Genomic DNA, 72,089 nt, shown 5'->3' with positions numbered 1-72,089 from the left:
CACACACACATCATAATGACAAGAACACACACACACACAACAAACCTGTACAAGCATGTTGTTTTATAAGCATAATCTCACAGCTCTCTGAAGGCATATAAAAGGCTCATTTCTGCTCCATTGCAACTGCAGGATAGACACACAAAAGTGTTTGTGTGTTTGCTCAAAATACACAGAAAAATGGGCGCGCAACAGATCTTTTGTGGGCCGCTAAATTGTTTGATTGTTGGACTACGTGTGTGCGTGTGTGTGCATGTGTGCCCTGTTTACATGCGCAAGTAGCGGGGAGAAGAGAGTATATTTTCATTATTCCTCTGTCTTTGTGCGCTCGCATGTATATGTGTTGTGTGCGTCTGTTTCTGTTTGTGTGGAAGAGAGAGGGAGATGGAGAGAAAAGGAGGCAGTCTTCTCTGTAGTGTCAGCCTTTGATCAGTGTCCCTGTGTGTGTGTGTGTGTGTGTTGTGTGTGCGCGTGAGAGCCAACCCCTGGTGTCTTGGAGGCAGATGAAACACTGTGCCTCTATCCGGGACTCACAGAACACCCACTATCCTTCTCTCCTTCTCCTTTGCTCTCTCTCTCTCTCTCTCTCTCTCTCTCTCTCTCTCTCTCTCTCTCTCTCTCTCTCTCTCTCTCTCTCTCTCTCTCTATCCTTTGCCCCCTCTAACCACCATTCCTTACCACAGCCATTTTAAAGGCTATTCATGCAGAGCTGTGCTTTCATCTTGCATTGCAACGTTTTAACCAGCTTTTTCGAGCATTTTATCAGAATATAGAGGAAGGGGAAGATGGGTGAAGTGGCCTGCTGTTGTACACTGACTCAGTCAGATGGACACAGCATAAAGGTGCAGGGAAGACAACAGCTTTGGCTGCTGCAAGATAACATTAGGATCTTCAGTGTCTGCTGGCTTCGTCTAGCCTAATTTATCTGCTTAGGTATTTCAATGTCCCGCCTGCACAGTGCATATTTTTGTAAGGATGTTAACGAAAGAGCAGCACGTTGCAATGGATGATCTGGCTTCCTAAAATTGCACATTAATGAAGAAGAACTTATTTTCAATTATTCCATATTTCAGGAACTGGACTTATTATTAATACTGCTCACATTTCGTTGTGCAAGAAACAATGACTACAAAGATGCACGTATTTGCTCTGTATTGCATTAATTAGCTTAATTAATGACCTCATTAACATAATCGGTTATGTTTAATATATCATGGTGATTACAGTAGGGCATTAGGCAGATTATTTGCCTCTTGTTTGTGCTTGCTTTAATTAATGCAGCCAAACATGCAGCTTACTTGCGTGTGTTTGTGGTGTTTAAGGAGCAGCACAAAAGCCAGTAAATGCATGACGTGCGTACTGATATGTGCTTTGATTGGTTTTGTTGTGTGGATCATCAGAGATGATGAATATCGATTGATTTCAGTCGCACTTGCAGGATGAAGGGAGCAATTATTGGGTGACACTGTGCACAACAGTTGATATAAGCAGGTCTATGGGTCTCTATTGGTATATTTCCATGATACAGTTCAACAATCTCATTATTTAACTCATGCTAGCCCTGTGCACCACCTCTCACTCTGAAACAGGTCATTTTAGCTCCCGTCTCTTTAAGGCCCAGTATAAAACCAGTACAGATACCATGCAATGAGCTGATTGGATACATTTATTCAATTGGGACCTTATTTTGGATCTAATTGGAAATGGCCAAGAGCTTGATAACACTGTTGAGGTTCCCATAGCAGACAACATACTGTATGTTTCTGTTATAATGGGTGCTAGCTGCTAGCTGTATATATGTTTAACCTCTACTGTAGAGACTTAATGGATGACCTTTCCAGTGCACCTGCCATTAATAAAGCTTTAATTAGGAGTCCCATTAGGACCTGAGAGTCTACCAGTTAATAGGTGCTTAAAGAGAAGAGATGTAGGTCTTGGTTGGAGCAATCGAAGATACTCAACGATAATCATGCGAGGGAAATGTCAGCTAACAACACAGAGAACTAGCTTCATCACTCAGATAGTATTGAACATTTAAACAAAGTGCTCTATGTATCTGGATTTAAACACAGTCAAACAATGTGGAAACTTATAAGAACTCACTCAATCCTAAATTCCAGGCACGGTGTGTCATCACTTGTAATGCAGTTAAGGGTGTGATTCAGATTAGGGTCACCTAGATTTCTCAGGCTGCAGTCTGTTGTATTGTAAGTGGCTTTGTGTTAAAGTCCCCACACAATGGCATTAGAAAGAGTAAACGTCATTAAGTGTGGTGCTGAAAAAGCAATTTCTACTCTCACTCTCTTTGCGCTCTCTGTGTACTGCCTGTTACTGCCTGCCTGCCAGTGTTGCACGTGTACACGCACACACTCACGCACACACACACACACACACACACACACACACACACACACATTCAAAATACACCTGTTCTCCACAGCCATGTAATTCCCTCTCAGACAGAGGCTGATTTACAGGCCAAACTGGGGAATATTTACCAGACAAGTACTAAATACTGAAGGTACTGATACTGACATCACTATATCTCTCTTCTCTCTCCTCCCCTCTCATCATACATCTTTTCTTTCTGTATATCTTCCTTTCCTTCATTATTTCCCTACCTGTCCTCCCTGCTCTCTTACTGTAAATATATCCTCCTTCACCCTCTTCCTACTTTCATCTCTGTTTCCACCAAAACCCAGGCTTCCTCAGTACCGGCGATCAATCCGCCAAGGGGAACTACGGCCTGCTTGACCAGATTCAGGCACTGCGTTGGCTCAACGAGAACATCGGCCACTTCGGCGGAGACCCAGAGAGGATCACCATCTTCGGCTCTGGAGCTGGGGCATCCTGCGTCAACCTCCTCATTCTTTCGCACCACTCAGAAGGTAAAGAAAAGACTGTTTTTTATTGTTTCGTTGTTTGTATGTTTTTTCATGGTACAGCATCCATTTTTCTACATCCATTATCTCACCATCATCTTGTGTTTTCCGTTTACTAATCATGGGATTCATGGAATATGATGGGATTTTTCTGATACCTTACTAATAGCCTGGATCTAGCTCTGTGAATCGCTCATTAGAAACATATTTCTTGACTAATTGGTTGTGGCTGCTTACATGAATAGTTCCAGTTTGAATCATTCCTCACTAATCCAGAAATAGCCATATTCATACGTACATGCATCTCTGTGTATTCCATATATTTGTTGGACAACAGATGGTGATGCACATGTGCACATCTGCTTCAACTTGGAAAAGCCAACAAGAAAATTTAGAAAATGTTCTAAATGTAATCATAGTAGCAAGGTCCTGCTGTACCCATGTGGATTGATGGAAACTCAAGTAGCAGCATCCAGCCCAGATATAGTTAGGTCCTATGATGTTCGACACCATCTATCCTCAAAGGAAAGCACTGCTGGTCCTTTGAACTGAAGAATTTAAGCATATAATGAGTTATCTAGGTTTGATCCAGGTTATGTTGTTCATGTCTATGGAGGATAAATGACAGGAGAGCTGCAACATTACCTCACATTACCTGGCTTGGCAAGCGCTCCCGGCTCTGTCAACAGTCCACTGCTCTGCTGCAGAGAGGCTTTACCTCCGTCAAAAACCTACATCCATCTGACCTCGTGCTCCCCATTACCAACAACACACCCCGAGGGCTAAGTGTTAACATTGCACCACCAAAAGAGAGAGGCCAACAGTCCAATCGACTTTGATCTGAATTGAGATCAGTGTGGCTGACGACCCGCAGCCAAATGGTCACGCACTCGCCGCCTTTGATCATGCTGTTCTTGAAGCTGTCCTCCTCCGATCGTACCTTCTCTGTTCTCTCCGCCGCTCAAGGACTCTCCCTCAATATCTCTCTCGTCTCTTCATTTTCACACACAAACTGCAAAGGACAGAAACAGTGAAGAAACGGTGGGTGAAAAGAAAGAGAGAGATTAGAGGGAGCGTGTTCACACAACCGCACATCTGTTTCAATCACCGCTCTGTGTGTGTGTGTGTGTGTGTGTGTGTGTGTGTGTGTGTGTGTGTGTGTGTGTGTGTGTGTGTGTGTGTGAGTTTGCGTGCGTGCGTGCGTGTGTGTGTGTGAAGCATCAAGCAGGCATCTGACACGTCTCTAATTTTGACTCATTCTGTCTGTGTAGATGTGCCTGGAGTGAGCATGTGTGCATCCATTTAACACAGCCTCTATAATTACTACTCATGTCTGTTAACCCTTCATATTAACCCTGGTCACACCCAACTCTTAGTGGCAGTGTCTATACAACAGTAAAGAATTACTCTATAGTGCTGTATAGTTAGAGTTAGTGTTCTTTAACCCTAACCCAAAAAAGACAGTTCTATAGCTGCAGAGGAATCCTAATGGTTGGGAAAGCCTGTATTAACCCCTTGTCTCCTGTTGCTGACACTCCCCACCCCTCCTCCTCCTCCTCCTCCTCCCTCCACCGCCACCTGTCCATTCATGCCTCCGCTTTGACACCACCCCATCGTCACCATCGTCCTCGTCTCCATCAGCATCCATAACACCAGCCCTGTAGACGCCGTCTTGTCTGTCATGCCCCCTCTACCCTGCCAGGGATGCCAGGTAAGGAGTCTGTCATCCCCACCCTTAAGGGACACCAATCATGTCAACAACACAGCATCACAAATCAAGCCTGACAGCAGTGGAGTACATGGATGGATGGCAGGGTGGAAGTGGCAGACTGAGATGAAGGGCGGGGTTGTAAGTGATATCGATATGATGAAGGTTGAGGGAATGTAGAAGAGGGGACAGAATTTCGTGCTATCTAGTGTCAGACAGGCTTTTAGGGGGGAAAAGAGTGGAGAGTGGATCATTGGTGGGGGATGTGCTGATGTAATAATGTTGTAGAGGGAGAGAAAAGAAGAAAAGAGAGCAAAGAAGATGCTCTGACATGACAAATCAGAAAAGAGAAGTAGCCAGAGAGAAGAAGGTACTGAGCAGCAAAGGCAAGAGGCACTTAGGGAGTGACAAAGAAACTGATTTTGAAGAGGAATAAAATAATACCTATCTCCCACCTCTCTCCCTCTCTGTCTGTGTTTCTCCCTCTGTCTCTCTCAGTGCAAGATATGTAGGTGTAGCTGTTTCCAAGATACTTCATACCATAATTGATTTCCCAGGGAAAGGGGGCTCTGCGGCTCTGCTTAATAATTAACTGACCAATCTTCAGCCCAGGAGAGGGAAGAGAAGAAAAAGGGAGTGCGAGAGGAAACGAGTGAGGCAGGCGGCCCCTTAACGAGCCACTTGAGTGGTTCAAACAGCACAGGACAGGCAGAACTAAGGAGACAGAGAGAGAGAGAGAGACAAAGAGGAGAAGAGGAAGGGAGTAACACAGCTAGAGATAGTGTAAGAGAAGAAACAGCCAGTACAAGAAAGAGAAAAAATGGCTCTTTTGACATGTCAGATGAGCTTATTTCCAGTCTTGCCTCCTAGCTCCTGCACCATAGCATGCTATATATATGTGATGTTTTTGGTCTGCAGCACCAACCTGTATCTGCTAATTTGCTCCAGAAGCAATGAGAAGAAAAAACATCACAGTTGGTAGCTGTTTTGTTTTTAAAGGCTGGAAAAGAGAGGGAAAATATATGTGAACAAAGTTATGTCTTGGCACAACTTCACAGACCTTCATCATGCCTGTAAAATGCTACAAATTGAGGGGGAATTGCACATGACATTTTAGTGAGATCACCAAAAATGTTCACTTTATTTTAGGATGTTTAGGGCCAAATTTCTCCCTTTATAAAATCATTTAAACACTGCTTTTTTCCATCTTTCCCTTCAGGTCTGTTCCACAGGGCCATAGCCCAGAGTGGAACAGCAATCTCCAGCTGGTCTGTCAACTACCAGCCCCTCAAGTACACCAAGATCTTGGCCAGGAAGGTGGGCTGCACATACACAGAGACAGCTGACCTGGTTGACTGTCTGAGGCGCAAGAACTTCAGGGAGCTGGTGGACCAGGACATCCAGCCAGCCCGCTACCACATTGCCTTTGGCCCAGTGGTGGACGGAGATGTGGTGCCCGATGATCCCGAGATCCTCATGCAGCAGGTGAGGGTCTGCGGGTCTGAGGGTCTGAGGGTCGGTAATACAGAAGTCTACAGTGTGTTGTTATTGTGCAACGAGAGGGACTTGAGCTGTGACGAAACACCCGAGAGAAAAGAACATGATGAACTTGTTGCAGAAGGTGTGAGTGTGACCTTTCCACATGTCCCCCAGCTGGTGTCAGCTTATACCTTAAAATACTGTAACAGTGAAAGAGAGTGTTGGTCTTGTACATTGCTATGGATTTCTATTCGTTGGTATATAAAAATCACTGTGTACTTGAATGTCTTAGTTATGAGCAATGTTATCTTCTCTGTTTCATTTAAGTAATGTTTATAGGCCTGAAGAGGTAAAATTACTCCATATTTCACAACAGTAAATTGTTTAATGTAGCTTAAAAACACCAAAAAAATAAAATAAAATCATTTTATCACAAAATAATGGCTTGAATTCTCCAAACTGTTTCAAGCGTATTGAAGATAGTGATAAATGTAAGAAGTGTGATTGCTGCTACTTTGTTAATAGGCTATTAGACTCTCCTATTTGATCCTCAAAATGAATCATAATCTGTAAGAAATAATTAGAGGTGAGCATTAAAAAGGTTTTTGGCTCATTTGCGGGAGAAAAATGAGCCACAGCCTTAAATTTTAATTGGGCTGTTGTTAGCCAGTAATTGAAACTGTAGGCTTGGGAAAAAACAAAAAAAATATGTCCAGTGTTTACAAGGTTTGTAGTGCCGAAGCCATAATCTGCAGCACTTAGAACTTATCTATGAGGTGATGTAGTAAATCTTCTGTATTTGATGGTAACACATGTCAGTATTGAAACAGACAACTAGATTTGTTGCTCCTAACTGAGCTGTAGTGGTGATCCCACAACAAACACACACACACACACACACGCACACACACACACTCTCTCTTTCTCTCTCTCTTTCTCTCTCTCTCTCTCTCTCTCACACACACACATTCATCTAAAACCCCACTGCAGATATACAGTATCAGTCAAAAATGTGGACACACTTTCTTATTCAAGTGAATGGGATGTGTGTCCAAACGGTGGACTGGTACTACATATTTTTAAATAAATATCAAAATATGAATCAAATGTATTTAACCCTATTGTACCATAGCAAAATTGTGTTTAATAGCATGTGTATTTGGGGGATTTTATTTTTGTACATTGTGTTAGACTTGTACAGAGACTGAATACTGGCCTTGAATGAATTTCAGCACTCAACATGTTCTTCCCTCCCTCCACCACCAGGGGGAGTTCCTCAACTATGATATCTTAATAGGAGTGAATCAAGGAGAGGGGCTGAAGTTTGTGGATGACAGTGAGGACAATGACGGCATCTCAGCTGCAGCATTTGACTACACCATCTCCAACTTTGTGGACAACCTCTATGGATACCCTGAGGGTGAGAAATTCTGACATTACCCTCATCAGGTTTCATATTCTGTCATTTGATGTCCTCTACGTCCTTTCAGATGGCAGAATTTTGTCATTGTAGTTTTTGCTCATAAGGAGCCACATGGGATGAACTCTTCCTGGGCTCAACTGTCACAAACTAAATTGTCAAAGCTATTGTCAAAATAAAAACAACAAAAACATGTAGTTATAATTGTGAAGGTCCTTATCAAGGTACAGCACAGTACATATGTTAACTCAGACCTGAGCTGCTGCACTATCATCAACAACAACCTGTGCAAACCTACAGTTCCAAGTTTTAATTCAAGTCTTTAAAACGTTGGAAAATAATGAGAAAAGATAAAATAAAATGTGAGCCCTGTGAAGTGTATCAAAGACAAAGACAGGCATACTAAAGAGACTGCCTATCATGGAGATTATCTTTCACTGTGGTGGGCCCATGCTTTGGCCTTTGAGGCTCTGTGGGCTCTAATGCTGTCTTTCATCATCCCCCAGGCAGCCAGCTCCCAATCACAGTGCTGTTGTTCCTAACAGATCAGCCTGCAAACCCCTCACAGTGGGCCACAGTCAAAATACAGACACATTTAGATAATTCAGTCACGCTCCCTCTCAAGTGCCTTTCACTCATTTTGCTCTGTGAGAGGCATATTCTCATTTTTACTTTGTGTAACTCAGTATGTGCTTTCAATTTCTCTCTCAACTATATCTGTCTCCCTCTCACACGTTTATATAAAGACACACACTTCTTCCATTTTTTTCTGTTAGCAACACCTACTTCTATTTTCCTTCACCCTCTGTTTTACAACTCCTGACCACTGTCCTCCCTGTCACAACTTTCCTCTAAACTTATCATAATTTTCTCTTTTTTCTCCCTTTCCTTGTTTTTCTTTTTCCCCGTCCCTTTTCCCCTACCGCGTCTTATCATCCAGGTAAAGACATCCTGAGGGAGACCATTAAGTTCATGTACACAGATTGGGCAGACAGAGACAACGGTGACATGCGGAGGAAGACCCTGCTAGCTCTGTTTACAGACCACCAGTGGGTGGCGCCAGCAGTGGCCACCGCCAAACTCCATGCCGAGTTCCAGTCCCCAGTTTACTTTTATACGTTCTATCACCACTGCCAGACTGAGACGCGACCGGAATGGGCCGACGCCGCACATGGAGATGAAATACCATATGTGTTTGGTGTGCCCATGATTGGTGCCACAGACTTGTTCCCATGCAACTTCTCCAAGAATGATGTGATGCTGAGTGCTGTAGTGATGACCTACTGGACCAACTTCGCTAAGACTGGGTAGGCCTTGCTGATCTTAATTGTTTCAATATATTTCAAGTTCTCTTTTCACCCTGTGGCAGGACTGTAGTGTGATGTTTCTTCTGTAGTAGTTCTTCTGAAGGTTTTGGTTCCCTTTGAATGAAGTGTGTCTATGAATAAGGCCCAATCTCACTAACCAGATGTTAACAGAGTTGATAAAATATTTGTGCTATAAGTTCATGAACAAACATTTGATCTTAAAAAATGGTTTAACTGTTTTGATATAGTCAATGCAGAAATTGATGAACTGGATTAATTAAAACCTTGTATTTGACTGCACTTGAAATCCTGTAACTGAGGTTCCCCCCTCTGTCTTCCACTAGGGACCCCAACCTGCCAGTCCCTCAGGATACCAAATTCATTCACACCAAGCCCAACCGCTTTGAAGAAGTCATCTGGACCAAGTTTAACTCAAAGGATAAGCAGTACCTCCACATTGGGTTGAAACCTCGTGTCAGAGACAACTACAGGGCAAACAAGGTGGCCTTCTGGTTGGAATTAGTCCCCCATCTCCATAGTTTACATGAGGAGCTCTTCCCAACCACGACCCGATCACCACCAGGTCCTGGCTCTGGCACCCACAGACCCTGGCCCAAACCACCAGGGCCTCGCACCACTCGACATCCTTACCCTACTTTCCCCCCTGACCCTGAGCCCGAGGGTTCAGAGCGTCCACGCCAGGACCTCTTCCCTGGAGACACCCGGGACTACTCCACTGAGCTGAGTGTGACGGTTGCTGTGGGGGCGTCACTCCTCTTTCTCAACATCCTGGCCTTTGCTGCCCTTTACTACAAGCGTGACAAGCGGCATGAGATGCGACGCCACCGACTATCTCCTCAGCGCGGTGGCCCTGCCAATGACCTGGCTCACAGTCAGGAGGAAGAGATCATGTCCTTACAGATGAAGCACTCGGAACATGACGCTCACCATGACATGGAGCCCCTTCGGCCCCATGACATCCTACGGCCCGCCTGCCCGCCTGACTACACACTGGCACTGCGACGTGCCCCTGACGACGTACCACTGATGACACCTAACACCATTACCATGATCCCCAGTACCATCACCAGCATGCAGCCTCTCCATGCCTTCAACACCTTCCCTTCCACCGGCCACAACAACACCCTTCCCCACCCCCACTCCACCACCAGGGTATAGTAGGGACTGACCCAACACAGCGCCACCTAAGGACCAGGAAGACTGGCTCTGCAAACAATCTAGAAGGGAGGTCTCTGGATATGGGCCTTTGTTCTGTTTTCTTATTCTCTTGTTTCTCCAAAACAACTCCACCTCCTCCATCATTTGCTGTCAAACTTAGCAGCTCCCTCCACTGGTGGCGTGTGGAGAAGCAACTGAACTGCAAGGCAGCAGATGACCAGTTTGGGGGAGATTAAGATCTTTCAAAGATACTGTTTTCAAAGAGAGTCTGATGTTTCCAGACTATAGCCCCCTGACATTTGTCGAATGGACGAATGCCTCTCGCCTCTCGCCTTTCGCTGTTTTCCCTTTTTTTTTACTTTGGTGTCATCTCTTTTTTCTTTCCCTAGTGTTCTGTGTGCATATATCATTCTCTTTTCTACATCTGTGTCTTATCCCTGCTTTGTTTTCCTCATTCAACATGTGATTCTCTCCCTTTCCCCAGGGCTCTTTTGCTCTAAGGATTCATAAACTACTGAGCTGTAGGTGGGGACATAGAGTACATACAGTAAGCATATAGCTATGAAAACATGAATATCTGATACTTTCATTCTACCAGCATTCTTGGTGCCAAGTATGTACTACTGTGTTTGCGTTCTCATCAAGGGAGAAAAAACTGAAGAAAATTTTAGAGTATTCCTATTTACTGTCAACTAACAGATGCTGTGTGTTCTCATGACAAAGTGCCAAACTGGCCCTCGATTGTTTTTTTCTTTCTTTCATCTTCTGTTTATTTTCTCTTTTTTTCAAGCATATGTTTAACTGTTGTTTTTTGTGGAAAAAAAGTTTTGCTTAAAATATAGATATAGAGAAAAGATATTATATATAGTTATATATAAATGTGTACAAAGGAGAAAGTATATAAATGGGTTTTCTCAGTGGGGATCTATGCATGAATTATTTTTAAAGATGATGACGGGGGAAAGGACACTGTATCTGTCAATGCACGTTTCCCAAATCTAATCAAATCATATCGGTCCGCTTCTGATATTTTGGTCATTGTTTTACTCAAGAACAACACAGAAAATCCTGAAGTAACCCAACAAATCCTCTTCACCTCCCGAGGCTCATTTAGAAAAAGGTCATTGCCACAAAGTATAAAAAAAATCTTAGGGTGAAATCTACATGTGTAAACTTACTCTTCCATTCATGCTCTCATTCATGATGGTATTTAGAGGTATTTCTCCTACCTGGTGATGCAGCACGCCAATAGCAACCCCAACATCCTGCAGTAGCTACTTTTTCTTTCCATTTTTACGGAGATTATGTTTTTTTAGGGTATGTGAGGTACCAAATCTGTAGTTGTAGCTTGCCTGTACAGAATTATTTTTGTATATCGGTGAGGGTGAGAAACAAAGCAGAGAAAGACAAGCCTCTGCTCTTTTACGCACACCTTCGTACTCCTGTCTGCACCCCTATTTCCAGCACATGCATATTCTGTTTGATGTGTGCCTGTTAGAGAGAGCGTGTGTGTGTTTGTGTGAGTGTGTGATATCAGAGCTGCTTGACATGGGCATAGGTAGGCCCTAATTAGACAGCAAAGAGATAGAGGGGCAGACAGACAGGCAGGATCACCCCCATGGTATAGAGTCAGACTCCAAAATGAGCTCCTTCCTGCTGCATACCCCTCTCCTTATCATCACCATTTACTCCATTCCTTCTCCTCTCTCTGTCAGTACACTAGTTTTGTATTCAAGACTGACGCCCTTACTGCTATGATCACTCATAACTCCCCCCGCTGTGACCACAATACTCCAAACCACCTGACTTCACTGTGTCAGCACCGTTCTATACAATTTCTGACCTCAGTTCAGCTCTATTATCCTCACATTCAAGGGTTAGTTCACTAAGCTGGTGACTTTTTCTGAGCTTGTCAGTTGTATATTAAACTCTAAGCACACTGAGGGTAACCGGTGGGCCTTTATGGTCTGCGTACACAGAGCTTCAAGGTGAGAAGGGGACTTGGATCCCCAAAACAGGGTAATAGAAACAAAGCTGTTTCTAATTTTGCTCTTTTCATTCCTGGTGAGAATGTGCAGGCTTACAGCTCAGCAACGCCCCCCTCCCTCTGATTCTCCACTAATGGGTCATGGGTAATACTCTATGTTAACTGAACCAACGTGTTGTTGTTTGAGCCCACAGGAACACATGGTAGCCTACATCCAGTATGGGAGAAGTTAGTCACCGGTGCTGTCTTTGCTTGTGCTCTAGCTTTAGCCTGTCTGTTTTCTATTTTATTACTACCCAAAAGGGGTGGTGGGGGAGGGCCGGTAGATTTTGTAAGCCAACTGAAAGTGAAATGTGCACAATGTAAAACACAAAACAACTGACTTGATGCACTGCAGGTGGATAAATGCTGTGGAACAGATGATGGACAGGAGAAGAAAAGGTCAAGAAAAGGTGCACGCTGTGGAAAAGAAACTTTGGGAGGATATTGGGAAAAGACTCACAGCCTTAAATGTAGAAATCAGATCAAATGAAGGAATGAACTGATCATGAACAAACAAGGACATTCAAAGGCATGGCCATCTTTCTATCCACAATGTTCACTAGGAGTATACCTTGTTAATCTGTCCTATGGAGGATCTGATGTGTCTGATCAGATCTGCGTGAACACTTTTGTACCCCTGTGGATAAGAAGGCAGTGAGGAGCTGTGAGGTAAACTTCACCACAACACAGCTACAACGACACCACCGGAGGTAAAAACAGCAACAAGGTATTATTTAGTTTGGTCTGTTCTTTTTTCCTTGTCTATTTTATAAGGTAACACTGGAGGGCGCCATCGTGTCAGGTTCACTGCAGTCTGCCCACTTTGAGGAAACTGGATGTGAGAAGAAAAATACCAAACTGGGTGACAGGACATACACAGACACACAACACCTGGAAGAAGATCAAAACTGTACATTTTTAAGTGTAAGAATCAAACAGACAAAATATTTGTAAATATTAAGTTTCTTGTTTGTTTTTCTTTTTTTTCTTTTTTTTTGAGTGAATGAATGAAATGCTTATTTTGTGACAACAAAAAGACAACAGGTGCAGTTTGCAAAGAGACGGCCACTCGCTTGAGGTTTCACTGCTGAGAAATAATAAATGCTTAATGCTGATCACTTTCATGACAATAGTTTTTTTTTTTTTGGTCTCTTTACCTTGTCTTGTCCTCATGTCGCCCGTTATCATGTGGGCATCCTGTAGCATCATGATTCCTGACCAAGAAAGTCACTGTAGCAGAATTGTAGTTGGCATTTGTTAGTTTCTAATAAACAGTATGTTTTAAAAATCTGAAAAAATATGTTTTAAATCGATTATTTCATTGCTCTTTGTTATAGGTTTGTCTTTTCTCCCCTTTTTTATTAAAGCTTTAGTAAACTTTTATTTTGAAATATATCTTGTGATTAAGCATACTCCTGGTAGACCTGTGCTGTGTGATCTGTGTGACTTCAGAGTATTAATGGGAACATCTCAGAGGCTGAGAGCACTGATAGATGCCAGCTTTGCCTTTTTGCCAGCTAACTAATGTGACGGTGGTGTAAGGAACTGGCCAGTGATTCACGGTCAGGACTGAGACACTAAACACAAGTACAGTGGATTAAATGTTAGCTCACTCCACATGTAGCAGTGTTTACATGTAGCCACTTCATCACTCCGTGGGACAGATATGAGGGCTTTGATACCGTAAGATGCCTCACATACAGTCATGAGATCACACAGGTGGTCCAAAGTTATCCTTCCACACACTGTGTTGCATTGTGGTTATGGAGGTGAAGTTGACCGTACAGTGATGTGATGTAGCAGAAAAGAGTTTCATATATTAAACAGTTGAGAAACTGCTGAATTGTCACGGAAGTCTGAAAATCCTGTGTACTTTCAGACTCTGAGTATGTGTGTTTAACAGTGGATCAGAGAAGACACACTCAGCACTGTTTACCTTATGAAGTGACTTGTGGTTCACACAGTTGCAGCTACATTTTGGCTAATTTGTATTTCAACACACCTAGAAACTGCAGTAAGCCAATCAAAACCAGATGACTTTGTTTGATGCACTCCATCACTTTGAGATCTTGTGTTGGGTCAACGGTGCATGGAAGCATGTGATTTACATCCCTCAATGGCAAACATACACACAGACAGTGATACATGAAAACCTTTGGCTCGGTCTCCATTGCAAAGTTGCACCTGTTGTCTTGTTTTTACATTCTTTGTTGAATTCAGAAACCCAAGACTTGACATGAAGAAAAATGTTAAATAATGGAGTTTTAAAAAAGATGATTATTAAAAAAAGTAAAGTAAAACTATATAAATAAATGAGGTGATGATATTTCTGTTTACTTTAGAAGTTATTATACACTGTATGCTGTGATTCTGATCTGGGAAACATTAAAGACATTCATAGCCAGTCTGCTGATTTTGTGTCTTTATTTAATCAATTAACGTAAAGTAAGAAATGCGTACATGTTGACAATAAAATACCACTTATAGACTTTTAATTCATATGAAATTGTGAGTATTTGGTACGACATACTTCACAGAAACAAAAAACAATATATTCTGGATTTAAAGAATGTTTTTTTAAAAAGTACATATCTTACTTAATTGGAACATATTGACTCCTCCAACTCTTCAAGCAGTTACCCCGACCCACACCACCCCACACCCCACCCCACACTGAATGATCTTTTAATTTTATTGAAGAAAGGTAAATATTTGGCATTGAATACTTAACTGAAACAAACAAAAATACATTGCATATCATACTTAGATATAGCTCTGATTAATTGTGTACGTCATCAAACAAAAATATAATGAAATTCATTAGTTAGACAAAATCATAAGATGCTAAATTGGATACAATCAAACTGTTTGTAACGGAACATACACTCAAAAAGTATTAAAAGTGTCTTTATCAACATACAGTTAAAGCATACAGTTAAACACATTATTTTTATTAAACTTCTTGGTTTCCATGTGGTTTATTCAAATTTAAAGGGGTTAAAATGTGAAAAATAAATGCATGAATAACTTGCAAACATTCTTTCCTTGTGGACCAAGTATAAAACATCTACTTTTAATCCATTTTGAGAGAAGATTTTAGAGGATTATGGCAAAAATGTCCCAGTGGTGTAACCATCACCAAAAAAATTCATTTGCTTAAAAATGCTCAAATTCTCAATAAAACAGCACATCAACTAGTTTGGCATGATCTTACATTATCACTCGTTCATATTAAAGGAAGGTTAATGGAATACAATTGTTATAAATATTAAATATAATTTGGGGAATCATGTCAAGTCAGGTGAACCACATGAAGTGTCTCAAAGTGTAAACAATCATTTAAAAAGCTATTTTGTTAAAATTGTGAAGAAGTCCATATAACAGGAAGTGGTTTTACAGAGAAGGACCCCTGATGATCACAACTGCTGCCCGACAAGGTTAGAAGCTTTTAACAATTTTTCATAAACTGATGTTTTTTGGACATTGTTAATTCATAGGAATTCATTAAAATGAATAATTTCTATAAGAATTACATTTCAAATATTGACACCAACCATGTGCTTACACAGGTGTCAAATTTGATTTTAAAATGAAATGTCACAATCATATAATCATTTGAGTCCTATTAAAAGCCTTTCTGTTTGTCAAATGTCAGTAGTCTATGATGCTAATTTATAATGCATCATAAAAACCTACTCTTGAACATAAATAATACCTAAATAATAATTCATTTAAATGAAAAATGTTACTCAAACATAACATCTGTGAAATATGATTATTTACATTTCTGCTGTTTCATTACTAATATAAAAAAAACTAAAACAATCAAACTAAATAAATAAAATGGATTTTCTCCATTAGATGCCATTTTCTAACAAGGAAAAGGTAGCTAGTCAGTGAGAATGTGTGAATGCTGCTGCATGAAACAGCTGGGTGGGAAGAATGTCTTCACCTGGCTGAAAAAACACATTCAAATTTAAATGAAGGAGTACTCAAACTTTTTTTCTCTTCATTTGATATTTTCAAATGAAGCAATTATTTTTTATAAATACACTGTAGGTGATTAAAATATTTAATATTTATCATTCTTTTGTGGTTACACCATGGGACATTCTTACTTTTGTTTAAAAAAATGTTGCAAATGTCATTTCAAATAACATAATACCAACAAAAACACGATATATAGATATTGATAAACCTGATGCATGCTTTTAAAACTACTTTTTCTCATCTTGCCAAACCTGTACAGTATGTTACTACTTGTTAGTTTCTCCTACATTATATAAAACAAAAAAGTCTCCATCAGAAGAAGGTAAATGTATGAATGTCATGACAAGAGTGTATCTCTGTAACCACAGAGCGTATAGTCTCTTATTTGATGTTAAATGATTCTTTGAGGCTTGCTTCTGCCTGCTTACGTGTGAAATGTTTCCATGTTGTAGGAATGTTGGCAGGTTTTGCTAAATAGCTATTGGCAAACTTGTTGTTGAACCTTGCAAATACATATTTCCAGTAGTCTGATGCCTCAAGGCTTACATCTGGAGCAATTTTCCAGTCTGGGAAAATTTCTCTGTAACGCTTGTAAGGATGCCATTCAAAACCTGTAGCAAAACAGCGAAAACGCACATCACTGATGACAGATGAAGAGCATATGTCAATGACAAGATTTTCTGTGGCATCCCACCTGATATTACCAAGACCCTTTGGGCGATGTAGAGAAGTCCAGTGCTCACTATGTTGCTTTCCTCCTGCCTCACAAGGTGCTTTGCAGAATGGACACTGTTTACCACATCCAATCAGTTTGGTGAAAAGCTCATTCTGAGGTTTCAGAGAGAGATTTTTTAGCTTTATTTGGATGTTGTCTTCTTGTAAGTTTACCATGAGAGCTTGTCCCATTTCGTTCACACAATCTGTGAGCCAGTGGGCAAACTGTTCCTGGTCTGCATTGTTCAGGATCATGAAAGCACCAAGAGCATCCTGGGAAATGACCAGTTTATCACCAAGTTCTTTGCAGATATCTTCAACGAATGTCTTCAAATTGTCACTTTTTCCTGTTTTGGCCTTGTTGATGGCATTGTTTATGCCCCTGATACTTGACTGCAGATGTTGATTTTCAAACTCAAACACTTTAGACGGGTTGGAGAAGTGTTCCATTATTTGGCTGAGTGTCCATTTCTTAACATAATCCTCATATGAGCAAATGTAGCTCAGATAGTTTTCAAAGTCATCCTTGGAGAACAAATCCAGTAAAATTGAATGCTGGAAGAACATTCGTGTGCTGAACTGTGGGCATGTCAACATTTCACCAATGATGTCAGGACCCAAGGAGCGGTTGACAAAGTCTTCGACGGCAGGCTTCAAGCATTGTTTGGTGAATTCTTCTGCCTTCTTCTGGCACTGGTCTCGTTCATGGAACACATCCATAAAATCACTCCGAAACTTTTCTTTGTTTTGATTGAGACATCTTTTGGGATCATTCACATGTATGAAATCTTCATGCATTTTCTGAAACTTCCTGGCTGCAAATCCACAGATGTGCTGTTTCAGAGAAACTTCAAACTCAATGCCTGTCTTCAGATCTTGGTTGTTTTGCAGCCTCTCATCAATCATGTGTAGGATCTCCTCAATGTAAGTGTCATGGTAATTACTTTTTTTCTCTCTTTCTACTTTTTCACATACAAACTGTGAGCAAGCTGCTATGATGCTGTCAGCCATTTTTTGTACATCTGTTGTGTGACGTTGAGCGGTGAAGAAGTCTTTACATCGGTTAATGAATCCTTCAGCTTTATATTCGAAAGGCTCCAGTCCACAATTTTTCAAGTCTTTTTTACTCAACATTTCATTTGCATGCCCGCCCTTATGTGAGACATTTGTTCTCAGGGAGTGGGACACCCTCGTGAAGACATCTGTAGCCTTTTGTTCACAGAAAGATAGTTCCTTCAAAGTTTTATCCCACATCTCATCAAATTCTTGGTCCAGCTCTGTGTCTGTCATCTTGACTTTTTTCTTCCGACACTCCTGAATTAATGCACAAACTCTTTCCTCTAATTCTTTTGTGTGGTTCTCCTTGATTTTATCGATCTTTGTCATTCCCTGTCTAATGTCAGCTGCTGCTTCCAGCTGACTAAAGACAGACCTCTCTTTTTCTCGTCGAAGGCTCTTTGAACTGTTTGCAAAGTCCTCTTTGTATCCCTCAACCAGATAGACATGACCCTCAGTTTGCTTGAAGTACTGTGTCAGATTCTCAAGAAGCTTTGTCTCCCATTTAGACAGCAGTGTTTGAGCCTCATTTTTCAAACATGTCAGAAGTTCACTAACCTCGGGTATCTCAGATTTCACATCAAATTTTCCAAAATTGGAAATTTTTGTTTCAGCATCAGTGACCCAGGTGTACATTTCTTTTTTGAATTCCCATTCCCATTTGTTGAATTCTGTGCAAAGTCTCATGTAGGCATCAGCCACCAGGCTGTTTCTGAAGCTGAAGATGAAGTTTTCATGCTTCACTGCATTCCACAGGCTTGACATCCACTCTGTAAACTCAGAGACATTGTTTGCAGATGTGTCACAATTTCCCAGCATTTGGATTATGTTCTTCCTGAGGTCATACACAGCTTCACTGTACCCCACATTGACTGGTGCCATTGGTGGGTTTCCATTCCAGAGTCCAGGAATGTACCAGTTCCCTGTGTCTGGACTGTACTCCATCACATCAGTGAAGAACTTGTTTTCCTCTTTCTTCTCCATTTTGGCTGCTGCCTGGGTCATTTCATTTAACTGCTGCAAGAGCAGTTTCCTGTCTCGTAAGTTCTTGTCATGGGCTGAAACATCTGACACATTTTGGTGAACAAACTGACATTTGGGCTTTTTGCCAACCTCTTTCATCCTGAGAAAAGCATGCACAACTATTTGTAGGATGTCTTTCATTTCTGTTGAATTCTCCATGGCAATATTGATAATGGTGATATCACTCAGCCCCACAACAAGTGTTGCAAGCTCATTGTCATGCTCATGGCTATCATCCAGTTGTGCAAGTTCTGGTGACTTTAAGCCCTCAGTGTCAATGATCATCATGAAGTCACAGTTGAGTACTTTTTTCACATTTTCATTGACTTTGATGAGCAACATAAAGGCACCTCGAGTGCATCGACCACTGCTGACAGCAAACTGCACTCCAAACATGGTGTTAAGGAGAGTGGACTTTCCAGTGCTCTGAACTCCAAGAACTGTGACCACCAATATCTTGCTCTTAGGAGACACCAAGTCATTGAGCTGAGAGAGAACGTCACTCACCCATCTGAGAGGTATATTGGATGCATCTCCGTCAACAAGCTCAAGAGGAAGTCCATCAAGCAACAATTCTGCACAGAGTTTTGGAAGATGCTGTAATTGTTGACGTGATGGGTGTGTTTCTGGAAGGGAAACTGAAGCTTCATAGATTTGACCCATTTCACGGAAGAAGTGTTCAGTCCCCAATGAGCTGTTGGAAAGTTGTCTGTCGATGTCTTTAATCTCCTCTTTGTTCTCAGAACTCTTACATTTCTTTTTGTACTGTTCCCTGAGATAAGACAGCTTTTCTCGAGACAGGTTATCGAGGTTAATTCTCATCCATTTCAGGAAATAGCACCTCTCTATTCCCGGGCTTGATATTGCCTTGATGAAACATGTCATAGCAGGTGATATGTCGTAAGAGTTCTGTTTTTCTCTAAGTTTTGTTTTCTCTACCTGAAGATTGCTTTTGTACACTTCTATATTTTCAGATCCAGCTTTTCGAAGCCGAAATTCTTCCTTCTCCAAGCAAGTCAAATCTTTCCATATTTGGCCTTGCAAGGGAAGCTGAGCTTCTTTGTATGCCAGGGTGTCCTGAATTTCCACAGTGATGGCATCTGCATTTTTCTTGGCAGCCTGACACTCTGGAGAGTCTTCATCAACCAAGATTCCCAGTTCACAGGCAACATCAGCCATCTGCTCTATTGGCATCTTCATCTTTGAGTTCTCCACTACATCCCTGACTGTTTTCCTCATATTCTTGACAAAATCTGCATCATTCATGCGTTTAGTCTTCAAAATAATGTTGCTGTTAGTCAAGCCCAACTTGGTTGCTACGTTTTCTAAAGCATCTAGACTGAAACTCTTGCTTTGATGGTTCCCCACTAAGAAGATCTGCGCAGTCTGGTGTTGGTTGGTCAGTAGGATGCACTCAGAGTCCAAATTGTCAAAGAACACAAATACTGCTGTAGATGTCTGACACAAAAAAGAGTATTGTGTTTCAAATGAAGCAATGTCCCCACGAAGGTTAGCTACAGCAACTGGTTCACTGAAAACATCCATGTTTTTGCTTCCACAAGGAAGGTACCAAGTCATTTCAACCAATCCATTGGATATTCTCCTTGGACTGTCTCCACACTCCATATCATGGTGAACAAAGGTGTCATGGTACTGCTGAGAATTGCTCAGAAGCTTATTGAGAATCTCTGACTTGGACAAGGAGCATTCACCCAGTCTCACAAAAGATATCATTGGAAGATCTGAGAGAACAATTCTGTCTTCAATGAAGCCCTTGGATTCAGACAGTGACTGAGGTCTGTACTTTTTAACAATGTCTCTCATGGCCCATAGCATTAGTGTGCACTGTTTTGTGTCACAGTTGGGAAGCAGCAGAGGCACAGAAAACTGACACATAGACATTTTGAGTGCCATCTCCTGCTGTACAAAACCATCAGAACACAGAAAGAGAGCAGTGATTATGTCAAGGGGGTTTAGCGTGTCACCTGAATTTGGACTATCAACCAGGTTTTTAAGATCTAACCCTGTATTCCCTGTTTAAGTCACATACAGATGTACATTTCACATTTCTAGCTGTCACATTAACCATCATCACTTTCTTCAAAAAATGCCATAGAAGATCTGAATTACACTTGGTAGGTTCATCAGTCATGGTCTTCTCATCAATTTGAAGTACTGCGCTCAGGGATATCTTCTCACTGTAGTGCTTCTCCAAGCCCAGATCCTCCAATAAGCTCTCCAATTGTGTCTCTGTGGATATAAAGACAATGATTATTACATTTGTAATTGGTTGTTGTAACATATTAATGCACGGATCAAGACCACCTGGAACATAGAATAAATGCATTTACAATGGTGTTTACTTTATCTGGAAACCCCAGCTATTCCTGCCTTCCATATTTGTTAAAATATAATATTCTGGTAATGCCACTGTCCTGTTTCACAGCACTGACACGTCAACTTCTCAGAAACACAGCAATTTAATAAAATTTTCTTTTAAGATTAGCATCTCTCGGCACACTTGTGGTCAAGTAGTTAGAGTGCATGCCACATACGCAGCTGACCCTGGTTCGAATCCCAGTCAGAGATCCTTTGCTGCATGTCACACCCCCTCTCTCTCCTGTTTCCTGTCTGTCTACTGTTAAATAAAGACATTTGTGCCAAAAAAATCTTTAAAAAAAAAAAGTATCTTTAGACCAATTGAAGAGCCCATTTACAGCACCCCACCAACCACAATTCAGAACCAGCATGTTTAGTAAATTATTTTTAAACATTTTGAAAAACTTGATTGTGATACTAACTATAAAATGTATCCATTTTGTATTGTGGGAAGCTATAACTTAGGAGGTGGGGCAGGTAGTCCAATAATTGGATGTTTGGTAGTTTGGGTCCAAGCTCCTACACTCCACATGTCAAAGTGTCCTCAGGCAAGATACAGAACCCCAAATCGCACTCGATGGCTGTGTCAATGATGTGTGAATGTGTGTATGAATTTTAGCTCCCTTGATAAGCAGCTTAGCACATTATGTAGCAGCCCCTGCTATCAGTATATTGTATAAGGTTCAGTGACAAATAAGGGTTGGCAAGAAGAGCAATTCAAAAATATCTTTTTAAAAATGCCATAAAAGAAGCATTAGGTTTGTTAATATGTACATTTATGTATTTATGTTGAATTTCTGTCATTCGAAATGACATTTGCAACCTTTTTTTTTTAACCAAAAGTAAGACTGAATGCTCCTGAAAATGTATAATGGTGTAAGCACAAAATAATGATAAAGATTACATATTTCATCCACCTACAGTGTATTTCAGTGCAGTTTTTGAAATTACATTTCTTCATGTTAACTTGAAACTCATATCTGATCTCTATACACATATATGTGTATATATGTAGTATAATGTTATAATGTGTTAAGTATTACGTTATAATGGACTACAAAAAACATGGGAGACAAAATGTCTCCTTGTTTTACCCCCAGAAGGGTTTGGAAACAATCAGTTTTGAGCTCATTTATTCTAACACAAACTTTAGTAGCATTGTAAAGGGAAAACAAACACCACACTGTACAAGTTTAAGTCTTTATTGACAAAATCAAAAGCTTCAGTAAAATCAATAAAGCAAGCAAATGTAGACTTATTTTCCTTTTATTTTCTTTCAATTTCTCACAACTGTACAGTTTATAAATATGGCCAAGGCAAGCCCTACCTTTGCAAAAACTACATTTTGTTTTTCTAATGTGTTTTCTAATAGAAGTGCTATTATGTATTGTGGTCATCTCAAGATCATAGTCACATGACAAACTTTTTTGTTTAGAAGAGGCTTGGCTATAAGCTAGCATAACTATTTCTCGCTAAACTAAACACGAGTCAAACACCGAGCTCTTAACTAAGGGAGCAGCTAAAAGCAGATTCCTAGGGATGAAGAGGTTAAACTATAGTCAGTAAACATATTCCTCTGTAAGTAAGAGGAAGTCTTGGATCATCAATCAGGGCTTTATAGTGATTGAACATATAATAAACCTGAGCCAAACAAAATATGTTTTGCCAGTTTCAAAACATCTTCTAAACAAACCGTACAGAGCACAAACAAGTTGAGGGAATTTTAAAACTTTATTAGGCAAAGTTTCCGAACCTGTAGCTTCTCCTGCTTTTGCCTTATTAGTAGCAATTTGAATTTCCAATGCACCAATCACTGATCCTCACTGGGCCTACTATCTTCTATTGATAAGATCTCTTGTATGGTTTTCTTTGGACAGATTTTCTAAAAAAAATTGTGTCATCAAGACGCTACAAAAATAACTAGTGGGACATTATTGTTATTTAATAATAACTTGATATAATATTAATTATATAATATATATATAATATTATATTAATTATATAATAAATACTCTCATAATAAGCAACACGGACAAGGCCAGAGTTGAACCATGCCCAAATATGGGCAGATCCAGTACATCGACAGCATATAGAATTTAGTGCATTGGTTAGATGCAAACAATGTCTGGGATTATACCCATTATCATGGGTGACATCAAGCCATAGTTTTGAAGCCTTGACTTTTGGGATTTGGACATAACCATCTAGGATTTTTGGAGCCAGAGTGGAGCTGACACTAGGCACTAACTGTGAACTTGATTAGCACGGTGCATTTACAGTCTGTGGTTAACTGTGATCATCCTAATGCCAACTCCTTTTTTAGATGACCAAAATGTTGAAATTAACTTTCATGAACTGATAAGCCACTGTGAAATAGCTACAGCTACATATTCGCTCTGTAAATCTAATGCCATGGTTACATTACATTATAAATGTTGTCGCCAAGCGACTCCTCAATCACAGGGAAGCCATGCCCTAAAACATACCCTGCTTTATAGTCTGTTTTACTTTAAATGGGGCCCTAATTTACTAACTGAACATCATGGTGTATTGTAGATGAATATAAAATAGCTATTGAGAACATAAACTCATTAGGAAACTGTTTACTGGGGTAATAAATCAAGTGGGAAGTAAGGTCATTGTCTCATAGACTCCAATACAATCAGACTTATTTTTGAAAACAGTGCAGTCACTTGATATTCTTTGGCTGCAGAATGAATTAGAATGATTATTCATGCTGATATAAAAAACATCTGATTAAATAGCGTTTAATTCAAATATTTTATTATTGTTATTTATAATAGTTTATTATTGTTTGTAGTCAGTTTTTAGTTTGCTCTTTTTGATGAAAAACAACAAAGCAGCAGTAGATTGTCCACCAAATACAACTAGTTTGTGCTTTTTCCCTCCTACCTGTTCCCTAACATGCTGACAATGAGTATGCTAATATACTGATGTTTAGCAGGTACAGTATGTTTACCATTTTCACCATCTTTCCATAGTTTCACACATTAAATTGAATGATAACACTTGACAATTAGCACTTTAAACAATGTACAGCTGAGGCTGATGGGAATGTCCTTAGTTGTGTTTTGTGAGTATTTGGTCATACAAGATTTTGATGTTGCTAGGTGAAAAATTACATGACCACTAAAGTCAGTAGGATTCATACTGTAGGGACCAAATGTCTCTAAAAATGTAAAATCATTGTGAGCTATTTATATCTGGGCAAAAGTGGTGAGACTAACGTTGCTGTCATACAGACATGCTGCTAAAACCAGAAAAACTAATAAGCTGTAAAATAAAATCAGCTAATTATATTTTAAAACAAGCATGAAATAGATCAACTGACTGGAGCAAAAGTTTAAAACTACTTTGTTTTTACACTCCTCTGTTTCAATTATATGCAATCTTTTCACTTAATGGTAATGTAATGTCTTTTTTATGGACTCCATAGTGCAGGGGATTTTATGTCATTTATTTAAGGGAGCTCTAAACACATTTCTGCAGACAGGTGTGCATTTACATCTTGTTTTATTTCTTATTTTACTTTATTGTGTCATCATACTTATTCATTTTAATGTTTTACTTACTTGTGTGTGCAGATGTCACAGCTGGCTTGCTTCTTCCATTCTTCAGCTGTGTAGAAACTTGGAGGGAGTAACACACCCCTGGCTTCAGGCTGCTGACAGTCAGGCTGTTTGTGTGTGTTGTCCGTTCTTGCACACTGCTGTCTTCTTCACTGCTGCAAGTCACAATGTAGTTCTCCACTTCACCAGCAGGAGGGTCCCAACACAGAGACAGTGACTCACTGCTGACCTGAGTGACTGTAAACTGCACAGGAGGGCTGGGCTCTGTGGGGACAATGCAACAATTATTACTGGAAAATCTCAACAGTACTAATTCTCAAATTAGTGCTGTTTTCCAGCCAAGCATAAGAGGTGAGGCAGACAGAAAAGCAACAGATAGTTACCTCACACAATTTATACAAATAAATATTTAGCAACCTCTTAAGTCTGACACAAACCTGGACATCCCTGGACATCTCTCAGTATCATGAACTGAGAGAATACCTCAGTGTAAGAAGTACATTTATGTATGTTAAAAGGATGAGGAAAAATGTGTTGAGCTCACCAACCACTCAGTCAAAGCTTTACTGTATTGGTAGACAATTATATAATGATAACATATAATAATTAATAATTTAAATTCCAGCAACATTTAGTTATTTCAAATTTACCTGTGCAGACAGATACACAGGCTGCTTCACTCTGATTTCCATTGTCTGCTCTCCTTGTGATTCTGAAAGTATACTCAGTCCCAGGAAACAGTCCATCAACATCTACAGTGCTGGAGTCTTCTTTGATCACACTGCCACTGTGTGTATCACAGGAGTAATCGATATGTAGATTATACCTAACAGGGGGTGCTAAACCAAGAGAAACAGTCTCACTGCCAGCATATAGAACTGTTACATCTCTTGGTGGAGGAACATCTGTCATAAGAGAAAACAAGAAAAATATATCTTAGAAACTTCACATTAAAAACATGTTTTCACTAATCAAAATGTACACAATTTACTGGCTGGAATAGTATTTATGTATTCTTCTCTGCACCTACACCTGCATCACTCACACTTACAGTCAGACTGTGGTGTTGCAGCAGAGTTTTCTTCCTCACGGGAGACATCTGGTGCATCATAGAGCTCCTTGATAGTTGAGAAAAATATGCATCTTTGGTGTAATTAATCAATCAATAACTGCACAGCACGGCACAATATGTATATACTGTGTAATGTAATTATTTGTATAATTTTAAATAATTTATTATTCTATTCACCTCCTCTTCCTCTGAGTAATCCATGGTGGGTACACTCTCACTCATCCCACACTGCTTCTCACTACAAGTAATGGGAAAGAATTCTGTAAATTTACAATGTTATGCAGCCGACAACTCTGTTTTTAATGTAAAATCAATGTCAGCAGTTAAGTCATAGCTTTCGAAATGTAGTGGAGTAAAGGCACAATATTTCCCTCCAAAATGTTGTGGAGTAACATAAAAAGTGAAATAAAATGGAAAAACTCAAGCAAAGTACAAATAATTCACATTAAGTTGGTTACATGTACTATACTGTATTTTTACATGTTTTCTTTTCCTTTGTCACTTTCAGGTCATCCACATGTGTAAGCAAAGGGGGGAAAAGCAGTTAAGATCAAATAGCATGGTGACTTACTTTTGTAAGACTGATTCTTCCATGGCACAGTGACATCCTTCTTATATCCAGGAGTTAATATCTGTTCTATATGCAATACTTTGTAACAGGTCAAGAGTTTGTCCTGAAAATAAAGCACTGCACCCTCCTGCAAATACCAGATAAACACTTTAGGCTTCTCCTTTTATTCGGCAGTCAGTTGCAGTCACTTTCTGTTTCATTTCCCAGAAACAGTGTGTTTTGTTAAGAGTCAGGAAAAGGAAACTTAACTCTCTGTTTGCAGGCACATTAAAACACATGACTAAACCTGTCTGCCCCCATTCAAATCTTATTCAAATATCATACAATACAGTGTTTGAACACATTCTAATTAAAATGATAAAGTTGACAAGTTTCTGTAATTCTTTACTTCTTATTAAAATATAGATGTGTTAAACAAAATAAGAAACAACAACAATATGGAGCTTACTGCATGTATTTCTGCTCATTGAACTTTGGATGTAATTCATGTTAAAGTGTTACACATTACATGGCTTCATGTTACACAACAATATTAATCATTTATAACTCACAATTTCCTGCCCACAGATTCTTATTACACATCCTGCTATGGGGGAGGGGTGTTTCCTCCATATTTTTTTCTTGAGGCATTTTCCTAATAGAAGAATATGTATAATCCCTCACATGTGTAACTGGTCTTATTTCAGTTTTTCATTTTGATTGAAGTATTTATGATAAGATTTTCAAAGAATTCCAGAGATGTATCACAACTTCACTTATGCATGATAAGGGATACAAAATGTACATATTTTTTTGGGGGAAACTACATTAAAAAGTGATATAAATGCCACAATTAGCAGAGTTATTCTATGACATTTATGTACGGTAACAATTTCAAAGTTTTGGATGCAATATTAAGTTGAGTAATCACCTGTAGTACATCACTTGGTGTTCTCATGTGGCTTTACAATAAACAATTCATAACTAATGTGCAAAGATATTTTTCAAGAGAGGTACACCTTCCTTTTTAATTTATGTAAGAAATTATTCAATCCAGAGCATGGTATCAGCTGGTATTTTGCTGAACTGGTATCAGCAAAAATAAAACAAGGAGCACAAATGTAACACGAGAAGACTGTTAATTATTAAGCTAATTCATTAATTACACTAAAACTTGAATGGATATGGTGTCCTACATTAGTAAAGTAAAAAGGTGATATCACATGTGACTCTTATTAACACCAGGTACCATGTGGTCAAATCAGTGTAGTGGTGAATGCACCTCCACCCTGAGACTGATCCCCCTTGTCTCCACTGCTATCTCTTCATGTAGCTGTTAAAATAACATAAAGATAAGACTTAAGAGTTTAAACCTCATCGATGAGGGAAATTAAGAATTACAGCTGTACAAGAAGAAACCTGAGAGGTAGAGAGGAACATGATATATATAGAGAAAAAGGTAATAGTATACAGATTGAGAGATAACAAAAAAGATTTAAAGTTAGAATGATACACTATATAACCCTAACTGGTGACCATATATGTATGTGTAATAATCATACAGGGAGGGACAGTTGATAGTAGATACAGTCTGTATGAATTAATATCAAGTATGTTTATAGATCATAATTTATACACCATTTACTATTTATGCATAATGAATGAAATATCATATGAATGTGAATTACACATAACAAATAGGAGATAATAGAATAAAACAATAGAGTTGCATAGTGTAAAAATGATATGACATAATGTAACCCTTAACCCATAACCCTGAAGAGGGCGTTGCTGTTATGTCACCACTTTATTGTTTAAGAGTCCACCAATCTGTACTACCTCTCCCTGAATAATAACATTATGTGTTATCTATATTCAAAATCTTAACATCAATGCAGAAACCTAATTTCTGTTAATGTGTTATAAGTATAAAAACTGCAGTTCAGTGACTCACGGCAGCCCTGTGGCTCACACAGCTTGGGCTTTTAGGTTTGTTCTTATTTTAACACACCTGAAACACATTTACATGACTCACATCTCACAGTAGCAAACACACACACAACTACAGCGAATGTGTGCTTTGTCTTGTTTCAATATTCCTTTTCAAATTAAAAACCCGAAACTTTAAATGAAACATTAATGACAATTATGTCATTTTGTATCTCTTTATTTAATCAGTTAACCGAAGTAAGTAATGTAATCATTAATACAGTCTATGGTGTATTATGACAATACCACATACATGTTGATATAATAATTCATTTGGCGCTTGCAAATGACACCACCGGAGGTAAAAAAAAGCAACAAGGTATTATTTAGTTTGGTCTGTTCTTTTTTCCTTGTCTCTTGTCTATTATAAACTAACACTGGAGGGCGCCATCGTGTCAGGTTCACTGCAGTCTGCCCACTTTGAGGAAACTGGATGTGAGAAGAAAAATACCAAACTGGGTGACAGGACATACACAGACACACAACACCTGGAAGAAGATCAAAACTGTACATTTTTAAGTGTAAAAATCAAACAGACAAAATATTTGTAAATATTAAGTTTCTTGTTTCTTTTTGTTTTTGTTTTTCCTCTTTTTTTTCTTGAGTGAATGAATGAAATGCTTATTTTGTGACAACAAAAAGACAACAGGTGCAGTCGCCCGTTATCATGTGGGCATCCTGTAGCATCATGATTCCTAACCAGGAAAGTCACTGTAGCAGAATTGTAGTTGGCATTTGTTAGTTTCTAATAAAAAGTATGTTTTAAAAATATGAAAAAATATGTTTTAAATCGATTATTTCATTGCTCCTTGTTATGGGTTTGTCTTTTCTCCCTTTTTTATTAAAGCTTTAGTAAACTTTTATTTTGAAATATATCTTGTGATTTAATCATACTCTTGGTAGACCTGTGCTGTGTGATCTGTGTGACTTCAGAGTATTAATGGGAACATCTCAGAGGCTGAGAGCACTGATAGATGCCAGCTTTGCCTTTTTGCCAGCTAACTAATGTGACGGTGGTGTAAGGAACTGGCCAGTGATTCACGGTCAGGACTGAGACACTAAACACAAGTGCAGTTAATTAAATGTTAGCTCACTCCACATGTAGCAGTGTTTACATGTAGCCACTTCATCACTCCGTGGGACAGATATGAGGGCTTTGATACCGTAAGATGCCTCACATACAGTCATGAGATCACACAGGTGGTCCTATGTTATCCTTCCACACACTGTGTTGCATTGTGGTTATGGAGGTGAAGTTGACCGTACAGTGATGTGATGTAGCAGAAAAGAGTTTCATATATTAAACAGTTGAGAAATTGCTGAATTGTCACGGAAGTCTGAAAAGTCCAGTGTACTTGCAGACTCTGAGTATGTGTGTTTAACAGTGGATCAGAGTAGACACACACTCAGCACTGTTTACCTTATGAAGTGACTTGTGGTTCACACAGTTGCAGCTACATTTTGGCTAATTTGTATTTCAACACACCTAAAACCTGCAGTAAGCCAATCAAAACCAGATGACTTTGTTTGATGCACTCCATCACTTTGAGATCTTGTGTTGGGTCAATGGTGCATGGAAGCACATGATTTACATCCCTCAATGGCAAACCTTTGGCTCGGTTTCCATTACAAAGTTGCACCTGTTGTCTTGTTTTTACATTCTTTGTTGAATTCAGAAACCCGAGACTTGACATTAGGAAACATGTTTAATAATGGAGTTTTAAAAAAGATGATTATTAAAAAAAGTAAAGTAAAACTATATAAATAAATGAAGTGATGATATTTCTGTTTACTTTAGAAGTTATTATACACTGTATGCTGTGATTCCAATCTGGGAAACATTAAAGACATTCATAGCCAGTCTGCTGATTTTGTGTCTTTATTTAATCAATGAACAGAAGTAAGAAATGCATAAATGTTGGCAATAAAATACCATTTATAGACTGAATAATCTTTAATTCATGTGAATCTGTAAATATTTGGTACGACATACTTCACAGAAACAAAAACAATATATAATAAATTTAAAGAATTGTTTAAAAAAAATAAAAATGAATGCTTAATGTGAACACATTGACTCCTCAGATTCTACAACTAGTCACCTCCCCACCCCTAAACTTATACACTGGATGATCTTTTAATTCCTTGAAGAAAGGCAAATATTTGGCATTGGCTTCTTAACAGAAACAAACAAAAAACATTGCATATCATACTTAATTTGAAACCTTTATCTGTGACTTGGTTGCTTTGATTAATTGTGTACGTCGTCACACAAAAAAATGAAATTCATTAGTTGAACAAAATCATAAAATGCTAACTAAGATGTAATCAAACTGTTAGTTACTGAACATACACATAGTAATCAAAAAGTATTAAAACATGTCTTTATCAACATACAGTTAAAGTGCATTATTGTTATGCATGCACAACATGTTGAATTCAATCTTAGGTAGAAGTGAGCACAACATTTGATTTTCTTTTATCTTTTGTATTGGTATATCTGTGTATCTTCAACCTTGTCACCATGTATACAATATGTGTTACTACTTATGATAATTTCCTACATTATATAGAAGAAGGTAAATGTATGAATGTTATGAGAGGGTGTAGTCTCTCACTTGATGTTAAATGACTCGTTGAGGCTTGCTTCTGCCTGCTTACATGTGATAACTTTCCATGATATAGGAATATCGGCAGGATTTGAACAATATTCTTTGGCAAACTTCTCATTGAACCTTGTAAATACATATTTCCAGTAGTCTGAGGCCAGAAGGCTTATGTCTGGAGCAATTCTCCAGTCTGGGAAAATTTCTCTGTAACTCTTATAAGGGTGCCATTCACCCTTAGTAGCATCACATTGAAAATGCATATCACTGATCACAAGAGAAGAGCATATGTCAATGACAAGATTTTCTGTGTCATCCCAGCTGTATCTACCAAGACCCTCTGGGCGATGTAGAGAAGTCCAGTGTTCAGTATGTTGTTTTCCTCCTGCCTCACACGGCGCTTTGCAGAATGGACACTGTTGACCACATCCAATCACTTTGGTGAAAAGCTCATTCTGAGGTTTCACATGGAGATGTTTTAGTTTTATTTGGATGTTGTCTTCTTGTAAGGTTACCATGAGAGCTTGTCCCATTTCGTTCACACAATCTGTGAGCCAGTAAGCAAACTGTTCTGGGTCCGCATTGTTCAGGATCATGAAAGCACCTAGAGCATCCTGGGAAATGACCAGTTTATCACCAAGTTCTTTGCAGATATCTTCAACAAATGTCTTCAAGTCGCCACTCTTTCCTGTTTTCGCCTTGTTGATAGCATCGTTTATGCTGTTGATACTTGACTGAATGTGTCGATCCTCAAACTCAAACGCTTTAGACGGGTTGGAGAAGTGTTCCATTATTTGACTGAGGGTCCACTTCTTCACACAATCCTCATATGAGCAAATGTAGCTCAGGTACTTTTCAAAGTCATCCTTGGAGAGCAAATCCAGTAAAATTGAATGTTGGAAGAACATTCGTGTGCTGAACTGCTGGCATGTCAACATTTCACCAATGATGTCAGGACCCAAGGAGCGATTGACAAAGTCTTCGACTGCAGGTTTCAAGCATTGTTTGGTGAATTCTTCTGCCTTCTTCTGGCACTGGTCTCGTTCATGGAACACATCCATAAAATCAGTGCGAAACTTTTCTTTGTTTTGGTTGAGACATGTTTTGGGATCATTCTCTTGTATGAAATCTTCATGCATTTTCTGAAACTCCCTGGCTGCAAATCCACAGATATGCTGTTTAAGACAAACTTCAAACTCAATGCCTGTCTTCAGATTGTGGTTGTTATGTAGCCTCTCATCAATCACATGCAGGATCTCCTCAATGTAAGTGTCATGGTAATTGGTTTTCCTTTCCATTTTCTCTATTAAAATGTCTTCACAAGCAGCTATGGTGCTGTCAGCCATTTGTTGCATAGCCGCTTCTTGATCTTTGCTAAACCATTTTTTCACAGCGTTTTTAACTTGGCTGCAGAATCCTTCAACAATAGGCTTATATGTGAAAGACCCCAGTCCACAGTTTTTCAAGTCTTTTTTACTCAATATTTCATTTGCATGACCACCCTTATGTGAGAGATTTGCTCTCAGGGAGTGAGACACACTCGTGAAGACATCTGTAGCCTTTTGTTCACAGAAAGATAGTTGCTTCAAAGTTTTATCCCACATCTCATCAAATTTTTGGTCGAGCTCTGTGTCTGTCATCTTGACTTTTTTCTTCCGACATTCCTGAATTAATGCACAAACTCTCCCCTCTAATTCTTTTGTGTGGTTCTCCTTGATTTTATCAAGCTTTGTCATTCCCTGTCTAATGTCAGCTGCTGCTTCCAACTGATTAAACACAGACCTCTCCATTTCTCGTCGAAGGCTCTTTGCATTGTTTGCAAAGTCCTCTTTGTATCCCTCTACCAGATAGACATGACCCTCAGTTTGCTTGAAGTATTGTGACAGATTTTCAAGAAGCTTTGTCTCCCAATTAGTCAGCAGTGTTCGAGCCCCATTTTTCAAACAAATCAGAAGTTCTCTCACGTCAGGTATTTCAGATTTCACATCAAATTTTCCAAAATTGGAAATTTTTGTTTCAGCATCTGTGACCCAGGTGTACATTTCTTTTTTGAATTCCCATTCCCATTTGTTGAATTCTGTGCAAAGCCTCATGTAGGCATCGGCCACCAGGCTGTTTCTGAAGCTGAAGATGAAATTTTCATGCTTTACTGCAGTCCACAGGCTTGATATCCACTCTGTGAACTCAGAGATATTGTTTGCAGAAGAGTCACAGTCCCCCAGCATTTGGATGATGTTTTTCTTGAGGTCATACACAGCTTCACTGTACCCCACATTGACTGGTGCCATTGGTGGGTTCCCATTCCAGAGTCCAGGAATGTACCAGTTCCCTGTGTCCGGAGTGTACTCCATCACATCAGTGAAGCTCTTGTTCTCTTCTTTCTTCTCCATTTTGGCTGCTGCCTGGGTCATCTCATTTAGCTGCTGCAAGAGCAGTTTCCTGTCTCGTAAGTTCTTGTCATGGGCTGAAACATCTGACACATTCTGGTGAACAAACTGACATTTGGGCTTTTTGCCGACCTCTTTCATTCTGAGAAAAGCATGCACGACTATTTGTAGGATGTCTTTCATTTCTGTTGAATTTTCCATGGCAATATTGATAATGGTGATATCACTCAGCCCCACAACAAGTGTTGCAAGCTCATTGTCATGCTCATGGCTATCATCAAGTTGCGCAAGTTCTGGTGACTTTAAGCCTTCAGTGTCAATGATAACCATGAAGTCACAGTTGAGTACTTTTTTCAAGTCTTCATTGACTCTGATGAGCAACATAAAGGCACCGCGAGTGCATCGACCACTGCTGACAGCAAACTGCACTCCAAACATGGTGTTAAGGAGAGTGGACTTTCCAGTGCTCTGAACTCCAAGAACTGTGACCACCAATATCTTGCTATTAGGAGACACCAAGTCATTGAGCTGAGAGAGGACGTCACTCACCCATCTGAGAGGTATGTTGGATGCATCTCCGTCAACAAGCTCAAGAGGAAATCCATCAAGCAACAATCCTGCACAGAGTTTTGGAAGATGCTGTAATTGTTGACGTGATGGGTGTGTTTCTGGAAGGGAAACTGAAGCTTCATAGATTTGACCCATTTCACGGAAGAAATGTTCAGTCCCCAATGAGCTGTTGGAAAGTTGTCTGTCGATGTCTTTAATCTCCTCTTTGTTCTCAGAACTCTTACATTTCTTTTTGTACTGTTCCCTGAGATGAGACAGCTTTTCTCGAGACAGGTTATCGAGGTTAATTCGCATCCATTTCAGGAAAAAGCACCTCTCTATCCCCATCCTTGGTATTGCCTTGATGAAGCATGTCATAGCAGGTGATATCTCGTAAGAGTTCTGTTTTTCTCTAAGTTTTGTTTTCTGCACCTGGATATTGCTTTTGTACACTTCTATATTTTCAGACCCAGCTTTTCGAAGTCGAAATTCTTCCTTCTCTAAGCAAGTCAATTCTTTCCATATTTGGCCTTGCAATGGAAGCTGCGCTTCTTTGTATGCCAGGGTGTCTTGAATTACTGCAGTGATGGCATCTGCATTTTTCTTGGCAGTTTGGCACACTGGAGAGTCTTCATCAACCAAGATTCCCAGTTCACGGGCAACATCAGCCATCTGCTCTATTGGCATCTTCATCTTTGAGTTCTCCACTACATCGCTGACTGTTTTCCTCAATTTTTTGACAAAGTCTGCATCATTCATGCATTTAGTCTTCAAAATAATGTTGCTGTTAGTCAAGCCCAACCCAGTTGCTACATTTTCTAAAGTATCTAGACTGAAGCGCTTGCTTTGATGGTTACCCACTAAGAAGATCTGTGCTTTTTGGTGTTGGTTGGTCAGCAGCATGCACTCAGAGTCCAAATTGTCAAAGAACACAAAAACTGCTGTAGATGTCTGACACAAAAAAGAGTATTGTTTTTCAAATGAAGCAATGTCCCCACGAAGGTTAGCTACAGCAACTGGCTCACTGAAAATATCCATGTTTTTGTTTCCACAAGGAAGGTACCAAGTCATTTCAACCAATCCATTGGATATTCTTCTTGGACTGTCTCCACACTCCATATCATGGTGAACAAAGGTGTCATGGTACTGCTGAGAATTGCTCAGAAGCTTATTGAGAACCTCTGACTTGGACAAGGAGCATTCACCCAGTCTCACAAAAGATATCATTGGAAGATCTGAGAGAACAATTCTGTCTTCAATGAAGCCCTTGGATTCAGACAGTGACTGAGGCCTGTACTTTTTAACAATGTCTCTCATGGCCCACAGCATGAGTGTGCACTGTTTTGTGTCACAGTTGGGAAGCAGCAGAGGCACAGAAAACTGACACATAGACATTTTGAGTACCATTTCCTGCTGTACAAAACCATCAGAACACAGAAAGAGAGCAGTGATTATGTCAAGGGGGTTCAGCATGTCACCTGAATTTGGACTATCAACCAGATTTTTAAGATCTAACCCTGTATTCCCTGATGCAGCATCACAGTTTAAGTCACATACTGATGTACATTTCACATTCCTAGCTGTCACATTAACCATCATCAGTTTCTTCAGAAAATGCCATGGAAGATCTAAATTACGCCTGACAGGTTCATCAGTAACGGTCTTATCATCAATCTGAAGTATTGTGCTCAGGGAAAGATTCTCTTTGTAGTGCTGCTCCAAGCCCAGATCCTCCAATAAGCTCTCCAGTTGTGTCTCTGTGGATATAAAGACAATGATTATTAACATCATAATTGGCTTTAACATATTAAAGCATAGATCAAGACCCAGCTGGGGCATAGAATAAATGCATTGACAATGGCTTTTGCTTTATCTGGAAAACCCAGGTAATCCTGCCTTCCATACTTTTAAATTGTAAGAGTCATTTATTTTGAGTGGTCGGAACACTAGTCGATTTACAACTTATTCACCTTCCTAAAGAAGCAACTACAATACCCACTGATTAAGCTATAGCTTTCTACTAATCCCATCTCCATCTAATACAAGGGTGTAAAAGAGCATAGAAGACAGCACTTTGAAACCATTTAAACAATGATATTCATGACTGGCTCAGTTGCTAATCGAGACCACACTCCTCTTAGCCCTTTACTCTACTCACAGAGCAGTTGATTTTACTGCACTGCTCATGCACCTAACACACAGCTAAGCTCCACAAGGTGTGGTCCAACTGACTCCTATTCAAAAAGTGTCAGCTTGTCTCATGAATTACTAAGGGGGAACTCCACAAAAAAATTGCATGGCTTTTGCAGCCACTAAACTAGTACAAATGAGACCAAAATAACAATGTGCAAGTCACCAAGCATCCGCAAAAGGTGAAATTCACCACAAACTGCACTGCCAAGCAAATATCATTGTGGTGTGCCTTTGCAGTTTGCATGTATGTTAAATAAATAATATTCATACATTCGGCACGAAATTGGTCCCTTTTTAAATAAGCATTGTTGCACAAAACATCTAATTCACAAAGACCAGTGCTGATTGCCACAAACAGTTAAGGTAGTGCTGTTACCATTTTCAGACAGTTTCTGTTAACTGCACTCACGCTCACTCTCTCTCTCTCTCTCTCTCTCTCTCTCTCTCTCTCTCTCTCTCTCTCTCTCTCTCTCTCTCTCTCTCTCTCTCTCTCTCTCTCTCTCTCTCTCTCTCTCTCTCTGTCTTCTCAAATCTTAAAGCTTGTTAAGTTTTAATGAAATTGAATTGATGATTAACATTATCAAGGGTGAAATCTTAAGTCTTTTTAAAAATAAAAATGTCCACTCTGATTGGGCTCAGGATTCATCGATCAAAGCTGCTATATTACATATGCCATCCTGCCATGTCAGAAAAAGGAAAAAAAGATCAATATCACATTATAACGTGAAACCTTTCCCATTATAAGGTGAATATTTATTGTTGTATTGTATAATGTGAAACTTACTCATGAGTAAAATGTAATGAACAACAGATAATTCCGAGTAAAGTTTATTGTTGATTAGTGAGCAAAACGTAATGAACAACAGATCATTCTAAGTAAAGGTTACTTAAGTATTCTAATAGCAGCAATTGTAACTGATAGTAGAGTTTACTTGAGAATAGCCTGAGTGAAATTTACTAAGAAATTCTGTTTGGAAATTGTTACCTAGGTTTTTCTAAGTACTCCAAATGTTTTTCAGTGTGTTCATCATGGCAGTTCTACTTGTTCAACTTTCAGAACAAAGAAAGTTGGGTAATTTTTAGCCACTTTTCTTTATTACCAAGATTGGTAACACTTTACTTGAAGGTATCGTCATAAAACTGACATGACACTGTCATAACTGTTACATGACACAGTCATGAATGTGTCATAAACATTATGTCAATGTCATAAACGTTTATGACTGTTGTCATTAAGTGTCATTCGGTTTTTGTAATGACAAGTTGACATTGTTTGGGTTGTATTGATTATGACAATTTGACATTAATCAAAGTGACATGACCAGAAGTTGTCTTTGTCATGACAACTTGACATTAAATTTCTTTGGGATGTCCTTATTATGACAACTTGACTCCTTCATGATATGTTAATGAAAAATCAAAATGCTACCACTTTACTTGAGGTCAAAGAATATCTTCATTACACTGTCATAATGGTGTCATGACAGTCAGTTTTGGGTATCTTGTCAAACATCTATGACCAAGTGCTAGACTTGGTCTGTAACCTTGCACATCTAATTATAATAATCGTTATGTCAACTTGCCATAAACACAAAAATAGGTGCATATTTTGTTAATGTCAAGATGTCATGACAAAGACATTTTCTGGTAATGTCACTTTGATTAATGTCAAGTTGTCATAATCAAGACAACCCAAACAATGTCAACTTGTCATTACAAAAACTGAATGACACTTAATGACAACAGTCATAAACGTTTATGACATTAACATAATGTTTATGACACGTTCATGACTGTGTCATCTAACAGTTATGACTGTGTCATGTCACTCTTATGACGATACCTTCAAGTAAAGTGTTACCGAAAGGTTCATCTTTTTAACTGTGTAATTGTGCTCAATTGCATGCCCAGTAATTTTCAAACAAAGTATAGAAGGATGTCTAGAACAATCACCAGTTCAATCAGAACAACTTGTAAGTTCAACTATTTAACTTGTTATCCTCAAAAGAGATAAAAGAGGTAAGTCAATCATATAGTAATATGATTTCCTTTTAACTGAAACAAGTAATGGTTATCATTAAATAGACAGACAGTGGATTCAGTCAGTCAGAAATTAAATTAGTGATTCATTGTGTTTATGCTCATAGTTATAATGGAGAACTAGCTCATCAGTATTGTGGTAGGTATTGGGCTGTTCTGGCATCTCCAGGCACACCAGCTATTTTGGTTTATGTATGTGCAGCATAAACTGTAAAAAATAAAATAAAATAAATAAAAATAAAAAAAATGGATGTAGTTGTAGATTTTAAATCCGCAGCCCATACATCAGTGGAGAAAGTGCACAGGATTCTGAGAAGTCTTATACTGAAAATATTTATCGAGACTTGATCAAGGAGAATGAAAGAATACACACTCTGTCCTGATGCTCCCTTCTATTCTTGAGTTTCGGTCCTCTGAGTAAGCCACACAGACAATGGCATAGTTGAACCATGCCCAAATATGGGCAGATCCAACACATCTACAGCATATAGAATTTAATCTATTGGCCTACAGATGAGAACATATGCTCTGTAAATCTAATGCCATGGTTACACTACGTACATTATAAATGTTGTCGCCAAGCGACTTCTCAATCACAGGGAAGCCATGCCCTAAAACATACCCTGCTTTATTGTCTATTTTACTTTAAATGGGGCCCTAATTTACAAAATGAACATTATGCTCTATTGAAGAAGACTTACTAGTGATTGAGACCATAAACTCATTAGAAAAGTTTTTACTGGGGTAATAAATCAAGTGGGAAGTAAGGTCATTTTCTCATAGTCTCTGCAATACAATCTGACTTCTTTTTGCACTGGTCATTGTGCCTGCATGAAAATACAACCTGATCTGTACAATGATTGTTGAAATAAATAACAACATTTTATATGATCACATCGAACAGACGCCATTTCAGTATCACACTTCCATGAATCATTGACTCATGGATAGGATATTTGTATCCTATTTGTACTCTGTACCTTGTAGTCATGCTAGCAAATATTTCACCAGCCACCACTGAGAATATCAAGTTACAGTATAACTAACCAGTCTGCTTCTATCTATCTGTTTTTTTGCCTTCAGATGGGTGTTGGGATTGAACTAAATGACAAGCTTCTCATATACTTATAGACAGCTGTCGACAACAGATTCAATAAGAATCTATAAATCAGCCTTACTGATATTCTTTGGCCACATTAGAATGATTTTATATAAATACCATCTGATTGAATAGTGTTTAACTCAAACAGTTTATTAATAATTAAAGCATTCATTATGTTTACTGCCAGTTTTTAGTTTGCTCTTTTGAATGAACCTCCCACCAGTTTGTCCTTTTCTCCTCCTACCTGTTCACCATGCGCTCTGTGCTGGTTACAAAAACATCACACAGATGGGCAGAGTGAGTTTCATGATCAGGAAAATAAGTATAATATCTGGTCATTGTACCTCCATGAAAACAAATGTTTCACACATTAAAATGATAACACTTGGTAATTAGCACTAAAAACAAAGTACCTCTGAGGCTGATGGGAATGTCCTTAGTTTTGAGAGTATTTGGTCATAAAATAAATTATTGGACAAATAAAGATTTTGATGTTGCTAGGTGAAAAATTAAATGATCACTAAAGTCAGTAGGATTCATACTGTGAGGACCATTTGTCTCTAAAAAAAAATGTAATGTCAATCCATCAAATCGTTGAGATATTAATGTCTGGGCAAAAGTGGTGAGAATGATATTGCTGTCACACAGATGTACTGCTAAAAATAGAAAAGCTAATGAGCTAAAAAATAAAATAGGCTAGTTATATTCAAACAAAAGCATAAAATAGACAATCAAATGATTGGAGCAAATGTTTAAAACTACTTAAAAAATACTGTTTTTACGTTATATGCAATCTTTTCACTTAATGGTAATGTAATGTTTTACTGTCCTTTTTATGGACTCCATAGTGCAGGGGATTTGATGTCATTTATTTAAGGGCGCTTTAAACACATTTCTGCAGACAGGTGTGCATTAACATCTTGTGTTATTTCTTATTTTACTTTTTTGGTGTCATCATACTTATTCATTTTAATGTTTTACTTACTTGTGTGTGAAGATGTCACAGCTGGCTTGCTTCTTCCATTCTTCAGCTGTGTAGAAACTTGGAGGGAGTAACACACCCCTGGCTCCAGGCTGCTGACAGTCAGGCTGTTTGTGTGTGTTGTCAGTTCTTGCACACTGCTGTCTTCTTCACTGCTGCAAGTCACAATGTACTTCTCCACTTCACCAGCAGGAGGGTCCCAAAACAGAGACAGTGACTCACTGCTGACCTGCGTGATTGTAACCTGAACAGGAGGGCTGGGCTCTGTGGGGACAATATAACTATAGATTATTACTGGAAATTCAGGCATTCTCAAATTTGTGCTGTTTTCTAGCAAAGCATAAAAGGTGTGGCAGACAGAAAAGCCGTAAACAATTACCTCAAACAATTTGTGCAAATACATATTTTGCAGTCTCTTTAGTCTGACACAAACCTGAATACCGTGTGATGAACTGAGAGTATACCTCAGTGTAAGAAGTACATTCATGTATGTTAGCGTTATGAAGAAACATTTGTTGAGCTCAGAAACCACTCAGCCAAAGCTTTAGTGTATTGGTAAATAATTTCATTTTAATTCTAACAACATTTAGTTATTTCAGATTTACCTGTGCAGACAGATACACAGGCTGCTTCGCTCTGATTTCCATTGTCTGCTCTCCTTGTGATTCTGAAAGTATACTCAGTCCCAGGAAACAGTCCATCAACATCTACAGTACTGGAGTCTTCTTTGATCACACTGCCACTGTGTGTATCACAGGAATAATCGATATGTAGATTATACCTAACAGGGGGTGCTAAACCAAGAGAAACAGTCTCACTGCCAGCACGGAGAACTGTTACATCTCTTGGTGGAGGAACATCTGTCATAAGAGAAAAAAAAGAAAAATAGCTTTTAGAAACTTCACATTACAACATGTTTTCAGTCATGAAAATGTGCACAATTTACTGTCTTGAATAGTATTTATTTATTCCTTTCTGCTGACAATAGATAGCTTCAGGCTGAACTTCTGCATCACTCATACTTACAGTCAGACTGTGGTGTTGCAGGAGAGTTTTCTTCCTCACAGTGGAGCTCATGGGAGACATCTGTTGCATCATAGAACTCCTTTATAATTGAGAGAAATATGCAGTTTGGTGTAATTAATCAATCAATTACTGATAGGACAATATGTATATACTGTGTACTGTAATTTCATCATTTTAATTAATTTAAATCATTTTCTTTACCTCCTCTTCCTCTGAGTTATCCATGGTGTGTATATTCTCACTCATCCCACACTGCTTCTCACTACAAGTAATGGGAAAGAATTCTGTAAGTTAACAATGTTATGCAGCCGACAACTCTGTTTTTATAGTAAAATCAGTGTCAACAGTTAAGTCATAGCTTTCAAATGTAGTGGAGTAAATAGTACAATTTGTCTGAAATGTAGTAACATAAAAAGTGAAATAAAATTGAAAAACTCAAGCAAAGTACAAATAATTCACAGTGAGCTTCAGGATAAATACATGTACTTAGTTACATTCTACCACTGTATTTTTCCATGTTTTCTTTTCCTTTTTTCACTTTCAGGTCACCCACATGTGTAAGCAGAGGAAAAAAAGCAGTTAAGATGAAATAACATGGTGACTTACCTTTGTAAGACTGATTCTTCCATGGCACAATGACATCCTTCTTATATCCAGGAGTTTACATCTGCTCTATATGCAATACTTTGTAATGTATCGTAGAGTTAGAGTTTGGCCTGAAATTAAAGCACTGCACCCTTTCCCAAATGCCAAAGGAACAGTTCAGGATTCTCCTTTTATTCGGCAGTCAGTTGCAGTCACTTTCTGTTTCATTTCCCAGAAACAGTATGTTTTGTTAAGAGTCAGGAAAGGAAACTTAACTCTCTGTTTGCAGGCACATTTAAACACATGACTAAACCTGTCTGCCCCCATTCAAGTTTTATTCAAATATCATACAATACAGTGATTGAACACATAATAATTAAAAGGATAAAGTTGACAAGTTTCAGTAATACTACATAATAGATTTGTTAAAATAAAAAAAAGAAACAACAACAATATGGAACTCACTGCATGTATTTCACTAACTTTAATGGACTGCTCATATAACTTTGGATGTAATTAATTTTAAAGTGTTACACATTACATGGCTTCATGTTACACAATAACATTAATCATTTATAACTTACAATTTCCTGCCCACAGATTCCTATTTCACATCCTGCTATGGGGGAGGGGTGAGTTTCCAACATATTTTTTTATTGAGGCATTTTCCTAATAGAAGAATATGTATAAACCTTCACGTGTAACTGGTCTTATTTCATTTTTTCATTTTGATTGAAGTATTTATGATAAGATTTTCAAAGAGTTCCAAAGATTTATCACAACTTTATCAACTTCACTTAGGCATGATAAGGGATACAAAATGTACATAATTTGGGGAAAAATCTACATCAAAAAGTGATAGAAATGCCACAATTAGCAGAGTTATTCTATAACATTTATGTACTGTAACAATTTAAAAAATTTGGACGCAATATTGATTTTAGTAATCACCTGTAATACATCTCTTTGTGTTCTCATGGCTTTTTCAATAAACAGTTCATTGCTAAGGTACACCTTTCTTTTTTAATATATGTAAGACATTATTCAATCCAGAGAAGAAACCTTAGAGGTAGAGAGGAACATGATATATATAGAAGAAAAAGGTAATAGTATACAGATTGAGAGATTAAAAAAAAGATTTAAAGTTAGAATGATACATTATATAACCCTAACAGGTGACCATATATGTATGTGTAATAATCATAAATCCAGATAAGGAGGGACAGTTGATAGTAGATACAGTATGTTTTGAATTAATATCAAGTATGTTTATAGATCAGAATTTATACACCATTTACTATTTATGCATAATGAATCAAATATCATGTAACAAAGAAAAAATATGAATGTCAATTACACATTACAAATAGGAGAAATCAGAATAAAACAGTACAGTTGCATAGTGTAAAAATGATATGACATAATGTAACCTTTCAACCCATAACGCTGAAGAGGGCGTTACTGTTATGTCACCAGTTTATTGTTGAACTGCACCTTAAGGTACTTAAGAGTCCAATCAATCTCAATCAATCAATCTTTATTTGTATAGTGCCAAATCACAACAAAGTTATCTCAATTCACTTTACACATAGAGCAGGTTCTAAACCGAACTCTTCAGGTTTTAATTTTAAAGAGACCCAACATTCCCACATGAGCAAGCACTTAGCGACAATGGCAAGAAAAAACTCCCTTTTAACAGGAAGAAACCTCAGGCAGAACCAGGCTCAAAGTGGGCGGCCATCTGCCTCGACCGGTTGGGGTAGAGAGGAGAGAGAGCAAGAATAGGAAAGAGAGAGAAGCACATAGAAAATAAACATTGAAGCTAGAGGGTCCGGGACTGGAATCTGTCATCCGGACGTCTACAGGCCCAGATTGCCTGTGAGACGAGAAAGCACAGACAACTCCGGGGAAGAAGTGTAGGTTACTGAATGCATTAATAGTACATGAATGTTATTGGATATAGATGGATGGATAGAGAGAGAGAGAGGAGGAGAGAGGAGCTCAGTGCATCATGGAGGTAGGAGTCCCCCAACAGTCTAAGCCTATAGCAGCATAAACTAGGAGCTGGCTAACTATAAGCTTTATCAAAAAGGAACGTTTTAAGCCTACTCTTAAAAGTAGAGAGGGTGTCTGCCCTCCGGACCGAATCTGGGAGATGGTTCCACAGGAGAGGAGCCTGATAACTGAAGGCTCTGCCTCCCATTCTACTTTTAGAGATACTAGGTACCACAAGTAGGCCTGCGTTCTGGGAGCGCAGTGTTCTGGTAGGTACATAAGGTACTATAAGCTCTTTAAGGTATGATGGAGCCTGACCATTAAGAGCTTTAAAAGTGAGGAAAAGGATTTTAAATTCTATTCTTTATTTTACGGGAAGCCAATGCAGTGAAGCTAAAATAGGAGTAATGTGATCTCTCTTTCTAGTTTTTGTCAGAACGCGTGCAGCTGCATTCTGGACCAGTTGGAGAGTTTTTAGAGATTTATTAGGACAGCCTGATAATAATGAATTACAATAATCCAGCCTTGAAGAAACAAATGCATGGATTAGTTTTTCAGCATCATTTTGAGACAGAATATGTCTGATTTTTGAAATGTTACGCAGATGAAAATAGGCAGACCTTGAAATTTGTTTTATATGGGAATTAAAGGACAGATCCTGGTCAAATATAACTCCTAGGTTCCTTACAGTAGTACTGGAGGCCAAAGTAATGCCATCCAGAGTAGTTATATCATTGGATAATGTGTTTCTGAGGTGTTTAGGGCCAAGCACAATAACTTCAGTTTTTTCTGAGTTTAACAGCAGGAAGTTACAGGTCATCCAGGCCTTTATGTCCTTGATGCATGTTTGTAGTTTAGTTAACTGGTTGATTTCATTAGGCTTTATTGATAGATATAATTGAGTGTCATCTGCATAACAATGAAAATGTATTGAGTGTTTCCGAATAATGTTTCCTAAAGGAAGCATATATAAGGAGAATAGTATCGGTCCAAGCACTGAACCCTGAGGAACACCGTGTTTAACTTTTGTTTGCATGGAGGATTTATCATTAACATTTACAAACTGAAATCTATCTGACAGATAGGATTTCAACCAATTTAATGCTGTTCCTTTAATACCAATTAAATGTTCAAGTCTCTTTAACAGGATTTGATGATCAATAGTGTCGAAGGCAGCACTAAGATCTAACAGGACGAGGACAGAGAGAAGTCCATTATCTGATGAAGTTAAGAGGTCATTTGTCCACTATCTCTACTACCTCTCCCTGAATGATAACATTGTGTGTTATCTACAATCAAAATCTTGCCATCAATGCAAAATACCTGATTTCTGTCTAATGTGTTGTAAGAATGGAAACTGCAGTTCAGTGACTCACAGCAGTCCTGTGGCTCACACAGCTGGTGCTGGATTTAGTTTTATTCTTATTTTAACACACCTGAAACACATTTACATGACTCACATCTCACAATGGTGTAAACACAAACACACACACACACACACACACACACACACACACACACACACACACACACACACACACACACACACACACACACACACACACACACACAATTTAAGGTGTGTTTCTACAGCAAATGTGTGCTTTGTCTTGTTTTCAATTTTAAAAACCAGACAGTTTAAATAAAATATTAAAGACATTCATAACTGATTTTATCTCTTTATTTATTCAGTTAACATAAGTAAGTAATGTAATCATTAATACAGTCTATGGTACATTATTACAATACCACATGCATGCTGATATATAAATTCATTTGGCACTTGCAGACTCTGAGTATGTGTGTTTAACAGTGGATCAGAGTAGACACACACTCAGCACTGTTTACCTTATGAAGTGACTTGTGGTTCACACAGTTGCAGCTACATTTTGGCTAATTTGTATTTCAACACACCTAAAAACTGCAGTAAGCCAATCAAAAGAAGATGACTTTGTTTGATGCACTCCATCACTTTGAGGTCTTGTGTTGGGTCAATGGTGCATGGAAGCATGTGTTTTACATTTTCAATGGCAAACATACACACAGACAGTGATACATGAAAACCTTTGGCTCGGTCTCCATTGCAAAGTTGCACCTGTTGTCTTGTTTTTACATTCTTTGTTGAATTCAGAAACCCGAGACTTGACAGGAAGAAAAATGTTAAATAATGGAGTTTTTAAAAAGATGATTATTAAAAAAAGTAAAGTAAAACTATATAAATAAATGAGGTGATGATATTTCTGTTTACTTTAGAAGTTATTATACACTGTATGCTGTGATTCTGATCTGGGAAACATTAAAGACATTCATAGCCAGTCTGCTGATTTTGTGTCTTTATTTAATCAATGAACAGAAGTAAGAAATGCATACATGTTGACAATAAAATACCACTTATAGAATGAATACTGTGAGTATTTGGTACGACATACTTCACAGAAATAAAAAGAATATATTCTGAATTTAAAGAATGTTTTAAAAAAGAATAAAAAAGAAAAGACATATCTTACTTAATTGGAACATATTGACTCATCAGATTCTTCAACCAGTTACACCGACCCATACCACCCCCCCACCCCCACATTTACACTTTGAATGATCTTTTAATTCATTGAAGAAATGTAGATATTTGGCATTGGATACATAACAGAAACAAAACAAAAAAACATTGCATATCATACTTAATTTGACACCTTTTTCTGTCACTTGGTTGCTTTGATTTATTGTGTATGTCATCATACAAAAATACAATGAAATTCATTAGACAAAATCATAAAAAGCAAAATCAGAGAAAGGCGTAATTATCAACATACAGTTAAAGCACATTATTTTCATTAAACATGTTAAATTCAATCTCAGGTAGAGGAATGCACAGGCATGTGATTTTCTCTTGTCTTTTGTACTGGTATATTTAATAATAATAATAATAATAATAATAATAATAATAATACATTTTATTTGAAGGCGCTTCCCTGGGCACTCGAGGACACCGTACAATTAATAAAGAAACAGTAAATAAGAAACAAAACAATAAGAAATAAAACAGACTAAAGTGAGGTTGTGGTTCAGGTTAAGTGAGATGTGCAATTCTAAAGCACACATTAGTTTTTAGCCTCGATTTGAAGAGCGGGAGAGAGTCCAGATTCCTGATGTCCGGAGGAAGTGAGTTCCAGAGTCGGGGGGCAGAGCGACTGAAAGTACTGCTCCCCATGGTGAGGAGGCGGGCGGGGGGGACAGAGAGGTGGATGGAGGAGGCAGATCTGAGGGAACAGGAAGGGGTGGCGATGTGGAGGAGGTCAGACAGATAAGGAGGGGAAAAGTTGTGGATGGCCTGGAATGTAAACAGGAGGATTTTGAAGTCTATTCGGAACTTGACCAGAAGCCAGTGGAGTTGCTGCAGAACAGTGATGATGTGGTGGATGGAGGGGGGTTCTAGTGACGATCCGAGCTGCAGAGTTCTGTACAAGTTGGAGTTTTTGGAGGTATTTGTGAGGTAGACCAAAGAGGGTCAGAAGGGAGTTGCAGTAGTTGATGCGGGAGGTGACATGGCTGTGTACAAGAATAGCAGTGGAGTGGGGAGAGAGGGAGGGGCGGAGACGATTGATACTACGTAGATGGAAATATGCAGACCAGGTGATTTTATTGATATGTGATTGGAAATGTTGAGGACGACACCCAGACTCTTAACATGAGGGGAGGGGAAGACAGAGGAGTGGTCGATTGTGATGGAAGAACTGTCGGCTTTGGCAAGGGTTGATTTTGTGCCAATGAGGAGGACTTCAGTTTTATCACTGTTAAGTTTGAGAAAGTTGGCGGAGAACCAGGAGTTCACTGAGGCAGTCAAGGTGGGAGAGTGGAATTGGGTTTGCTGGACAGGTAGAGCTGGGTGTCATCCGTGTAGCAGTGGAAATGGATATCATATTTGCGGAATATATTGCCAAGGGGAAGTAGGTAGATGATGAAGAGTAGGGGCCGCAGGACAGAGCCCTGGGGCACACCAGCGGTGACGGGGGACGGCTGGGAACTGAAGGATTGGAGTTGGATGAACTGAGTGCGGCCTGAAAGGTAGGATTTAAACCAGTCAAGCGGTGTGTGTGATATTCCGATGGAGATTAATCTGTTGAGTAGATAGTGTAAATTCCAGTGCAGAGAGAGGAGTGGATGATGGCATAGATAAGGGGGAACAGAGGGGAGGCAGGCTTTAACCAGAACTGTGGGGAGAGGATCTAACTGACAGGTGGAGGGCTTGGACTTTCGGATGAAGTCTGAGATATCTGAGTCAGAGGGGAGTTGAAAAGAGGAGAATAAGTGAGATGTCAAACGGGGTTCAGGGGAGGTGCTGAAAGAGGAGCTTAGGGCTAATTGATGGTGGATCTGGTGAATTTTCTCATTGAAGAAGGACGTCAGGGAGTTACAGAAAGCAGTTTAGAGGCCAGGTCTAAGAATATTGTTGAGAAGAGAAAACAGTGTCTTTGAGTTACCTTCATTTGAACTGATTATGTCAGAGTAGTAGTTGAGTTTGGTGGAGTTTGAGAAATGGAGTCCTTATAATGTAGTATGTGATTTTTGTGCATCTCTTTATGAATTGCAAGACCCGTTTTTCTGTACAGTCGCTCAAGCTGTCGACCTTTAGCTTTCATCTGCCGTAGCTCAGAAGTGAACCAAGGAGCAGAGGTGGAGAAGGAGACAGACCTGGTTTTCAGAGGAGCGAGAAAATTAAGGATGGTGTTGATGCCGTTGTTGTAGTGAGAAGCCAAGTCGTCGGGAGTTGTGAGTGTTCAGGAGGCAGTCAATAGCAACAAACAACACCAGCGTCCTCTCCACTCCGTTAAAATAAGAACATCTGTGTATCTTCAACCTTGTAGTCATATATACAGTATGTTACTACTTGTGATTATCTCCTACATTATTCAAAACAAACAAAAGTATCCATCAGAAGAGGGTAAATGTATGAATGTCATGAGAAGAGTGTGTATCTCTGTAGCCACAGAGCGTGTAGTCTCTCACTTGATGTTAAATGACTCTTTCAGGCTTGCTTTTGCCTGGTCACATTTGATACTGTACCATGTTGCAGGAATATCAGCAGGCTTTGCAGAATAGCTACTAGCAAACTTGTTGTTGAACCTTGCAAATACATATTTCCAGTAGTCTGATGCCTCATGGCTTACATCTGGAACAATTGTCCAGTCTGGGAAAATTTCTCTGTAACGCTTGTAAGGATGCAGTTTTTTGTCTGGACAATAGTGCCAAAATGATATGTTAGTGGTCACAAGAGAAGAGCACACATCAGTAAGAAGTTTATTTGTATCATCCCACCTGTATGTACCAAGACCCTGTGACCGATGTAGAGAAGTCCAGTGTTCAGTATGTTGTTTTCCTCCTGCATCACAAGGTGCTTTGCAGAATGGACACTGTTTACCACATCCAATCAGTCTGGTGAAAAGCTCATTCTGAGGTTTCACATCAAGATTTTTTAGTTTCATTTCGATGTTGGATTTTTCAAACTTCTCTCTAAGAGCTTGAGCCATGTCTTCAATACACTTTGTGAGCCAGTAAGCAAACTGTTCCTGGTCTGCATTATTCAGGATTAGGAAAGCACTAAGAGCATCCTGGGAAATAACCAGTTTATCCCCAAGTTTTTTGCAGATATCTTCAACAAATGTCTTCAAGTTGCCACTCTTTCCTGTTTTGGCCTTGTTGATGGCATTGTTTATGCTCCTGATACTTGACTGAATGTGTCGATCCTCAAACTCAAACACTCTAGACGGGTTGGAGAAGTGTTCTTTTATTTGGTTGAGTGTCCATTTCTTCACATAATCCTCATATGAGCTACTGTAGCTCCAATAGTTTTCAAAGTCATCCTTGGAGAGCAAATCCAGTAAAATTGAGTACTGGAAGAACATTCGTGTGCTGAACTGCTGACATGTCAACATTTCACCAGTGATGTCAGGACCCAAGAAGCGGTTGACAAAGTCTTCGACTGCAGGCTTCAAACATTGTTTAGTGAATTCTTCTGCCTTCTTCTGGCACTGGTCTCGTTCATGGAACACATCTTTGAAATCTGCACAAAACTTTTTCTTGTTTTGATGTAGACATCTGTAAGGATCATTCTCTTCTATGAAATCTTCATGCATTTTCTGAAACTTCCTGGCTGCAAATCCACAGATGTGCTGTTTTAGGGAAACTTCAAACTCAATGCCTGTCTTCAGATCTTGGTTGTTTTGCAGACTCTCATCAATCATGTGAAGGATCTCCTCAATGTAAGTGTCATGGTAATTACTTTTCCTTCCCATTTTTTCACTCACATACTGTGAGCAAGCAGCTATGATGCTGTCAGCCATTTTTTGTACATCTGCTGTGTGATGTTGAAAGGAGAGCAAGCTTTTAATTCGGTTAAGTATTCCTTCTACTGTGTATTTGAAAGGCTCAAGTCCACAATTTTTCAAGTCTTTTTTACTCAATATTTCATTTGCATGCCCACCCTTATGTAAGACATTTGTTCTCAAATAATGAGACACAGTGGTGAAGACATCTGTAGCCTTCTGTTTGGAAAACAATAGTTCTTTCAAGGTTTTAGTCCACATCTTATCAAATTCTTTGTCCAACTCTGTGTCTGTCATCTTGACTTTTTTCTTCCGGCATTCCTCAACTAATGCACACACTCTTCCCTCTAACTGTTTTGTGTGATTATCCTTGACTTTATCAAGCTTTACCATTCCCTGTCTGATGTCAGCTGCTGCTTGAAGCTGTTTAGACACAGACCTCTTCATTTCTTTGCGAAGGCTCTTTGAACTGTTTGCAAAGTCCTCTTTGTATCTTTCTACCAGATAAACATGACCCTCAGTTTGCTTGAAGTACTGTGTCAGATTTTCAAGAAGCTTTGTCTCCCATTTAAACAGCAGTGTGGAAGCTTCACTCTCCAAGCACATGAGAAGTTCTCTCATATCATGATTCTCAGATTTCACATCAAATTTACCGAAATTGGAAATTCTTGTTTCAGCATTTGTGACCCAGGTGTACATTTCTTTTTTGAATTCCCATTCCCATTTGTTGAATTCTGTGCAGAGCTTCATGTAGGCATCAGCCACCAGGCTGTTTCTGAAGCTAAAGATGAAGTTTTCATGTTTCACTGCATTCCACAGACTTGACATCCACGCTGTGAACTCAGAAATATTGTTAGATGATTCGCAGTTTCCCAACATTTGGATTATGTTCTTCTTGAGCTCATACACAGCTTCACTGTACCCTGCATTGACTGGTGCCATTGGTGGGTTCCCATTCCAGAGTCCAGGAATGTACCAATTCCCAGTATCTGGACTGTACTCCATCACATCAGTGAAGAGCTTGTTCTCTTCTTTCTTTTCCATTTTGGCTGCTGCCTGGGTCATCTCATTTAACTGCTGCAAGAGCATTTTCCTGTCTCGTAAGTTCTTCTCTTGTGCTGAAACATCTGACACATTCTGGTGAACAAACTGACATTTGGGCTTTTTGCCAACCTCTTTCATTCTGAGAAAAGCATGCACGACTATTTGTAGGATGTCCTTCATTTCAGTTGAATTCTCCATGGCAATATTGATAATGGTGATATCACTCAGCCCCACAACGAGTGTTGCAAGCTCATTGTCATGCTCATGGCTATCATCCAGTTGTGCAAGCTCTGGTGACTTTAAGCCTTCAGTGTCAATGATCACCATGTAGTCACAGCTGAGTACTTTTTTCACATCTTCATTGACTCTGATGAGCAACATAAAGGCACCTCGAGTGCATCGACCACTGCTGACGGCAAACTGCACTCCAAACATGGTGTTAAGGAGGGTGGACTTTCCAGTGCTCTGAACTCCAAGAACTGTGACCACCAATATCTTGCTCTTAGGAGACACCAAGTCATTGAGCTGAGAGAGAACGTCACTCACCCATCTGAGAGGTATATTGGATGCATCTCCATCAACAAGCTCAAGAGGAAATCCATCAAGCAACAATCCTGCACAGAGTTTTGGAAGATGCTGTAATTGTTGACGTGATGGGTGTGTTTCTGGAAGGGAAACTGAAGCTTCATAGATTTGACCCATTTCACGGAAGAAGTGTTCAATCCCCAATGAGCTGTTGGAAAGTTTTCTGTCAATGTCTTTAATCTCCTCTTTGTTTTCAGAATTTTCGCATTTCTTTTTGTACTGCTCCCTGAGACCAGACAGTTTTTCTCGAGACAAGTTATCAAGATTAATCCGCATCCATTTCAGGAAATAGCACCTCTCTATCCCTGTGCTTGATATTGCATCAATGAAGCATGTCATAGCGTTTGACATGTCATACGAGTTCTGTTTTTCCCGAAGTTTTTTTTTCTTTATCTGAAGATTGCTTTTGTAATCTTCAATGTTTTCAGACCCAATGTTTTTCAGTCGAAATTCTTCCTTCTCTAAGCAAGTCAATTCTTTCCATATTTGGCCTTGCAAGGGAAGCTGGGCCTCTTTGTACGCCAGGGTGTCTTGAATTACTGTAGTGATGGCATCTGCATTTTTCTTGGCAGTCTGGCACTCTGTAGAGTCTTCATCAACCAAGATTCCCAGTTCATGTGCAATGTCAGCCATCTGCTCTATTGGCATCTTCATCTTTGATGTCTCAACCACATCCTTGACTGTTTTCCGCATTTTTTTGACAAATTCTGCATCGTTCATTTGTTTAGTTTTCAAAAGGACATTTTTGGTCAAGCCCAATTTGGTTGCTATTTTTTTCAGAGATTCTAAACTGAAGTTCTTACTCTGATGGCCCACTAAGAAAATCTGCGCCTTCTGGTGTTGGTTGGTCAGCAGCCTGCACTCAGAGTCCAAATTGTCAAAGAACACAAAAACTGCTGTAGATGTCTGACACAAAAAAGAGTATTGTGTTTCAAATGAAGCAATGTCCCCACGAAGGTTAGCTACAGCAACTGGCTCACTGAAAATATCCATGTTTTTGTTCCCACAAGGGAGGTACCAAGTCATTTCAACCAATCCATTGGATATTCTCCTTGGACTGTCTCCACACTCCATATTATGGTGAACAAAGGTGTCATGGTACTGCTGAGAATTGCTCAGAAGCTTATTGAGAATCTCTGACTTGGACAAGGAGCATTCACCCAGTCTCACAAAAGATATCATTGGATGATCTGAGAGAACAATTCTGTCTTCAATGAAACCCTTGGATTCAGACAGTGACTGAGGTCTGTACTTTTTAACAATGTCTCTCATGGCCCACAGCATAAGTGTGCACTTTTCTGTGTCACAATTGGGAAGCAGCAGAGGCACAGAAAACTGACACATAGACATTTTGAGTGCCATCTCCTGCTGTACAAAACCATCAGAACACAGAAAGAGAGCAGCGATTATGTCAAGGGGATTCATCATGTCACATGAATTTGGACTGTCAACCAGATTGTCAAGATCAAACTCTGTATTCTCTGACATTTCACATTTCACATTTCTAGCTGTCACATTAACCATCATCAGTTTCTTCAGAAAATACCATGGAAGATCTGAATTACATCTGGTAGGTTCATCAGTCATGGTCTTCTCATCAATCTGAAGTATTGTGCTCAGGGAAAGCTTCTCATTGTAATGCTGGTCCAAGCCCAGATCCTCCAATAAGCCCTCTAAGTGTGTCTCTGTGGATGAACAATGCAATGATTATTAAAACTGGGGTTAATGTACTAAGCATTGATCCAAATTTGATTGGTACAGAGAATAAATGCATATGTAATATTGATCCATGTAATCTGAAACCCCATGGTCATTTTTCACAATGCACAATTTTGCATCTTTTCCTGTATCCTCTGTTAAGTATAAAGCACTCATGAGGGTGTCAAACAGGTTACTTCATTGTTCTTTTTTCCAGCTTTGACAAAAGTCAAAGCAGAAATTGTATTGCATTTCCTTCCAAGATTGCACAAAACAAACAATAGAAATAATGTCAAGAGATATGAGATAAATATCCTGATATTATAAGCTCAGTGGAAAGATCAGAGACTGAATGCGTTTCTGAGTGTTGGTCTGTATATATGTATGTATGTCCTTCGATTTTCAAAAAAAAAAAAAGTTCATCCAATCAATTTCCCATTTGGCAGGTGTATTGCTGATGAACCAAAGAAATGCAGTATCAAGTGTGAAAATTAGCAAATCTCTAGAAAGTTGCGAGTAGCAATACCAGAGCCCATGCAAATGACCCGTTCCAAACAGGCACGGTACTAGTAACAATTAATACCTAAAACTGTCTTACTCATTTTACACAGGTGTTTATTTGATGAGGTGAAAAAAAATTGAAAAGCAGTTTTAACCTTTAACACTTACAGTTTTCTATTAAAGTGGAGCAAATGTTTGTGACTAAAAACATATGCAAAGCAAAAATGCTATTACTACAGATTACATATTAACAGGAACTATCATCTCTGTACAGAGACCAAAACTAAAACCTGTGATTACTGACTGTATCCATTAACCTTTACTATACTGGAGACTGTGCATGGTGCTGGACAGATAGGTGAGCTATTGTTTGTCAACAAATAGTTAAAGCACATATATCCTGATGTCTTTGGGGAAATACCAGAAATGTTCCTTTTTTGTCATCCATGGGGTGAGGGTGCATAGCCAGTGGATTGAGAGAATAAGTTAAAAACAAAAAATAAACAAAACAAAAAATCTTGTTCTAGTTACTGGTTAAAAAGAAAGGACTATAGTTATAGAATCTAACATTTTGAATGTGCTTTGCATGTCTTGCTAGTTCACCCTCTACTGTGCTAACTGACATCAACAGTCCACTTTTCCAAGGGTTTGTTGGATTTACCAAGTTGCAGGATAAGATATGTCTTCTGGTTTGAAAGGCTGAAGAAGGGGACATTAGGAGGATGTGGGTTGTTTAATGTTTGTTGTGTTGTGTCACATGCTGTTGTCTCTCTTATTGTTAGTGTAACCATCTGCCTTTGACAGAAAGATAACTTTGAAGGTGAAGGTGTAGGAGCATCTACACACACACACACACACACACACACACACACACACACACACACACACACACACACACACACACACAGAACAATGACCTCTGACCTAAATACATAAGCATGTCAAGGAGACATGAACAGGACTAAAAACGTGTGCCTTCCTCCACCAGCCATGGTAGCAAAATTGACAGTTAAACAGAGTTTGACAGAATAAATTACTTTCCTCTCTCTCTGACCCCTCTGACAACCTGAATGATCTATTCTCCACTCACTCCAATCTAAATAAATTAACTAAATTTGAGAGAAGCCACACAACTCTGAGTTGTTACTCCCCTCTTTTTCTTTTATGCACAAAAGGTGTCAGAATGTTCAAAATGACACTAAAAATGTGTATCTGGACTTATCTAACCAATATTCAGTTTTACTGTGCTTTAGAACTACTAATTAAATTTAAATTATGGAAATTCAAACCCTGCTTGTTAAAAGTTTGTTTAAAAAAAAGTCAACACATTGTTGCATTTTACGGAGCGCGTAAAGGGACATGGCAAAAAGAAAAAAAAACTTTGGTTTCCCGTGAGCTCTCGTGCTCACGAGCAGCCGAAGGTAGCTAAACTAATATTAAGCCTTTAGCCTATTCATTATAATGTCGATGGACATAAATTCAGTTATTCTGCCTTAATAATGATAAAATAATACACAAAAAATGGTCGGATTGGGAACCCATCCATCCATCCATCTTCTGCCGCTTATCCAGGGTCGGGTCGCGGGGGCAGCAGCCTAAGCAGGGAAGCCCAGACTATATGGGATTGGGAACCCATATATGCATAATGTCTCCTCGTTGCATTTAGTGTTAGGGTCAGACACAACATAACGGTGACGACTTGCAAGTAAAGCAGCAATGTCTTTATAATGAGGTCAAAATATATCTAACTCCTGTACTGTCATTTTCACACAGAAACACAAACTGAAATGCAGAGGATGGTCTTTCAGACATCATGCGCACATGCAATACTTTCTGGTGCTCACAAGATACTTTCTCGTGCTTACAAGAATGTATCTTGTGTGCACCAGAAACATTAATTTTTCTTTTCTTTTCCCCATGTCCCTTTCGAGCTCCATAGCATTTGATTCATTCTTAATAGATATAATTATAGATCAGTAAATGAAGATGTATTGATTTTATTCAGTATTTTATGTTATGTTCTCACGATGTGTCAACATCGACAGAATGAGTGAGTATTCAATTTGCAAGTGCATATAATTTTCAAATATTCAATATATTTTTTTATAATATTTTCTTTTTCTTTCTACACAGAGGTATTAGTAAGAAATTAATGCCTCAAAAATAAAAACAAAAGGATCATATTTCTTCAAAAACATGCCTCCTAGACTGTAACATTTGTTACAAGTTTTTGTCAGGCAGCTGTTCCTGTTTTTTTCTTGGTCTTATCAGCCAGGATTTGCTGGCATTTCAGGCATTGCCTTTTTTCCAAATCCATTAAGTTACAGTAGCTGTACAACATCATAATAACTTTGAGGCTCAAGCTCCTGATGTATACTTCTTTGGCTAAAAATCCTTATTTGCTAACATTCAAATAGCAAATGACTCGAAATCCAAAACATAGAGCCCAAAAGCATTAAATATTGAAATGAATGTGACATATTTAATCACCAATAATGACTTAAGGGGACTGATGCTTTTTACCGTTTTTGTGTGTGTTTGTTTACAATTATCAGGGGCAGTTGTGTCAACTAATGTAATGCTGGTACTGCAATAACAGTTAAAAGATTTAAAGATGATGAATAGTTTTTTTTGGTAGAAGGTGTTGCATAAGTCAATCACATATATGCAAATGCACATTCCTAACAGATTAATTGGTAGTGTGAAGGCTGTATTTCTTCTGTTTACCCGATGATCATCACAGCAGCCAGTGTGATAACTCTGCAACATTGTGCTGCTTTTGGTGTCTATAAATGCATTAACCTGTAACTCGAAATGGACTTCCTTGATTGTTTTTTATTGTCTTGTCGTACTTTAAACAACATTGTACCAGACTGTGTATTAGAAAAACAACTGAAGATGCAATACTTACACAAAGAGAAAATGAACACTCCACAAATTGTATTTAAACATTTGTGTGGGAATTTTCTTGGCTTCATATAATTAAATCCTCATTCACTTGTTTTTTTTAACATAAAATTAGATTAATTTGCTTTTTCCCCCCATCTTATCAAAATGTCCATTGTGAGAATAGTCTGGTCATTCAATACTTGTTTTTTAGTAACTACTAGTAAACACTGTCCCATGTATTTGCATTGCAAGTAATTGTAGTCTTACTTATCAGCACCTTCAGTCTCAAGTGACATGAATGGGTAGTACAGTGAGAAAAGTGTTTATTTAAAGGCCTTGCACACTATTTTTTCAGTAGTAGACTGATCAGACCTCTGCTGAGGTTAATATTAGACGGATTTATAGCGGTAATCTAAAGTAACAGCACCCTATCCATCCCCTTCCAAGCATACCGGAGAACCTACGGGGGCTGTGAAACTTGCGAAAAACCCTAAAGGCCCTTCTAGAGCCAGTATTTGGGTTGTCTCTGGCCTCTTGGAAGAAGACCTGCTCCCTATGTAGTATGTAGTAAAGGGTTCATTCTAAGGTAAGGAAAACACATTTATTCTCATTTGCAGGTGATTATACACTTATCAAAACATAGTTATGAATATCATATTCCATTTCTTCCAAGTCTGTTCTGCTAGATGCCATTAAATTCTACACACTGCACCTTTAAATGGCAATGGTAGTTAATCACAGTCTGTCCTGGGAAGAGGTGTAATCAAGCAAAATAAAAAATTTGGCACAATGGGAATATACAATTTATCCTTAGCATGAAAATGTTCCCACATATGTAATGAAAACAAACTTGGACGAAGAATACTTAATTAAGGTATAACATATTAAATTACCAGCTGTTAAAATAAGATAAAAATAAGACTGAATTGCATTCATCACAATGAAAAAGAGAATGACGAACAGTATATATTATGTTATTTTACAGTAGAATAGTAGAGTGGTTCTTTCGTTCTGTGGTGTGGAGTCAGACAGTTTTACAAAAGTCTGAGTCTTTAATATTCAAGTGGGTTCAGACTTTTGGACCCTGCAAGAGGACTGGGGGGTGTCATCATTTCACTGACACATCACTTCATTTAACTTGAAGGCTTGGTTACTTGTCAGCTGTTGCAGACATATGATGATAATACCCTGTAAAATTAGCACCTTTGACTCTTTGAATTATGTTGTTATGATATATTATGTTCTACATTGACTCCAGCCAGAAAGTTATCACTGTACTATAACACCTGATAGTGAAGGGTCACGTCCTTGGCTATGACCCTCACTGTCTCCTGCCAGGAAATGTTATATTGTTGACAATAAATGTATTATAATATTGCAGCACCAGCATCTTATCCTTACCTTCACACTTTCTGATTGGATGCAAAACTGCATTTTGTTGTACTTGTATTTTGTACATTGACAATAAAGCTGAATCTAATCTAATATAAAAGTGTTAACTGTTTTCATGGTCTTTATTGCCAGCAGTAAATGTTGCTGCTGACTTTAAGAGTGTATGATTCACAAAAACTCATAAAAACGCCACTTCTTCCTCCACAGACTGAGGTCATTTGATGTATGTAATGAAAAGGTAAAAGCCATAATGAACAACCCCAAACACCCTCTATACAACACCTTCAAAGTGCAGGGGAGCAATTCTGGCAGTGGGAGGCTGATCTCACTGCGCTGTAAGACAGAGCGGTTCATTGAACAGTACGCAGAACAGAACAAAGAACAGTATATTATGTTATTTTACAGTAGAATTGTTGAATATTTCTGTGGTGTGGGGTAAGACATTTAATAGTTGAAGTAGTAATGCTTATATAATGAAAGCCATAGGGGTCATGAAGTGCATTTCAATAATCATTGCAGTTCCTACTGGGTTCAATATATGTAAATAGGGATGGTATGTAAGCCAGTGTATAGTTGAAAAAGAGGAGTGGAGGGAGGTCACACCTGACTTGGTTTGGGGTCACAGTTGCTATTGTGCAGTCGGATAGCAGTGGTCATAAACCAGACTGAAGTGTTGCATCTTAGACTTCAGTTAAATGAGGGTAAAAGTAAAGAAGAATCAAATAGTTGGTTAGTTATCATTTTAAGACAATATTGTTAGATTGGAGTAAGACAATCATGGCTTTCACCCGTTAACTGTGTGTGTTTTGTAGAATTCATCCCTTATTTGCAGGCCCATTGCTCTTCCTTTGCTTTGGCCTATGTCCAAATAAGGTAGAAGCTCTGTGTCTTGGGATGTGCAAATCATAGTAAGGTGTCAATAAATCATTTATGCTGCATTCTTAGTGCCAGAGTGTGAGAGAGTGTAGTTATTTGTGTGTATTTATCAATGTATGTGTACTGTATATGTATGTGTGTGTGTGTGTGTGTGTGTGTGTGTGTGTGTGTGTGTGTGTGTGTGTGTGTGTGTGTGTGTGTGTGTGTGTGTGTGTGTGTGTGTGTGTGTGTGTGAATGGCATTGGGTTTTTATCCGACAGTGGGGTATGATCAATCTATTAGATTTCCCAAAAACAGTGTACTGTATGATTATCTCAGTGACAATAAAAGGAAACTTAACTGCAAGGGATTTTGAAATACCTGAATTAACCTGTGTGCCTCTAGTAGATTTTCTAATATCATATTATAAAGGGTTTGAACTTAAACATGTACTAAATGAAATGTTATGTTGGCAATAATAAGGGCAAACGGCTTGTTTTCATAGACAGATACACAGATTTGATGAAAATCACATATAAGAGACAACTAAAATATGGACCTTTCTGGTCATACAACTGTAGATTTCATTCATATATGAGTATTAAACATTACAGGACTTTATATTATACATTATCAGTTTATGTTTTATAACTCAACTTTTCCTGCTCCTAGTTTCTTATTACACACCCTGGGGGAGGGATGATTTAGTGATTTCATTTTTTCTGCCTGCTGTCACCCGTTTTTGGCATTTGTTAGGCATTATTTGACTGAAGCTCTAATTTTTAATTGAAGTAATTATGCTACAATTTTTAAAGAGTGTCAAAGACTTGGGAATTATAACAACTTTATTAACTTCTTCAATTACTGCTCAGTTACAACCTGACCACAGAGCTGGCCCTTTTGTACCTGTTTATTTAGTCTTTTCTGCCACCACCAGTCTTGATGCCACCTCTGTTGCGCACACTGACATATCTCAGTTTCCTCAGGAAGGACATCTCCCACTGACACTTCCTGAAGAGGGCATTGGTGTCATGTCACTAGTTTATTGTTGAGCTGCATCTCAAGGTACCAAGAGTCCAGCATCTCTACTGCCTCTCCCTGAATGATTGAACATTGTGCTCTACCTTAAAATCTTACCATCAATGTAAAATACCTAATTTCTGCTTATGTGTTATAAGGATAAAAACTGCAGTTCAGTGACTCACTGAAGCCCTGTGGCTCACTCAGCAGGGGCTGGATTTAAGTATATTCTTATGTTAATACACCTGAAATACATTTACATGACTCACATCTCATGATGTGCTATGCCACATGTGATATGACTTTAAATTAAACAAAGACATTCATTACTGATTTTGTCACTTTATTTAATCAGTTAACATAAGTAAGCAATGAAATCACATAGTCTATGGTACATTATGACAATACCACATACATGCTAATATTTTAATTCATTTAAAAATGTAAATACATGGCACTAGTAACATAACAGCAACAAAACAAAGCTATTCTGAATTGTGAGTTTGAAAAACACATATCACTATTAGATTTTAATACTTAGTCATGTATATATGATGATATATGGACTAAATATTCTTTTTACTCATTAAGAACAAAATTAATATTTGACACCAAAAACTTCACAAACAGATGAATATATTCAAAGTAAAGTAAAAGACATATTAATCACTAAAAAACATCTCTATCCTGCATACACTTAAACATCATCAAATATATTGGCGTTTTTATTTAAAACATTAAATATTTGGCATCAGATACTTCACTGTTACTTTGATGCTTTTTAATTAATTGTGTACAACTATTCAATTAAAATAGAATGAAATTAATTGGTCGCACAAAATCATACAAAGCAAACTCAGATTTAATGATTGTAATGTTGTGACATGTGCTCATAATGTGTTAGCTAACTGTATACAAAAGTTTAAAGTAAAAAGTGTCTTCATCAGAATGCAACTAAAAGGATAAAATGTTACAAATTTCACAAAGGTTTAGGCAGAGGTGAGCAGTGCATGCAGTGATTTTCGTGTATGTCTCTTTTGCAAACTCTTGTGGTAAAATATCTCTGTGCACTGACAATATCTTCAACCTATTCATCTTATATGGTATGTTGTGACATCCATGACAGGATGATAAATCAATGTAAGGAGGAGGAAGTACATTTCTGTAAGATCAAAATCACTTGAGGAATGAATGTCAGTAGTCTCTCATTTAATGTTAAATGATTCTTTCAGGCTTGTTTTTGCTTGCTCGGGTGTGATATTTTTCCAATCTGAAGGAATATCAGCAGGTTTAGCATTATATTCTTTAGCAAACTCATTGTTGAATTTTGCCATTACATATTTCCAGTAGTCTGAGGCGTGGAGGCTTACATCTGGAGCAATTATCCAGTCTGGGAAAATTTCTTTGTAATGCTTGTAAGGGTGCCATTTGCCTTTTTTGGTTTTGCAGGGCAAACACTCGTCACTGATTATATGAGAAGAAATATAAGTGAGATTGTTCACTGAGACAATTGACCTGTATTTCTCTTGACCTGTTGACAGATGTAGAAAAGTCCAGTGCTGAGTGTGATTTTTTCCTGCTGCTTCACAAGGTGCTTTGCAGAATGGACACTGTTTCCCACATCCAATCAGTCTGTTGAAAAGCTCATTCTGAGGTTTCTCATGGAGATGTTTTAGTGTAATTTCAATATTTGTTTTTTTAAACTCCTCTCTAAGAGCATGGGCCATTTCCTTCACACACTCTGTGAGCCAGTAAGCAAACTGTTCCTGATCTGCATTGTTCAGGATCATGAAAGCACCAAGAGCATCCTGGGAAATTACCAGTTTCTCACCAAGTTCTTTGCAGATATCTTCAACAAATGTCTTCAAGTTGCCACTCTTTCCTGTTTTGGCCTTGTTGATGGCTTTGTTTATGCTGTTGATTCCTGACTGAAGATAGTGATTTTGAATCTTAAATGCTTTAGACGGGTCGGAGAAATGTTCTGTTATTTGGCTGAGCATCCATTTCTTCAAATAATCTTCATATGAGCAATTGTAGCTCATATCATTTTCAAAGTCATCATTAGAGAGTAAATCCAGTAAAATTGAATGCTGGAAGAAAATCCGGGTGCTGAACAGTGGGCATGTCAGCATTTCACCAATGATGTCAAGACCCAAGGAGCGGTTGACAAAGTCTTCGACTGCAGGCTTTAGGCATCGGTTGGTGAATTCTTCTGCCTTCTTCTGGCACTGGTCTCGTTCATTGAAGACATCTCTGAAATCTGCACAAAACTTTTCTTTGTTTTGAAGCAGACATCTGTAAGGATCATTCTCTTCTATGAAATCTTCATGCATTTTCTGAAACATTCTGGCTGCAAGTCCACAGATGTGCTGTTTTAAAGAAACTTCAAAGTCAATGCTTGGCCTAATGTCTTGGTTATTTAGCAGCCTCTCATCAATCATGTGTAGGATCTCCTGGATGTAAGTGTCGTGATAATTACTTTTTCTCGCCATTGTTTCACTTAGAAACTGTGAGCAAGCAGCTATGACACTGTCAGCTATTGATTGTTTATTTCTGTAAAGATAGTTCATTTGCTCCTTGATTTTCTCAATAATGCTCATAGCTTTATATTTGAAAGATTCCAGTCCACATTCTTGCAGGCTTTTTTGACTTAATAACTGACATGCATGACTCCCCTTATGTGAGATATTTGCTCTCAGGTAATAAGACACATTGGTGAAAACATCTGTAGCCTTTTGTTTTGAAAATGATAGAGCATCCACTGTTTCATTCCACATTTTTTCAAATTCTTGGTCCAGCTCTGTGTCTGTCATCTTGACATTTTTCTTCCGACATTTCTCAACTAATGCGCACACTCTTCCCTCTAATTCTTCTGTATGATTCTTCTTGACTCTTTCAAGTTCTGCCATTCCCTGTTTGATTTCTGCTGCTGCTGTGATCCGATTAAATACAGACCTCTCTATTTCTCGTCGAAGACTTTTTGCATTGTTTGCTAAGACCTCTTTGTGTCCTTCATCCAGATAGACATGACCCTCAGTTTGCTTGAAGTACTGCGTCAGATTTTCAAGAAGCTTTGTCTCCCATTCAGACAGCAGTTTCCAAGCTTCACTTTTTAAACATGTGAGAAGTACTTTCATGTCAGGTATCCCAGTTTTCACATCAAATTTTCCAAAATTGGAAATTCTTATCTCAGAATTTGTGACCCAGGTGTACATGTCTTTTTCTAATTCTAATTCCCATTTGTTGAATTCTTTGAAAAGCTTCATGTTGGCCTGATCTGCAATATCCCGACGAAAAAGCCTATCACTGATCACAAGGGAAGAACATACGTCAGTGTCAAGTTTCTTTGAAAAACAAGAGCTCCCCATGCCCTTGGGGCGATGTAGAGAAGTCCAGTGCTCAGTATGTTGATTTCCTCCTGCTTCACAAGGCGCTTTGCAGAATGGACACTGTTTACCGCATCCAATCAGTTTGGTGAAAAGTTCATTCTGAGGTTTCAGATGGAGCTTTTTTAGTTTCTTTTCAATGTTGGAGTTTTTAAGCTTCTCTCTTAAAGTTTGTGCCATCTCCTTCACGCACTCTATGAGCCAGTAAGCAAACTGTTCCTGGTCTGCATTGTTCAGGATCATGAAAGCACCAAGAGCATCCTGGGAAATAACCAGTTTATCACCAAGTTCTTTGCAGATATCTTCAACAAATGTTTTCAAGTTGCCACTCTTTCCTGTTTTGGCCTTTTTCATGGCATTGTTTATGTTTTTGATACTTGACTGAATGTGTCGATCCTCAAACTCAAACACTGTCGATGGATCAGAGAAGTGATCCATTATTTTGTTGAGTATCCATTCATTTATATGATCCTCATATGAGCAAATGTAGCTCAGATAGTTTTCAAATGTATCCTTGGAGATCAAATCCAGTAAAACTGAATACTGAAAGTACATCCGTGCTTTGAACTCATAGTGTGTCTGCATTTCACCAATGATGTCAGGACCCAAGGAGCGGTTGACAAAGTATTCGACTGCAGGCTTCAAGCAACTGTTTGTGAATTCTTCTGCCTTCTTCTGGCACTGGTCTCGTTCATTGAAGACATCTTTGAAATCTGCACGAAACTTTTCTTTGTTTTGAAGCAGACATCTGTAAGGATCATTCTCCTGTATGAAATCTTCATGCATTTTCTGAAACTTCCTGGCTGCAAATCCACAGATGTGCTGTTTTAGGGAAACTTCAAACTCAATCCCTGTCTTCAGTTCTTGGTTGTTTTGGAGCCTCTCATCAATCATGAGAAGGATCTCCTCAATGTAAGTGTCATGGTAATTACGTTTCTTGTCCACTTTTTCATCTGCAAACTGTGAGCAAGCCTCTATGATGCTGTCAGCCATTTTTTGTACAGCGATTGTGTGACCTTGAATGTTGAAGAACTTTTTAAATGTGTTAACGAATCCTTCAGCTGTATATTTGAAAGGCTCCAGTCCACATTCTTGCAGGCTTTTTTGGCTTAATACTTCACATGCACAACTCCCCTTACGTGAGATATTTGCTCTCAGGGAGTGAGACACACTTGTGAAGACATTTGTTGTCTTTTGTTTTGAAAATGATAGAGCATCCACTGTTTCATTCCACATTTTTTCAAATTCTCGGTCTAGCTCTGTGTCTGTCATCTTGACTTTTTTCTTCCGACATTTCTCAACTAATGTGCACACTCTTCCCTCTAATTCTTCTGTATGATTCTGCTTGAATCTTTCAAGTTCTGCCATTCCCTGTTTGATTTCTGCTGCTGCTGTGATCCGATTAAATGCAGACCTCTCTATTTCTCGTCGAAGACTTTTTGCACTGTTTGAGAATTCCTCTTTGTATCCTTCAACAAGATAGACATGACCCTCAGTTTGCTTGAAGTACTCTGTCAGATTCTTAAGAAGCTTTGTCTCCCATTTAGACAGCAGTGTGCAAGCTTCACTTTTCAAACATGCAAGAAATTCTTTCATGTCATGATTCTGTGATCTCAAAACAAATTTCCCAAAATTGGAAATTCTTGTTTCAGCATTTGTGACCCAGGTGTACATTTCTTTTTTGAATTCCCATTCCCATTTGTTGAATTCTGTGCAAAGCCTCATGTAGGCATCGGCCACAAGGCTGTTTCTGAAGCTGAAGATGAAGTTTTCATGCTTTACTGCATTCCACAGGCTTGACATCCACTCTGTAAACTCAGAGACATTGTTAGATGATTCACAATTTCCCAACATTTGTATTATATTCTTCTTGAGCTCATATACAGCTTCACTGTACCCTGCATTGACTGGTGCCATTGGTGGGTTTCCATTCCAGAGTCCAGGAATGTACCAGTTCCCAGTGTCTGGACTGTACTCCATCACATCAGTGAAGAGCTTGTTCTCTTCTTTCTTTTCCATTTTGGCTGCTGTCTGGGTCATCTCATTTAACTGTTGCAAGAGCAGTTTCCTGTCTCGTAAGTTTTTGTCATGGGCTGAAACATCTGACACATTCTGGTGAACAAACTGACATTTGGGCTTTTTGCCAACCTCTTTCATCCTGAGAAAAGCATGCACAACTATTTGTAAGATGTCCTTCATTTCTGTTGAATTCTCCATGGCAATATTGATAATGGTGATATCACTCAGCCCCACAACTAGTGTTGCAAGCTCATTGTCATGCTCATGGCTATCATCCAACTGCACAAGTTCTGGTGACTTTAAGCCTTCAGTGTCAATGATCACCATGAAGTCACAGTTGAGTACTTTTTTCACATCTTCATTGACTCTGATGAGCAACATAAAGGCACCTCGAGTGCATCGACCACTGCTGACAGCAAACTGCACTCCAAACATGGTGTTAAGCAGAGTGGACTTTCCTGTGCTCTGAACTCCAAGTACTGTGACCACCAATATCTTGCTCTTAGGAGACACCAAGTCATTGAGCTGAGAGAGAACGTCACTCACCCATCTGAGAGGTATATTGGATGCATCTCCGTCAACAAGCTCAAGAGGAAATCCATCAACCAACAATTCTGCACAGAGTTTTGGAAGATGCTGTAATTGTTGACGTGATGGGTGTGTTTCTGGAAGGGAAACTGAAGCTTCATAGATTTGACCCATTTCACGGAAGAAGTGTTCAGTCCCCAATGAGCTGCTGGAAAGTTGTCTGTCGATGTTTTTAATATCCTCTTTGTTTTCAGAATGTTCGCATTTCTTTTTGTACTGCTCCCTGAGACCAGACAGTTTCTCTCGAGACAGGTTATCAAGGTTAATTCTCATCCATTTCAGAAAATAGCACCTCTCTATCCCTGGGCTCGATATTGCCTTGATGAAACATGTCATAGTGTTTGACATGTCATAAGAGTTCTGTTTTTCCTTAAGTTTTTTTTTCTGTATCTGAAGATCACTTTTGTAATCTTCAATGCTTTCAGGCCCAATTTTTCGAAGCCGAAATTCTTCCTTCTCTAAGCGAGTCAATTCTTTCCATATTTGGCCTTGCAAGGGAAGCTGCGCTTCTTTGTATTTGAGGGTGTCTTGAATTTCTGCAGTGATGACATCTGCATTTTCTTTGGCAGTCTGGCACTCTGGAGAGTCTTCATCAACCAAGATTCCCAGTTCATGGGCAAAGTCAGCCATCTTCTCTATGGACATCTTCATCTTTTGGTTCTCAACTACATTGTTCACTGTTTTCCTCAAAGTTTTGACAAAGTCATTATTATCTTTAGTCTTCAAAATTACATTTTTAGTCAAACCCAACCTGGTTGCTACCTTTTTCAGAGCATCAAAACTGAAACGCTGGCTTTGATGGTTTCCCACCAAGAAGATCTGCGCCTTCTGTTGTTGGTTGGTCAGTAGTCTGCATTCAGACTCCAAATGATCAAAGAACACAAATACTGCTGTAGATGTCTGACACAAAAAAGAGTATTGTGTTTCAAATGAAGCAATGTCCCCACGAAGGTTAGCTATAGCGACAGGCTCACTGAAAACATCCATGTTTTTGTTTCCACAAGGGAGGTACCAAGTCATTTCAACCAATCCATTGGATATTCTCCTTGGACTGTCACCACACTCCATGTTGCCATGAACAAAGGTGTCTTGGTACTGCTGAGAATTGCTCAAAAGTTTATTGAGAATCGCTGACTTGGACAAGGAGCATTCACCTAGTCTCACAAAAGATATCATTGGAAGATCTGAGAGAACAATTCTGTCTTCAATGAAACCCTTGGATTCAGACAGTGACTGCGGCCTGTACTTTTTAACAATGTCTCTCATGGCCCACAGCATAAGTGTGCACTTTTCTGTGTCACAATTGGGAAGCAACAGAGGCACAGAAAACTGACACATAGACATTTTGAGTGCCATCTCCTGCTGTACAAAACCATCAGAACACAGAAAGAGAGCAGTGATTATGTCGAGGGGGTTTAGCCTGTCACCTAAATTTAGACAGTTGACCAGATTGTCCAGATCAAATTGCGTATTCTCTAATGTAGCATCACAGTTTGAGTCACATACTGATGTACATTTCACATTTCTAGCTGTCACATTGACCATCATCAGTTTCTTCAGAAAATACCATGGAAGATCTGAATTACACTTGACAGGTTCATCAGTAATGGTCTTCTCATCAATCTGAAGTATTGTGCTCAGGGAAAGCTTCTCATTATAGTGCTGCTCGAAGCCCAGATCCTCCAATAAGCCCTTCAAGTGTGTCTCTGTTGACAAGAATGACAAGTCTTATCAGTTTTAATGTACCAAATAGGGGTCCAACCCCATATAGATTAAATGCATTTGCAATATTGATTAGTGTAATTTGAAATTCAGTATTTTGTCACTATACACAATTTTGCTTCTTTCCTTATATCATTCATTGAGTATAAAGCACTCATAAGGGTGTCAACTGCAATAAAAATGTAGTTCATGGGGATACTTCATTGTCCTTTTTCACAGCTTTGATGTACGTTAACTTTTCAAAAACGCAAAAGTGTTATAACATTTGCTCCCAAGATTGGCACATCTAGGGGTATATTTACTAAGGTCACATATTACTATCCATGGCACAAACCTTGGCATTACCGTATTTATTTCAATTTGGCAGGGTAATTACTGAGACCGAATGTGAATGAGCCTAGTCATGGTCAATCGGAATAGTCTTAAGTGCTGCAAAGTTAGAACTGATAACAGGTCTTTGTGTATGACTTAAAATAACTAGAACGCTAAACAAATTTCTGCTGTTTAAAATGGTGTACTGGTTGAATAGCAGAGACTTAGGATCTGCAACCACAAAAGAAACACTATCCCTATCTTACCCCTGGCCCACAGTGGATGGTGGGCGCAACACTTGTCTTTGTTAGTTTCAGACTGAAGCATTTGTCATTTTCCCGCCCTGCACCCACATTGTCTAAATAGCAAATGCACTTGCACTGGTCTGTGCGCCAATGGACGTGTTGGTCTTAAAATGAGGTGTGGTCAGGCGCAGTGGCAGCGCATTGCTATTTGAGGCAGAGGAAAGCGATTGCGCCTCTGACCAACAAAAAACAGGCATGATGTCACTGGCGCATATTTCACTGTTATTTTAAGGGCGCATTACTAAGATTTTAATAGGTGCACAATGAGCGTAGACTCTACCTGTTACACACACAGGGACAGGCAGCGGCACACAAACATGCAAAAAATAGAAATAAAAGTATTACATCAACATTTTTAAAAAAAACATGTCATATTGGTTAGTCATAATAATTATCAGAAGTGCAAAAATAATAACAGATTAAATGAGAGCCTTCCACTACTGTGTATGTTTGTATGGTGCGTGATGCACAGCTACATGCACAGTGAACTGATGGGAGGAGATGCAAATATATGCAGCACAAAGTCAGTTGTTTGTGGAAAATGGATCTCAGAACCACATCTGCTTCTGGAGGAAAGCTGCTCTGCTGCCACTTGGTGATTTTAGCAACATGAAAAGCATCTGAACATCTGTGGTTAAAACATCTGTACTAATCTGTTAATGAATGTGGGTGATTCTTACAGAGTCTGTTATCCACTGCTGCTTATACTGTAGGGTTGTATGTTGATAAATGTGAAGCATCTCAAAGTTTTGACAAAGTCTGCATCATTCATACCTTTAGCCTTCAAAATGACAGTTTTAGTGAAGCCCAACCTGGTTGCTACCTATTTCAGAGCATCAAAACTGAACAGCTGACTTTGATAGTTTCCCACCAAGATCTGCGCCTTCTGTTGTTGGTTGGTCAGTAGTCTGCATTCAGACTCCAAATAATCAAAGAACATAAAAACTGCTGTCGATGTCTGACATAAAAAAGAGTATTGTGTTTCAAATGAAGCAATGTCCCCACGAAGGTTAGCTATAGCGACAGGCTCACTGAAAAGACTGAAAAGATCCATGTTTTTGTTTCCACAAGGAAAGTACCAAGTCATTTCAACCAATCCATTGGATATTCGCCTCGGACTGTCTCCATACTCCATTGCTCAGAGGCTTATTGAGAATCTCTGACTTCGACAAGGAACATTCACCCAGTCTCACAAAAGATATCATTGGAAGATCTGAGAGAACAATTCTGTCTTCAATGAAACCCTTGAATTCAGACAGTGACTGAGGTCTGTACTTTTTAACAATGTCTCTCATTGCCCACAGCATAAGCGTGCACCTTTCTGTGTCACAATTGGAAAGCAGCAGAGGCCCAGAAAACTGACACATAGTCTCATTTATATACAAGTAACAGTTGCTGAAATTAGTATAAAACCATATAACCCAAGCTTGTATTACTTTTTGATTGGCATGCCTCTGTGTGACACAGTCAGAAATGGGAGTGGTCCAGAGCAGAGCCACTTAATCTAGCCCAAGGCCAAAAAACAATCAAACACTGCTATCAGGAAGACGCATACGCTGTAGTGTGACACTGTTGCTGTTGGGAGGGCACCACGTGAGTTTTGACATTGTGGAAATTATTAAAAATGGATGGTAGGGTGGAACATTTCCAAAATATTCCAAGTTGGAAGCTTTCCATGTGAATTATGAGAATTATGGGAACATATGGGAATTCACTGGAAATTTGGGGTAATTTATACAAACTGTATGAACTGTATACAAACATAAATATATTTCATTTTGTCATAAGCACACATGCATGCAAACTAATGCAATTTTTTTACTGATTTATTTGTGATTAGAACTTTAATCAGTTCTTTAATTGAACAAAAGAAACATGAATGTTGAGTAAAATAAACATTTTCCCTTCTAGAAATCATGAGTGCATGTGATGGAGGAATGCACAGGGCATGTAGAGGGTGTGACCCTGCAGTAAGTAATGTGCTATGTGCATGTGATTTAGGAGGCAAATTTCCAATTTATTCCCGTTAATGCCCATGGAAAGTCTCCAACTTTGAAAATTCCTGGAATTTTTCAACCCTAATGGCATAACCCGTGGGATGCTCTGTGAATAAAAATCTCCCCGTATACTTCTGAATGTGAAGCCAGCTTGTCACGTTTGCATCACATCACTGTCGCGCAGTATTCCCTTATATTATGCTATCACTATGCTATCGCTTGGCTAGTGTAGCCTGCTCTTCAGCTGTGTTACGACCATTCCATGAAGTGTGACTGATGAATCATGCTAGACAAAAGATGGTTTACAGTCAGTATGAAGCTGTGTGATGTGTTAAGCTTCTTTCTAGCTTGAGACATGAGCTGCTAGCTTTGTTCTTCAACTTACTTCATTCAGGTTGTGATTAATTTTCAACCAACAAGCAGATGTACCTGATAGAAGTAGCCTTATTATTATTATTATTATTACTATTACCATTCACCTCATTATGAGATGATCATTTGTCAAATTCAAATTGGTTAAAATGTGGCTTAATGAAGATTTTCTTAATGATAATTGTGGGTGCTTACAGTCTGGGCTATAATGGCCTCTAAGAGGAGACTCCAGCAGTGGGAGGAAGAGCTGAGAGAGGCAGCAAATGGCAGTGCAACTCTACAGAGCTGGATTCAGACCAGCAGGCCAGCAGGTGAAGAAAATATGTTCATGAAATCCTTTTATGTAATGTATGTGTTCTAGTATATGGGTCAATGACGTATAATGATTTGCAACAACTCAATTGTAGAATAATAAAAAACAAGCATATCTAATGCAGTAGTTCAAACATTCACAATGTTGTGTACCTGAAGATCCATATTATAAATTTGAAATTAAGTGATTTTAGTGGGTTTTTCAAGATTAATTGGCACTGGCCTTAAAAAGAGTCATGTGGTGCGACCATGATTCATCTTGAAATAAATCAATTTACTTAAGATGCTTCACATCTTTTTTTACACGTTTTTAGTAATATAAAGTGTTTGGAAACAAAGTATTTGAATTTTTTTTAAATTTTTGTACCTGGACAAACTATTCCCCCACTCACTCCCTTCGAAATAAATTAAATACATTTTATGTGGTTAATCAATATTACAATTTCTAAGTGTTTGTCTGGTTTTCATGGTTTGTCAACATCGACAGAATGAGTGAGTATTCAATTCAAAAAATCCAAGAAAAGATCACATTTCTTCAAAAACACGCCTCCTAGACAATAAAATTTGTTAGGCCTACAAGTCTTTGTCAGGCAGCTGTTACTGTTCAGCTGTTTTTTTCCAAGTCCATTAAGTTAACTGTATAACATCATAATAAGTTTGAGGCTCAGGCACCTGATGAATACTTCTTTGGCTAAACATACCTTACTTATCAGCACCTTCAGTCTCAAGTGACATGAATAATTAGTACAGTGAGACAAAAAACAAGCACAATTTCTTAACAAGTGTTCATTTAAAGGCCCTGCTTTTTTCATCCTCTGTTGAGGATGATATTAAATTGATCTATAGTGGTAACTCAAGGTACTGGGTATTACAGATAGACAGATACCCCATGTAACCAATCAGGGACCTAGAATAAGGAGCTGGGCAGAGACATAAGAAC

General features: G+C 38.7%; 5 protein-coding genes across 5 annotated transcripts in view; 1 reads left to right on the top strand and 4 right to left on the bottom strand.

Moving 5' to 3' along the window:
* The window catches only part of nlgn2a (neuroligin 2a), a 108,832-nt gene extending 98,857 nt beyond the window's left edge, over positions 1-9,975 (top strand). Inside the window, 5 exon segments of the mRNA XM_062444364.1 lie at positions 2,703-2,888; positions 5,810-6,075; positions 7,336-7,489; positions 8,430-8,796; positions 9,141-9,975. Of these exon segments, the coding sequence (XP_062300348.1) occupies positions 2,703-2,888; positions 5,810-6,075; positions 7,336-7,489; positions 8,430-8,796; positions 9,141-9,975 (1,808 nt within the window).
* Positions 9,976-15,819: 5,844 nt separating this feature from the next.
* Positions 15,820-26,554, bottom strand: LOC134005617 (interferon-induced very large GTPase 1-like). Its single transcript, XM_062444540.1, is given in 7 exon segments — positions 15,820-20,810; positions 20,812-21,037; positions 24,760-25,020; positions 25,407-25,661; positions 25,808-25,874; positions 26,006-26,066; positions 26,400-26,554. Coding segments are annotated over 7 exon segments (5,328 nt in total). The 5' UTR covers positions 26,423-26,554; the 3' UTR covers positions 15,820-16,375.
* A 4,418-nt stretch (positions 26,555-30,972) lies between these two features.
* Positions 30,973-41,984, bottom strand: LOC134005616 (interferon-induced very large GTPase 1-like). The gene is made up of 6 exons (XM_062444539.1): positions 41,859-41,984; positions 41,454-41,514; positions 41,253-41,331; positions 40,832-41,086; positions 40,230-40,490; positions 30,973-35,666 (listed from the first exon to the last, which is right to left on the bottom strand). Exons 1-6 carry the CDS (start codon positions 41,879-41,881, stop codon positions 30,982-30,984), a joined length of 5,364 nt encoding a protein of 1,787 aa, XP_062300523.1. The 5' UTR covers positions 41,882-41,984; the 3' UTR covers positions 30,973-30,981.
* A 4,487-nt stretch (positions 41,985-46,471) lies between these two features.
* On the bottom strand, positions 46,472-53,476 carry LOC134005573 (up-regulator of cell proliferation-like; the record flags this gene model as incomplete). The annotated part of the gene is made up of 1 exon (XM_062444496.1): positions 46,472-53,476. A coding segment is annotated over one exon (4,644 nt), but the record flags the coding sequence as incomplete, so codon positions are not given.
* A 7,865-nt stretch (positions 53,477-61,341) lies between these two features.
* The window catches only part of LOC134005572 (interferon-induced very large GTPase 1-like), a 12,991-nt gene continuing 2,243 nt past the window's right edge, over positions 61,342-72,089 (bottom strand). The window contains exons 6-7 of the mRNA XM_062444495.1: positions 63,437-67,835; positions 61,342-61,600 (exon numbers count right to left, since the gene is read on the bottom strand). Of these exons, the coding sequence (XP_062300479.1) occupies positions 61,342-61,600; positions 63,437-67,835 (4,658 nt within the window). The remainder of the gene's footprint in view (positions 61,601-63,436; positions 67,836-72,089) is intronic.

This window comes from Scomber scombrus, chromosome 23, assembly GCF_963691925.1.
Source record: "Scomber scombrus chromosome 23, fScoSco1.1, whole genome shotgun sequence".
NCBI classification, from domain to species: Eukaryota; Metazoa; Chordata; class Actinopteri; order Scombriformes; family Scombridae; genus Scomber; species Scomber scombrus.
This window is presented reverse-complemented; position numbering and strand designations above follow the sequence as displayed.

Bases quoted from the DNA above. Each gene is read 5' to 3' on its own strand.
- LOC134005616 (XM_062444539.1), bottom strand. From the start codon at position 41,881: ATGGAAGAATCAGTCTTACAAAG. The intron at 41,332-41,453 runs GTAAAGAAAATG...TCAATTATAAAG, and splicing joins ATAACTCAGAGGAAGAGGAG to GAGTTCTATGATGCAACAGA. The intron at 41,087-41,252 runs GTAAGTATGAGT...CTCTTATGACAG, and splicing joins TGCAACACCACAGTCTGACT to ATGTTCCTCCACCAAGAGAT.